At 36.2% G+C, this 63,705-nt stretch overlaps 1 protein-coding gene and 1 long non-coding RNA gene across 3 annotated transcripts; one reads left to right on the plus strand and one right to left on the minus strand.

Moving 5' to 3' along the window:
- Positions 1–23,122: 23,122 nt before the first annotated feature.
- LOC112012087 (bifunctional D-cysteine desulfhydrase/1-aminocyclopropane-1-carboxylate deaminase, mitochondrial) lies at positions 23,123–39,068 on the minus strand. Its single transcript, XM_024044450.2, has 10 exons — positions 38,705–39,068; positions 38,534–38,599; positions 38,242–38,436; positions 38,056–38,166; positions 36,759–36,850; positions 34,231–34,323; positions 29,107–29,164; positions 28,912–29,025; positions 27,545–27,642; positions 23,123–23,449 (listed from the first exon to the last, which is right to left on the minus strand). The coding sequence occupies exons 1-10, from the start codon at positions 39,032–39,034 to the stop codon at positions 23,245–23,247; spliced, it is 1,362 nt and encodes a 453-aa protein (XP_023900218.1). The 5' UTR covers positions 39,035–39,068; the 3' UTR covers positions 23,123–23,244.
- A 9,236-nt stretch (positions 39,069–48,304) lies between these two features.
- On the plus strand, positions 48,305–50,417 carry LOC136061138 (uncharacterized). Of its 2 annotated transcripts, none has more exons than XR_010627152.1 (3): positions 48,305–48,572; positions 49,097–49,158; positions 50,097–50,417. It is a non-coding gene; the product is annotated as an uncharacterized LOC136061138 (long non-coding RNA). The 2 variants fall into 2 exon arrangements; XR_010627151.1 differs by having other exon boundaries at positions 48,309–48,535.
- Positions 50,418–63,705: the final 13,288 nt, after the last annotated feature.

Raw genomic sequence — 63,705 nt, forward strand, 5'->3', positions numbered from 1 at the left:
AGCAAAAGCAAAAGCAGTAGCAAAGTGTAGCATCATAAGTGTAGCATTATAAGTTACAAACCCAAACTGTGGCAAACTAGCCCAAGTACAATAGGAAATATAATGTGCTAAATAGAGTATTAAGGTGAAGGAAACAACAAAACAAAGAATAAACTGCATCATCATCAATGAAGTCCAGAAATGAGTGGTTGATCTCCAAAACGACTGGACCTGCCTACGCTAGAAAGAAGGTGCTCGCGACGGCCCTCAAAGTCTACCACTTCCTTCCTCAGAATCTCAAGGGGTGAGTCAATAGCATCAACAGTAGGCTGGACTCTCCTCATGAAAACGACTTTAGCAATCTCTCGAATATGGTCCAAGATAAACTCCACGGCAAAACCAACACTAACAAACTCCTGCACCACAGCCCTCCACTGCAGGATTCTCTCGATGGAGACAGTGTCAACAAAATTGTGCTCAATATCGTTCAACACACTCCCTAACATCCTCAAGAAATGCTCTCTAGCAGAGCGACCGAGTCAGAATCCCTACATGAAGTCCCCACGATTGCTGTAGATCATCACCAACTGAGAAGTGCAGTCCTCAGGGATTCTGAAGCCATGAAAATCTATGTAAGGAGGTTCGAAGCCCTAGAAATCCGCAGGTCTGAGATCATTGACTTCAGGTTGGTCAAAGTGTGCAAAAAAGGCTGCAGCCTCGCTCGCAGGATCTGGAATGGTGGCGAAGCTACTGCCCACTTCAAACTGAGAAGGCACCGTAGAAGGTGGACCTGTCAAAAGGGCACAAGGTTTGAAATGAGAAACTTTGGTTAAAAAAAAGAGGAAGATAGACCCACAGGGAAGAAGCGAAGGAAGAAGAAAATTTACCAAAGCCAGCAGTAATGGGGGCTGTGGGGAAGACAGAGGCAGGAACAGAAGGGACGACAGAAACAGATGCCGTAAATATGGTAGAAACTGGTACAAAAGATGCAGCAGGAATGGATACTGTGGGTGCGGCAGGAGGAGTTGCTGCAAACACCCCTACGTCTGCTGCGATTCCTAGCCCCTCAAAGGTCTCTGCAAACAGAAAGATAGACATGAAACAAAGAGATAGACATGCAAATAAAGGGGAAGAGTCAACTTAAAAAAAAAAAAAAAAAAAAGAAGAGAAGGGTGAACTTAACAAAGAAAGAAGAGAAAGGAAGGAAGAAAGCACATACCCATTGTCTCGGGTGGAACACTCCCCTCTTCCTCAGATTCAGAAATCCTCCTCCTCAGGACGGGCTCATCCTCAGGATCCTCAAAGATTTCCTCAGACTCCTCTGAGGACAAATCAGCGTCAAGCCCACGGATGGCAAAAATAGGAATGGAGGAAGGAGTAACTACCAGAGAAGAACCATCCTTCACAGCCTGAGAAAGAGTAGCAAAGGGGTAACCAGTGGAAATAACGAGGGGTGTGATAGGAGTAACCTCGATCTGAGTAGTAGTAGGAGGGGTGGCTGCCCTTTGAACAGAGGGTATCACGGTAGGAGTAGGGGAGACCTCACTAACCTTCCTAATATGAGTACCCTCATCTATGGGTACCGGTCCAGTGGGAGAGGTAGTTGCCTCGGCAGGAACTCCATGTATGGCTGTAAAAGGGGCAGGTGTTGCAAACTCAACCCTACCACGAAAGCCCTCCATAGGTGTACCTATGGGGGTAGAATGTTCCTCGGCGGTGGGGCGATATATGGAAAGAGGCTTAGGCTCATCCTAGAAGACAAGAAGAAGAAGAAGAAGATATAAAGATAAAAAAAATAACCTTTTGGGTGAATGAGATAACCGAGAGCGTATGGCAAACTGGCCACATGCAAATAAAATAAAAAAAAGGAAAGAGAGGAAAAGAAAGAGTAAATGTACCCTCGATTCAAGTTCCTCGAGCATAATGGAGCGGGCGGCTGACGTATCCTTCTTGTGCTTAGACGGCAAAGGAAAAAGGGATAAGAGACAGAGTCAAAGAAAGAAGTCAGAAAGCATGTCAGAATTCAGGAAAAGCTGAAAAAAGAAGAAGTATATATGTATACTTAAAAGACAAAGTAAGGAAAAGAAAGTTTTTTTTAGTGACGTATGCTTCGCTGAACAGCAGGCGCAGGATGGGGAGTTGTCTTCCATTTACTACCTTGTGTTCTGCTGGCAGAAGTAGCACTTATGGGAGGCTGAAGAATGGCAGACTTAGACTTGCTGGCAGATTTAAGTTTGGCAGGAACTTTCTTGGCTGGTGTAGGAATGTTTACTACTTTAATCTTCTTTTCCCAACCTGGGGGGTAATCACTTGTATGTCAATACCATCCTTTCTTCTCCTCATCCCATTCAAAGATAGCGAACTGGCTCTGTTTCCTGGCATAAGCCAACATGGACCTGGAAGGAAAGAGCAACCGAGGATTGGGAGAGACAACCATGCTAAATCCCTCAGGAGGTATAAGAGAGAAGCCGCGACTACCAGCCAACTCTTGCTCAAATGAGGTCATTACAGCCTGCCAATAGCCGTGCATAGCAGGAGTGCAAAGGCCCTCTCTTAGAGAACCAAGAACCGTAACCGCATTGAAGCGCTGTCTCCAAAAATCAAAAGCAGTGTGCCGCAGAAAAGGTCTAACGGAAGTATAAGACTCTGCGAGGAAGGAGAGGTCATTAGGGATATCCTGATCCAGCCTAAACTGTCTCCTTACAAAGTTGGCAGGATAATGGACAAACCTAACACCTTCATCTGCCAAATAGGGCAACCATCCGGCGTTTGTGGCTGCCAGATAGGTGATACCGGTCTCATCAAAACCGGCTAAAGGGGTGGTAATACCAACAGTATCAATAAACGATCCCATTGCAAAATCAACGCAAGTATAACCAGAGCTCAAATGTCTATAAGCTCTCCAGGAAAAACCAATACCTTCATCAAAGGACTCAACGACAGAATGATCGATGGGCTTAAAACCAGACCAACGAAAAGTCAGAGGAAAATCAGACTCGAATCTGCCACAAAAGTCAGTAATTACCTGCGGACAAGATTGGTACTTCTCTTTAGCAAATCTGACGAGCCTACACTTCGCCAAGTATTGAGCACAACGCTCAAATAATAACTGCTGTAGGATGGTACTATGTACAGAGGAAGTGACTATGTGACAGGAGCCAGCCTGACTCTCGTCACTCCGTAGGATATCCAATTGAACATATTGATTCCCCAAGAACATGGGGGCTAGCAACAGACTCACTCCGGTAGATATTTTTATAGCCAAACGAAAATACAAAGGCTTTATGGCATAATGGGGATGGGACCTAAAGACAAACTTGCAAAGCCAAAAAGCAATGAAAGCCGCACAGCGGGCAACGACGAAAAATTTGGAAGAAGAACTAACCCAGTAAGACAACTTAGCATTTCCAGCCATCCTCTTCTTTAACTCCACTTCAATAGCTTCTTCTTCTGGAGAAAGCTCAATGGTGGCAGGATCAACGTCACGAAGGATCGGCAAAAGCAACTAATTAGCCATGTCCTCAAGAGTAACTGTGAGTTCACCGCAAGAGAAAAGGAATGTGTGAGTGGTGGCACACCACCAGCGAACCAAATAACGAAGGTTGTAGAGGTCTCAAAAATTGGAAAGATTATGAGATAGAATGACAACCTTTAGAACACTGGCCCTTTGAAGTAAACCCATGAAACCTATGTCAAATAACTCGCTATCAACCCACTCTTTCCAACCCGAGGTAGTGCTTGACCCAAACTCGAAATGGATGGGTACAAGAAGCGCGACGCCTTGACAAATGACCAGATCGGAGATGGAGGAAGACACCGGAGCCCAAGAAAAATCAAGGATTCGCCGGCAAAGAGCAAGCCACATGCTGCCCGGCGGCGGCGACACATAATCACCAGGAGTCTTGGGGAAGTAAGGACTAATACTATACCACGGATCGATCAGAAGGGCGCACTCACTATCTGGGTCACGCCGTGCCTCTTCCTCATCAGAGTGGTCTGAATCGGAGTGCATGGCCTCTTATTCCATTTCTTGTCCGACCGAAGGATCGAAAATGACACCTTTCCCTTTACGGCGAGAAGAGGCTTGAGTTTTCATCGATGCCATAGCAAGAGAACTTGATCGGAGTAAAATGGGGATGGGTGTTCGAAAAGAAGAAAATGGTGGAGGAAGGGAAACAGATAAGATTTTTTGAAAGAGAAGGAGTTTATGTCTGGATTGGAAAGGGACTCTCTTCTTAAATACCTGGGTTATTAATGCCGACAAGAAGGAAAGCGACTGGTCAGCCATCGAGAAAACAATGAAATTAATGAGGCGCCGGTTATGTTTTAAAGCAACTGCCATTTTTGGGAAATTCGAAGAGTTACTACTGTTCACGGCAAGAAAATAAATATATGTATGAAAAGAAGTCCATAGTTTTAAAAAGCCCGCGAAAGAAAAGAAAGAAGGAAAGTGAAAAGGATAAAATGGTCTTTTTTATTCACATATGAACCGTAAAAACGCTCCATATGTTCAGGGGGCTAAATGTTGAGGGTCATTTTTGTAAAACACAAAAAAAAAGGAGGCCCAATCCAGTAATACAGGTAGCAAGTAGAAGTGGCAAGCATAGAATAAAACCATTAAGCCCAAGCAACAGGAATAATAAGTCACAGGTCCATAAAATAAATAAATGGGCCTTGAGGAAGCAAGTGGGCTCAAAAGGCCCGGAAAGAGAGAATAACAAACCCATGGGCAGTGTATGATGTGGAAAAAAGTAAGAATGAGCCGCGACAGGCTCAAAGTAATGTAAGCAAAGAGAGGAGGGGATTGTTGGCAGCCCCACAAACCCCAAGGATGAGTATGAAGTAATTGGGCCTGGAAAATCCAATGAAGTAAGTAAAAGCCCAAGGGAACACAAAGTTAGGAAAAGGGTCGAGGAAGCCCAAAGCAAGTAAATGGGTCAAAGAAACCCAAAACAAGTAAATAGGCCGAGGATGCCCAAGGGGACACAGGAGCCCCTAAGAAAGAAAGCCCATGGTCTTGCAAGGCCATTTGGGGAAGAGAAGTAAAGCGGCAGGTCTAAAAAAGGACCAGCAGGACCAAGTCATTACGGCAAGAATGACCGAATAATATGGCAAGACGTGAGGGCAACCAAGAAATGGGCTAAGGGAAATGTAAAACCCAGTATCAAATTAAGCCCAACCCCTAAAGGGAACAGTAAATTATGAAATGGCCCACGTAAAAGAACAAAGAAGCACGGCAGACTGTGCAAACAAAGCTCCAAATCGTGGCAAACGCATGAGCAGCAGGCAGATTTTAAACATACATGACAGGAAAGCACGCGCAAAGCCCAACCACCACCAGCCTGTACCCAGCTAATATGGGAGGTAGTGGGGCCATGGGCCAGAGGTAAGAGGTAAGGGGAGTGTGGTTTGTTGGTGGGGATAAGGAAAAAGATATATTCTGTGGCTCCTGCCCAAACCCTTTTGGGAGGTACGTCCTGCTGGGATGACAGACCATCTAAAAGAGGCAAAGTTGAGGGGGGACCGTTAGGTGCATGCCATGAGGGAAGGACAGAGAAAAGCATTTACACTGTGGTAGGAAAGAATGCCACGGCGCACTAACAAAACAAAATAAACATGCCTCCGTCTAGCGAGGGTAAGTGGTACACAGACAAACTCCTTAGTGGTCGGCAAGTACACCTAGACCAAACAAAGGCGGTTAAGGGGTAAGGTAGTAAAATCTAGTCGCGGCAAGCCCTATAAAAGGACCCTTGCCGTGCCCTGTAGAGGGGATTGAAAAACAGAGTATCACTAAGAAAGAGGAAACAAAAGAAAAACAAAGGGAAGAAAAAAGATAAGAAGGAAAACAGAAAACAGAGGGAGATAATACAATGGGCATGCACCAATAGGTCGATTTCCTTCTCTCCCCCTCAAAATCCTATTCTCTTTGAGATAAGCAAACAAAAGAGATTCCTTTGGGCACTAACCATTTAGGTCCGGTTCCCTCAAAGTCATTAATTTTCACGGCAGGATATTTTCCTAGGAGATTAGTTTCATTGAGAGGAGGCGTTCTTCCTCAATCTTTGCCCCCACGGACCTAAACCTTACTTGACATTTATTTTCGATTAACTCATATCAGCACTTAATCCTCTATCTCTTTTGTAAAGCTATTGTTATAACTGTCGTTGCCATTACCGTGATTGGTATAAAATAGAGATTACTTGGTTATTTTTTATTAAGAAAATGTCACCGTATTTTTGTTCTTTTGCTATTATTTTATTTGCCTACCGTAAATCATTTGCAACAACTCTGCCTACCGTAAGTACACTTCTGGCAGACGAGGCCTAGTTTGCGCACAAGCCGGCCCAAAGTGATTTACAGTTGGGCTGGTCTCAACTCTCCTACTCAGAATGCTTGGGCCCATCACCGCAGGAGGCAACCCAGTCCAACCCGCGACGCAAAAAGGGCCCCTACACATGCAAAATGCGCCGTTTTACCCAAAGAGAAACCAAAATTTTTTTTGTCACGACACTGTTTCCCTAAACAAAAAAACCATGAACCCAGCCCTTGCCTTCCTAACCCTTATGAACCTAGACCACCACATCAGCTCTACAACCAGCTCCTTGTATCATGAACCCAGACGAGAGTAAGTTCATCGAAGGCACCAAGTTAGCTCTTATTGTTTGGGTTTGTTGAGGTTTTGGTTCAATTATTTTTGTTTGGAAAATTGTTGTTGGATGCACAAAATGTTTGGAGTTTTTTGCTAAATTTTTTGTGTGATGGATTTGTTGCTAGAACTCTGTGTGTGTGTGTGTGTGTGTGTGTGTGTGTGTGATTTAAACTCATTTACTTTGCTATTGGAACTTTGAGTGTGTTTATGGTGAAGTTTGTTTCCCCGTATTTATTTATTTATTTATTTATTTATTTATTTTTGGTTTTTGTAGCACTTTGATACTATTGATTGGGACGAACTTTTTAAAGGATTTTCATAATGTCAATGGTTTATGATATATTTGGTTGTGCTTTGTCTAGAACTGGTTACTTTATTGATATATACTTTTTGTGGGTCAAGCTGTGATGATGAGCTATGTGTGTTGAATGGTGTAAAATAATGCACATTTTTACTTGGTAAATTGACTAAGTGGAATGGTTGTGGTCCAACTGAGTGGTCCATGTGTTCTGCTTTATAACTGTTGTCTACATATAGTATTATATTTATTTTAATAATGGCTTATGTCCATTGAAAGAAGATGGTGATGTTCGTAATGTGTTAATGAAATGTTATATTATAGTAATGCCTCTTGTATACATGTATGTGAATTATATTTTATTAATTTATTAATTAAATGTAATATTTTAGTAATGCATTTATATGTGTGTGCAGGGTTTTGAATATGGATCAACCATTTGATATGCTTATACATCATGGAGGGGTACTCATTACACATAGTGATACACATGTTAAATATGCTAGAGGGACTGAATCAAGGGTCTCAAATGTTGATCCTGACACTTTTGTTGTTTTTGATATGCCTAAGTATGCCAAAGATCTTGGTATTACGAATGTAGCAGAATTTTTTTACCGAATTCCTCATATGGAACTTCATAATGGCATATTTCCATTCAAAAAAGATGATGTTAGGGTTGTGCGTGACTGGTTAGAATTTGCACCTGAAAGGTTAATACACATATATGTGGAGCATGTTGAACAAGTTGTTAAGGGAAAAGTGAATGAGGATCAAGGTAATGAAGGTGATGATAAACATGAGTTTCATAAAGAAGTTGATGAAGGAGTTGGAGTAGATGACAATTTTTTTGATGAGGACTATGTTGATTTGGTAGGTGACAATGAATTTGATAAATATGAAAGACCATCCTCTCCCATTGACCCATCCACTTATATTGCTCCATCCATTTATATTGTCCAAACCACTGCCTATGACCAATCGAACGTAAACCCTTATGAGCAGAACACATCAAATTGGGTGCCCACTTACTTTAGTGATGAGAAGCATAATATAAAAAGTTGGGAAAGTGATTATGGATACTCTGACGTTTTGTGCACACTTGTCAACTCTGAGGATGATGAAGAGCACTCTAAGTACATTGAATTTAGAGCTAAGGTGGATATGCCTGACCCCATTTTTGAGAAAGGGATGTTATTTAGTGACCACAAGGAGTTTAAGAGGGTTATGTAGTCTTATAGAATCAAGCACAGATATCCATTGTTAATTGTTAAGAATGAGTCTCGCAAGGTGAGTTACAAATGTGAGAATTGTGAGTGGTATATTTATACTTCATGGGACCATGATGAAAACTCTTTGCTTGTGAAAACCTATCGAGAAAAACATACATGTTCTAGGGCTTTTCATAATAGGATGGTTTCTGCAAGATGGATTGCAATTGCATGGCTAGAGGTGTTTAGAGGGAGACCCAACATCAAAAGTGCTGAGATAAAGGAATGTATAAAAAATCAGTTTCAAGTAGACATTTTCTTGGACAAAGCCTTTAGGGCTAGGCAGATTGCATTGGAAATGCTTAAAGGAAGGTTTGCCTATCAGTTTGAAAGAGCTATAGATTATTGTGAAGAGTTGGGAGTTTCTAATTCGAGCACTACAACCAAAATTAATCTACACACACCCACATTGCACTTCAAGAGAATGTATGTGTGCCTAGCTGCTTGTAGAACCAAATTTCTAGAGGAATGTAGGCCAATTATTAGTCTTGACGCTTGTCACCATCCACCTCCAAGGTCCTCAAGTAATTATACCGTCTATGGGAGTTAGCCATTCTGTGGAAGAACTTGGTGTTATTATCCCCTTCCTTGATATATAACATCCTGGATTTTTGTCTCCAGGAAATTTCCTCCAAGGAAAGAAGATGCTCCACCTGGGACCTCAAATCTGTCCTATGACATATCTCCCCATCAGTGAGACCAACCTCCCCTTCCTTAGCGTCTAATGTTTTCAGCTCCTCCAGTAATAGTTTCTTTTGACGCTCTACATTACCAAACTCTCGACGATTCCATTGTACAATGTCCTCTTTTAGAGCCTTCAATTTTTTCGCAAACGCAAAGCTAGGTGTACCTACAAAAGAATGTCGATTCCACCAAGATTGAACCCTATCCACAAATCCCTCCGTCTTCAACCACATATTTTCAAATCTGAATGGAGTTTTCCCCCTTGCCATTCCCCCTGCCTCCAAGAGAATTGGACTGTGATCTGAGATAGGACGGGGTAAAATCCTTTGAACAACATCTGGGAAATGTTCCTCCCAGTCTAGAGTGACCAAAGCTCTATCAATCCTAGACATCGCTGGTTGATCAGTACCACTTGACCATGTATAGCTACCTCCTTCCAAAGGCAAGTCAATCAAATTAAGATCCTCAATAAATTCAGAGAATTTTTCCATAGCAAGGGTCAAACTTGTCGCACCCCTACGCTCGCTGGGAAAGCGAATAATATTAAAATCCCCCAAGCAGCACCACGGTATCCTCCAATACTGTTGAATACCCACCAACTCATCCCACATGTGACCCCTCTCGTTATTCTCGGTTGGGCCATAAACTCCTGAACATGCCCATATAAAACCGTCCCCCACCCCTTGCCACTTTACCGAAACTGAGAATGTACCAACCATAACTTCCATCTTATCCAAGACCCTTTTATCCCACATGATCAAAATACCACCAGCATTCCGATCAGCCTCCAACACAGCCCAATCCACATATGGACAGCCCCACAAACTACAAACCAGCTGTCTATTCATGCTAGCAATTTTCGTCTCTTGTAAACAAACCACATCACACTTCCATTCCCTTAACAAATTCTTTACCACAAGTCGTTTTCGAGGATCATTTAAACCTCTAACATTCCACGAAATCATTTTTATCTTCATAATCACAAAAATATCCCCCACCCACTGACACCAGCACAAAACCAACCTCTATCTCCCACCATAATTCACCGAAGAGATCAAGTTTCGCAACTCTCTACGTCCCTTGTGTTTGGACTTAGCCACTACTTGTCTACCTGTTACTTTCTCGTGCAACACATTGGCTGCCTCCATCTCAGTTTCTAACCTTTGTAAGAGAGCAATGCACAACTTCTCATGTCGGGTCGTTGACAACCCAACCAATTTACTGAAACCAGGAATTCTTCGTTTCACCCACCCAGAAACATCCATTTTGGTCTCAATACTCAAGACCTCAGTAACCTCCTCCAACTCCGCCAAAGTTGTCGACACACTCGGAGCAATAATTTGTAAAGGTAAACAATCTGACAATTCTGCTTCACCAGAGCCCACAAAAAAATCAGCAACATCCTCCACAAGCATGACCTCCCTAGGAAGGCTTAAGAGTTCTTTATTAGAGGAGGCATTTGCCTCCTTACCCGATACTCCAAAACCCATTGACCCAACTCGCCAAAACTCCAGAAAACGATCAGGGAAAAAAGGTCCAACCAGTCGCGGCACAAATTCAAGAGTCACTGACCTCATATCTTCAGAAACCAACCCACCCGACAACTTATTTGAGCCCAAAAAACTATTCCGGTCAGACCTATACCTGAAAACCATATGCTGAAGATTCTCGGTACAACCCGACACTCCTACCGGCGAAGCACACCACGGCTGAGCAAGCAAACCTCCATCTGCATCAGTCTGCCTCACCGTCGCTGGGGAAACCACATGCTTCTTGCTCCTCGATATCTCTACCTGCACTAGTGAGAACCGAGGCTCACCGGCGCGAAACCCTTCAGAAAAAAGACACCCAGCCTCCGACGAGTCCACCGGAGAGCAACCCACCTTGTCCAAGATCGCCGGCGAGCCCTTGGCGCGAGGCCCATCAAAGGAGGACTCGGCGAGATGCTCTGTCACCCTCCCAGCCTCTGATGAGTCCACTGAAGAGCAACCCACCTTGACCAAGGACGCCGGTGACCCCACGGCGAGAGATCCAACAGCAACGGTGAGACCCGCTGTCCCATTCTGAGCAACCAAAAGGTCGTGAGGTGTGTTGGGCATCGTTAGAGCAATGGGATTGTAATTCTGAGCACTCGAGAAAGAGCTCTCACCCTTTGCCATCCTAGTTGGGCCAGTGGGCTTTGGAGAATAGACAACTGGGAGGCCCACTTGAGTGTTACACTCAGGGTCTGAGCCCACCACAGAAATCTTTTGAACCTGTGAGTGATCCTGACTTCTAATGACCCATTTAGACCTTCTCAAAACACCTTTATTCACCACAGAATTTTGATAAGCCCGTGACCCACTTGACTGACCCACCACATGCTCCCTCTGATTACTATTTCCCCAAAAAGAATTCCTCAGTCCACCTTTATTAGAGTTCCAAGCTACACGTCTATTTCCTTCCCCATCCACCTCTACGGTCAGGCCTACCCCTGTCCAGACCTGATGCCTTAGTACACGCTCTTTACCATTAGCGTGTTTATTCCAGTTTGAATGGATTTTCAACGGAGAACTCCTTTTTTTTTTTTACCGTATTAGTCACACCAAATTCAAACTCCTCATTAATGCACCGGGAACCCAATTCTCTTCCTCCAAGAGTCACCGGACCTGATAAGCTCACCGGCCTCTGTTCAAAAACTGGGTTCTGCTTCTCCCTTGCATTCTTTTCTAATAGCAATTTCCTTTTATCAAGGGCGCTGACCAGGTTTGGCAGAATCCTGCCCCTGACCTGCACCTGAGGCCCACGCATCGTATCAGCAAAGGTTTTAAATGGTTGAACCCCTGAGATATCCTTGTGGTGCTGAGCTACGAATTTCGAAAGACCAGAGCCACCATTCACATAGTTTTCAGGTTCTAACAGCTTCCTTAATTCTAACCCAAAAGCCCTCCAACCATTCTTAGCTCTGCCTTCCGGAATAAAAATGGACCTCCTAGACCCGCCAACTTTAAACTCAGTCAAGAGTAGGAACATACCAAAAGAGTTGGAGCTCCGTTGAAGGGTGTAAGCTAAATCACCTTCCCTAAACGAATAAAAATTCTTCGGACTGATCTCAATGACAACCTGTTCTATACTCTTCATCAGCCATTGTGCCACATTCCTACCCATGAAGACCGACTTCATGAAGTACCTACTTCGCTCAAAAATCCTTAACGAAAAAAACCGTCCCCCTTCCTCTACCACCAGTTGAAAAAATTTGGATTCAAGAAAAAAACTGCCAAAACCACCCATTGATGGTTTTACTTACATGAAACTCGGTTTAAAGTTAACCAATTGATGGTATATTTGCACTCCAGTACAGTGCTGATAATTAGGCTCATCCCAAAATCCCAAAATCTAAGAGTGAGTTTCCAGCTCTCAAAATGCTAACATAAAAGTACGCATATATAATGAACCTCATTCACACAATTTTTAACAATACAGTTAGCCACACTCACAGACTTTGAAGTAAACAAACCAACATAGAACAATAGACAAAATTGTGTCATTTAACAATACGGTTAACCACACTCCCTCATCCCTAAATATATCAATTGCAGTTGCATCATTGTGTAGTTAAATTTCAGCATTTAACATATCCCTCTCCTTCAATAGGAGTTAACAATGCAAGTTCTTGTTTTACGATGCATTAATTGTTTGAATTGGATGCATAAGTTTATATGCAGTTGTGAAAATTAGTAAACCAATAGATTTTTCTTCCAGTCATTTTCTTTTCAAGACAAGCTAAACAAATGAGTTGGAAAAAGGGGTACTACCACTATACCACTTCATAGTTCTAATCCAAAAATAGTGGAATGCATATGAATTTTGATTTTGATTTATGCTTCTCAATTAGGCAAATGTGTCAATGCAATGAATTAACAAAGACTGAATTCTACGTCCATTGTTTGGACTTCTTTACTTAAACAAATGATTTACATGGCAGCTTTTAGTTATATACATATCAATAATACATATCCCAATTCTTGCAGGACCCAATTTATGCACATACCCTAATGCACAATTCAACTCTTTTCACCATAACTAACACACAGCAAAAAGCTCCAACAACTTAGACAGAAAAAACTACAACAATGAACATAGAACCCCAAAAATTTGTCAAAGAAAGAGAAAGCAAACCACAGTTATGAATCCCTAACAAATCCAAATCCAACAATGACAAGAAAAAGCGAAATCTAAAAAGAGAGAAAAATAGTACTGGAGAGAAGAAAAAAAGTCTCACTGTGGCTGCCGTTGTAGATTCACGATGGGTGTTTGCCCTGCGAGGTGAGAGGGAGCTGCTTCCTTCATGGGTTTTGGTTTGGGATTTTAGAAATAGGATGAAACGGTGAAGTTTACGAATAGTTTTTTTTTGTGTTTTAACATTGTGGAAAATGCCACCATTTTTATTGTGATAGGTAAGTTTTTATTATTAGTTGAAACTGTGACGTTTTGGGCTTATTTGCAAAAAAAAAAAAAAAAAACACATCAGCAAGATGACATGGCAGTTAACAGCAGAAACTAACTAGGAGGTGATTTGCAAACGGAGCTAAATTTCAGTGTGTAAAATCAAGTTTCTGAAATGTTGGAGTGTAAAATCCAGTCAATCCCAAACTTCAGGGGTGTAAATTGCAATTTACCCAAAAGTAAAATAAAACATTAAAGATCCTTAGGATAATATGGAATGTCTCATTATTTTCTTAAGTTTTGTGACACATCATGCTCACTAGGACATGTTACAAGATCCAAATAAGTTCAAAAATCACAGACTTAGATTACTTTTTAGGCCTCTAAAACTTGTGAAGTTTGAATCCCTTTGGATCCGAGTGTGTACTCTAGTGGCAGTTTGAGGATCCTGAACGCTGTTTTCCCTCTCTTTTCTCCACTTTTGAATTCTGGCAGAGCCTTCTCAAGTATTTTTACTTCAATTGACTGTGGCTGAATGTCTTTCACTATTGGCTGCTTACCCTTTTATAATGCCATCCTAGGGTTTTTAGGGTACCATTGATTCCCCCCATTTGCTTCCCTGGGTACCAGAACCAATGTTGTGTTAGCAACATCAGTGGCTGGTCCCTTCCTCATTCTTCATTATTTTCTTCTTTTGAGGTTCATTCTGCAAAAGCCTCTAGCTAACTTTGGGGGGTCCTAGAAGGCTAACCTTTGTTCTTTCCTTCTCCAAGGCTTCTGGATTCCACTTTTTCAAACCCACTTTTTAGCTGCTTTCCCTTTTGTCATTTTTCCCAAGTGAGCTAATTCTTTTCTGCTAGGCTGAAAGATCCCCAGCCACCTTCCTTCATGGTTCTTCTTCCTGGGTTCCCAGAGGTACCAAACCCTTACTCATGAGTTGTTGGTAGGAATGGCAACGAGTCGAATTCAGGCCGGGTTTTTACATACACGGACCCGACCCGCAGGTCTAGACCCACAACCCAGACCCGACCCGATTATTAATCGGGTTTTTTTCCCGGGGCCCAGGCCCGCCCTTTGGGCCCCATTTAGCCCGCAGCCCAAATTGTGGCCCAACCAAAAAAAAAAATTTGAATGAAGCTCAAATTCATTTTTGTCTCCCATCTCCATTTAGGCACAGCATTTACAACAAACACAAAATACACAATTTCTTCCACAATATATTACAGTTACACACAAAGTCTCAAAATTTCAAGTCTTTAAACTACAATAACTAGAAGTAGCACAACCCATCTGTTGAAGTCAATAGTTTAAGTAGAAAACACCAAACAAAAAAATTGAAACAAACATCTCATATTCTTAGAGACTCATATTATAAAAAAAAAAAAAAAAAAAGAGAAGTAGAGAATAGATCGGCGTTGAGAACTTGGGCCGGTAATGAGATTGAGAGTGGGTGAGAGCTTGGACCGACAATGGTGAATGCTTGGAACAGCAGTGAGAGGCTGAGATCTTATAACAACAATGGACCGCTCTTTTCTCTTCAACCTCTTCCTCTCATTCTCTGTGGTCGCGTCCACTATATCCGCCGATGAAATCAACGGCGGCGGTGACGATGATCTTTTGATCAAGCAAGTGGTGTCATCGGATGGTGATAATGATCTTCTCCTCCATGCTGAGCACCACTTCTCGAGCTTTAAGGCGAGGTTTGGGAAAAGCTACTAAAGTGCAAAGGAGCACGATTACAGGTTCGGTGTGTTCAAGGCGAACCTACACAGAGCCAAGATTCACCAGAAGCTGGACCGGAGGTGCACGTGATGGCCGGTGGTGACAGAAATCAGAGGTTGGGGAGAGCAGAGTGATGTGAGGAGAGTGAGAGGGAGTGAAAGCAGCCGAGTGGGAGAGGAGACTCAGGAGAGTGATGTAAGAGCAGCTGAAGAGTGAAGAAATGAGGATTAGGGTTAAGAATATAGGAATATATATATATATATATAGACAGAGGGTATTTTTGTAATTTTGGATACCGGGTTTTTAACCGAGCCGGGTCTTGGGTCGAGTCTCGGATTTTTTTGATAAAACTCGGACCCGACCCAGACCCACTTCAGGTTTTTTTTTTTTAAACCCATACCCGACCCTATTTCTAATCGGACCGGGTAAAACCCGGCCCATTAGTGTCGGGTTGGGCTGGGTACCCACGGGTCGAGCAAAAATTGCCATCTCTAGTTGTTGGTTCCCAAGCCTTCTGATCCCTTTTTCTGCATCATTGGGTGGCTGATAAGGATACTGGTTCCTTGTGTTTCTTGGTATGCTCCCTTGAACTATCTTAATCCTAACCTGGCTTTGTTGCATGTCCCGAGGATCCTAGGCTCCTGGGAATCCCTAGGTATCCTGGCCCAGTTCTTTTCCTGGGCTCCCTAGTGATTTTTCTGACCTTTGAGGGCTGGGCTAGGTTTTTTCTTTCCTTTGTTTCATGAGGTTCGAAACTTGCCCATTCATGGATTTGGGTCCCTCCTTATGGACCCTTAATGGGTTTGGACCTCTCTTCCTTTTTTCTTTATTGGAAGCCCAAATGTTTTGCTTTCTTGGACTTCAATCCTTTGCATTGTTTTGGACCTTGTTTCAACATTGTGATTTTTTGGACCTCAACATCACTTTAAATTGAAAATTGCCCAAAAGAATCTAGAAGATAAAATGGTCATATTATTTATTTGTGTTTGGCATTACAAATTGCTTGTTTGATGTTTAAGACCTAAAGTTGAGTTTAAGAGTTGATACTTTGAGATTTGAGTGATGTTGTGCTGCTTCGTTCCACCTAAATGATTGTTTTAGTGCTTTGTATTTTTTGTCAATGAATTTCTTTTTCTTTTCTTTTTTCGTTCAATTACTTGACAACACAAAGTGGTTTTTAATAAAAGGAATATTGGACATATTATTATAATAAATACGAGTTTCAAGTTACATGGTTCATGCTAATTTGATTATAAAATGGTTGTACCTATTTGCTCTTTTAGCTTGTGAGCTTGTTTCATAATTGCTGTACAGCAATTATGAATCACAAGCTAAATTTCAGTTTGTGAGCTTATGAGCTTATTTGATGAAAAAATAAAGTTTTAATAGGTTGTATATAAGCAAATAAGCTTATAAGCTAAATATCATATCAAATATGATTTTCAAACAACTTATTTGATCTTGTACATTGAAAAGTAAACTTTTACGACATATAATACAAAATCAATCAATTATAAATTTTACAATTTAATAAGAGGTCAAATTTCATTTTGATATATATTAAATGATTAAGTCAAATATTAAGAAACAATTATTATTATTATTATTATTATTATTATTATTGTAGGGATATTGGGCCCAGAAGGTCATTATATATTTGTCCTAATGTCTTGTCCGAGGGGGAAGAGCCTCCATCTGGAGAGATTGTGTTAGCAAATAAAAGAATTGACCTCGACCATAAGGGCTCAAATGGGTTAGCTAAGGATAACTGTCTCCTCGTCTAACTAAAACCGAGGTCAGGAGAAGTAGCCTTCCAACACCAAAGAACCTCCTAGGAGTTTCCCTCGGTATGAATAGACATTGCAGACACATTAGACAGGGAGAAGCCCTTAAATATCTTAGGAAGAAAGTTGTCACCACCGCATTTAATGATCTGCAGCTAACTTCCTAGATGCATTAATGTGGAGAAGACCCCTGAACAGTACAAAGCTGGCTGCCCCAAGGCATACACAACCAAAGAAGATGTCTAATGGAACAAGCACTCAAGTGGTGACTCAGGTAATCAACAAGTGTAGGATCAAGATGTTTTAAAAGGAACTATATAAGGGGAGATATCTTTCATGGGAAGGGGATCAAAAATTAGAAAGAGAAACACTGTAGCATTTAGGAACCAAACTTGTAACCCAATTTGAGAATAATATACAAGAATAGTGCACCTCGGACCTTGTTGAGGACTATTTTTCTTCAATACAACCCTATTTCTTTCCATCTTCTTATCATCTAAATCTATTCCAATGTCTGTTTGATCAACTGAAACCCAATTTTCCAACCCATTCTCTACAAATTCATTGTTTTGGGCTTTTTAAGCCTAAGTCCACCCACGTAATGGGCTAGGATCTTAAACCTGGTCCTTACAATTATTAATATTTTCTTTTAAATTTTGTTAATATTAAATTAAATAGATGCTATGTTTATTTTTAAAATATTAATTTAATTTCAAAATATAGTATATTTATATGCTTTGGTCTTCCTCCTCATTTGACGAACTGTTGGCAAGTCGAGTCATGTGGCCTTGAGTTTAACTGGCTGGCAGCAACATGGGCATGGCAATGCTTTTATATTAAGTAAGCGGTGTCTCACTCACACTCACACCAATCGGTCACTAATTTCCCAAATATGCCACCATCATCACTCCATCACTTTGTCTCTTGTTATTGTTATCCATTCCCTGCCGACAACGAAATTAAAAACACACAAACCAGGGTGTTTAGTTTACCAATTTTCATCCCTCAATTATCTGGGCTCGTTTGGTAATGTTATTCTAATAACGTTGTTTAAGTGTTATGAAAATATGTGTGGATGAAAAAATGTTGTGAAAATATGTGTTGTGTTGTTTAAACAACGAAAACTGTTGTTTAAATAACACAACCAAACAAGCCCTCAATTTTCATCACTCAAAACCCTAATTTTGTGAGCCCCGTATCAGGTTCTCATATTTGGCTTAATTTTTTTTTTTTTTTTTTTCCTCATATCCGATTACTCAAAAAAATGAGTTACAATTATGAAAACTAAAAACACATTAAGATTTCATTTCATGGTGGATAACAACCTAGCTAAGACTCTATTCCACTTTGCACCAATGCACCCCTAAACTTTTACAAACTTATAGTCAATAACCTAATTAAATCCAATTTATCATATAACATTCTACCATTTAGAATTACAACCTAGTTGGTAATTTCTTTTTACCATTAAGTCAAGACATTAGTTAATTTTTGGTGTAGGGATGTTCGGACCAAAAATCTCCTATTTGACCCAAAAAAAAAACTTTATTAGTTGAGCTAGTTAGAACCTATCACATTCTACCATTTAAATGAATGTTAAAGTTAAATGAATCTTGGAGTACTGAATTAAGTTGCAATTTACAATTACACAAAGATGAAATATTAAAAATAAAAAAAAAATAAAAAAAAAGGAAAAAAGAAGAAGAAGATAGATTTACGCTTTCGACCTAAGAGCATTAACATTGATAGTGCTAAAATTTTAGCTTTTAGCATCTCAAAAAGTCACTTTTTTTCTATTCTAACACCTCATTTTACAATGCATCGAACATCAATAGTTCTATATTTTTAGCACTTCGTTTAAATATTATTATTTTTATTCTTTCTTGTCTCTTTCTCTCTCTTCCACTTCGTCTCTCTCCCTTCTCTTCTCTAAAGCAAACCCACGCCCATAACACAAATGCAACCTTCCAATGACACCCACCCAAAATCAACATAAGCACCCATAGTCTATCAATTGCTAAGATCCGATGAGTTTTACTCAAATTCGGCAAAGATCCGGTGTTATTCTGCCCAAATCCAGTGGGTTATGCTCAAATTCGGCAAAGATCCAACGAAAAAATGCAGATCACTATTGATTGGAACCTCCAGCAACATCTTTGTTGGCTTCAACTGACCCAACCGCCAACCAACCGAGTTCAATCCGATTTGATTTGCAGGTTTTCTCAATCAGTGGTGGGTCTTCTTTCTAGCAACCCGATGTCATTGAGTCCACTACGGGTTGGGCACATACCCGACTCGGGCCAACCCGTGGATACCCCTACCTGCATCAATTCTCTTTTTTTTTTTCCATCAATCAAATGTTATTCATTTTTTTTATTAATTTCTTTCTCACTTCCTCTCTACCACAAAACCCAACAAAAGGCATAAAAATAAAATAATATATATATATATATATATATGTGAGTTAGGTTTAAGTTACACCTGGTGTAACTCCAAGTAATGTTACACCACTCAATAACTTAGTATTGAATTAATATTTTAAAAATCTAACCGTTGAATTACATATTCTATATGTTCTTAACATGCATGCCAATTTTTATATCAATGGATGCTATTTACCATTTGATCCATATACTCATCTTTTATACATTATTTTAAACTACAAAAATTTGAATTTTAACAATTGATTGATGACATAATTATTAATTTTTATCTCCTTGAAATTTTGCAAGCATGAAGAATATATAAAGATAATGTAATCTAACAGTGGATTTGTCAATATTTGAATATAATTAAAAAATATTGGGTGGTGTAACATTGCTTAGAGTTACACCAGTTGTAACTTGAACCCAACCCTATATATATATATATATATTTTTTTTTTTTATCCCTTTTTGCTACAGTGAGCTGCTAGTCTTGCAGTTCATTGTAGCAAGTTGCCAAAAAAATTTTTGGCTTTGACACCATTGATGTTGGGCTTTTTGGTGTTTGAGGGGTAAAATAGCTAACCAATGCTGATACGCAGGTGATACCTAAAAAAATAAAATATCCTTACAGACTTTAAGATTAAATAGCCCAGATCATCCTCTTCCACAGAAAAATAAATATATAGAAAAAAAAAATCATATATGGGGATTAAATGCCATCTCAGATTCTTATCCTCATGCCCGTCCCTCATCATCATAAAACTCTCTCAATTTAGTGATGAATTTTCTGAAAATTCATAAAAATATGTTGTGAAATAAATGGAAAAATACAAACCATATGTTTGGAATTGGTAGCTGATAAATTCTTCAAGCGAATCAATTCTCTCTCAAGGTCATATTCATATACGATTTGGAGCATTTATTCCATTACTAATCTGATTTCCTCACCTACTTAAACTCAGTGCTGGAACCCTATCATCAATTCGAGAACTTTTTTTTTTTTTTTCTCTCACTTAATTTTCTTTTCATTCTGTTTCTTAGACAACCAAACAACCATGAAAGAGATATTTTACTTAAAAATTCAGACAATCGTTTTGGAAACAGTTTGGTCATTTCATTTCTTGTGGTGGAGTCTATCTAGTTTGTGGGTCCAGGGATGCATCAGGCACAATGCATAAATTTTGAAGTCTTCAACTCTTTTTATTTTTTATTTTTTTGAGAAACTAATGTTCTGGAGTTGAGGACTTCAAAATTTATGCATTTAAATAAAGTTATAACTTTAGGGAGTTGATTGTAAGTTACAACTTTAGGGAGTTGCTCGTGTGCTTGAATAGTTTAAGGGATTAGGTGTAATCAGAATGATAGTTTAAGGTGAAAAAAATGGAATTTTTCATAATATTAAAGTTACAAATTTTTTTCATAATTTGTTGAGATGACAAATTATGACTAATGTAACATTATTTTTAAGAGTTCATTCACTTTTATTGTACACCAATTACAACAATACAACATGCCATCTCAACCGTTGTGTTAAAAATTATGAAATTTTTTGTGTGACTAGACTAATTGTTAAATTATTTACATGATTACTTTTATTTATTTATTTAAAAATATAATGTTTTAAACTTTATAATTTAGGAGTTATAACAAATAAAATCCAAAAAAAAAAATTCGAAAAAAAAAATTAAACTTTATAGTTTTCAAAATTCGAAAAAAAAAAAATTAAACTTTATAGTTTTCAAAATAACAAATAACAAATAGAACCCTAAGATTTGAAAAGTAATAATTAAACCCCCATCCTCAACCCATATTAAACTTCAAGAATAATGCAATTTCACTAATTACATGGACTGATATTTATTTTGTTATTTTTAAAACTTTAAGGTGCTAATTTTGAAACAACACAATGTTTAATTTATGACTTTTTGAAATCTCATGGTTTAATTTATTACTTTAGATACAGTAAGATTTGATTTATTACATCCTAAAGTTTTCAAAAATGTAATTAACCCAAAAGGAAATAATATCTAATGGAATAACACAACTTATTGGCCTCTCTCTCTCTCTCTCTCTCTCTCTCTCTCCATTTGTATGTATGTAACATCTCAGATTCTTATCCTCATGCCCGTCCCTCATCATCATAAAACTCTCTCAATTTAGTGATGAATTTTCTGAAAATTCATAAAAATATGTTGTGAAATAAATGGAAAAATACAAACCATATGTTTGGAATTGGTAGCTGATAAATTCTTCAAGCGAATCAATTCTCTCTCAAGGTCATATTCATATACGATTTGGAGCATTTATTCCATTACTAATCTGATTTCCTCACCTACTTAAACTCAGTGCTGGAACCCTATCATCAATTCGAGAACTTTTTTTTTTTTTTTTCTCTCATTTAATTTTCTTTTCATTCTGTTTCTTAGACAACCAAACAACCATGAAAGAGATATTTTACTTAAAAATTCAGACAATCGTTTTGGAAACAGTTTGGTCATTTCATTTCTTGTGGTGGAGTCTATCTAGTTTGTGGGTCCAGGGATGCATCAGGCAAAATGCATAAATTTTGAAGTCTTCAACTCTTTTTATTTTTTATTTTTTTGAGAAACTAAATGTTCTGGAGTTGAGGACTTCAAAATTTATGCATTTAAATAAAGTTATAACTTTAGGGAGTTGATCATAAGTTACAACTTTAGGGAGTTGCTCGTGTGCTTGAATAGTTTAAGGGATTAGGTGTAATCAAAATGATAGTTTAAGGTGAAAAAAATGGAATTTTTCATAATATTAAAGTTACAAATTTTTTTCATAATTTGTTGAGATGACAAATTATGACTAATGTAACATTGTTTTTAAGAGTTCATTCACTTTTATTGTACACCAATTACAACAATACAACATGCCATCTCAACCGTTGTGTTAAAAATTATGAAATTTTTTGGGTGACTAGACTAATTGTTAAATTATTTACATGATTACTTTTATTTATTTATTTAAAAATATAATGTTTTAAACTTTATAATTTAGGAGTTATAACAAATAAAATCCAAAAAAAAAAATTCGAAAAAAAAAATTAAACTTTATAGTTTTCAAAATAACAAATAACAAATAGAACCCTAAGATTTGAAAAGTAATAATTAAACCCCCACCCTCAACCCATATTAAACTTCAAGAATAATGCAATTTCACTAATTACATGGACTGATATTTATTTTGTTATTTTTAAAACTTTAAGGTGCTAATTTTGAAACAACACAATGTTTAATTTATGACTTTTTGAAATCTCATGGTTTAATTTATTACTTTAGATACAGTAAGATTTGATTTATTACATCCTAAAGTTTTCAAAAATGTAATTAACCCAAAAGGAAATAATATCTAATGGAATAACACAACTTATTGGCCTCTCTCTCTCTCTCTAAACTTTATAGTTTTCAAAATTCGAAAAAAAAAAAATTAAACTTTATAGTTTTCAAAATAACAAATAACAAATAGAACCCTAAGATTTGAAAAGTAATAATTAAACCCCCATCCTCAACCCATATTAAACTTCAAGAATAATGCAATTTCACTAATTACATGGACTGATATTTATTTTGTTATTTTTAAAACTTTAAGGTGCTAATTTTGAAACAACACAATGTTTAATTTATGACTTTTTGAAATCTCATGGTTTAATTTATTACTTTAGATACAGTAAGATTTGATTTATTACATCCTAAAGTTTTCAAAAATGTAATTAACCCAAAAGGAAATAATATCTAATGGAATAACACAACTTATTGGCCTCTCTCTCTCTCTCTCTCTCTCTCTCTCTCCATTTGTATGTATGTATGTATGCATGTATGTATATGTTTGTGTGTAAAACATCTCATGATAAGGGGTAGGAGGATTTAAACCATGAATGTCTCTCTTGGAAGTATCAAGAAGTATCCGTTGATGTGTTGAGTACAAACTTATTTTACATGCATAATGCAATGTAAGAACTTCAATATATGTTTGTTTTGTTTCTCTAAAACATTTTTCCAATACCATCTTTCCGTGGAATGTCTTCATGGACATCCATTCGACTCCAATTCCCAACAAGTGAATTCATCTCTTCAATTTTGTCGAACAAACCCAGTAGTCCACCGGTGTGTATGAATAGGATCTTTCTGCCTTCCCACTTCTTTGGATGCTCAGTCATGTCTTTTATCATTCCATAAGCAGCTTTCCCACTAAAAGAAACGCACAACCCAAAAATTCGAGAGTTAATCCTTACGGAGTACACAAAACATTATAAAAAGCATAAAATGAAAAGCAACCCTACATGGGAAACACTCGAAGAAAATATAGCCTCTAAAATTTAGAGATCAATAAAACAAATTTGATAAGGAGAAAATAGCAGACATCCAATCATTTATTGACACTAAAAACTAGGGCTTCAGTTCCAATACAGAAACTTTGATGTTCACCCTCCCTAAAATAAATTAAAAACACATAATGCACACATGAGTTGCATTCCAAATAACACTACTACAACGCAACCCAATGCATCCTTTCTAGCATGCCAACAGATCGAACGCAATTCTAGACATCACCCAAAATATTATAAACAAATGAAATACCGAAGTCCATAGCTCCTGCCTCTCGGGCAACATCATGGGAAATGTTCCGTTCTTTTCCCACTTTACTTGCACATGCAATACCAATCGACTAAAACTACATGATGCTTCCACATATTATCCAATGTCAAAATCTTTCCTAATGCTTTTTTGCATGCAAAGAAAGCCACTGCAGTCAATGCCTCGACCTTTCAAATACTTCTCCAAGGGAAAGTATTACCATCCTCCACTCGTAGTGCCTTATATAAGGTATTAGCTCATTTCCAAATGCACTTTTGTATTGAAAACACTGAAAGAAAATTTTTTGTTCTTATTCTCAAAAAATAAAAATTAGTTTTCTATTGTTTTTGAAAACTGATTCTAAAAACAGTAACCAATTAGGCTCTTAACTTCAAATTCATGGCTCCAGCCTGGTACCCAAACCAATCTATCTTCTACCTCTCTTTCAACCTTGGTAGAATAGAGAATATCAAGAAACATGCCAAATTAAAATTCAAGTTCCTAATCTTTTATTGCTCTAGAAGCTTAAATTCCAATGGATAATGTCATTTGACCAATTAATACACTCCCCCACTGTTGCATCTATATTATGTGCAATTCAAAAGAGCTCGGGCAATGCCTCTTTTAGTAAAGAATCTTTACACCATAAATCATACCAAATGAACTCCCCCCTACATCAAATCTAAGGATTAGAGAATTTAACCCAGCCACTTCTAATATTTTTCCATAAGCTTTGTCCATAAGGATTGGGAACTTCTTCAGAGCACCACCTTCACCATTAAATACCCTACTTTTTATCTACAGGCCTTTGCTAAAGATGATCCCTTCTCCACACCATAACCAATTCTTGGACAGGAACTACTAAAAGCTGTTTTTTGACACCCAATACCACGTGGTGCACAGGGGAACAACTGTACTCCAATTAACCGGGTGATATTTAATTAAGTCACGAACACCTTCCCACAAAAAATCTCATTGTTGTTTCTCAAATCTATTAGTTATACCAGGTAAAGGGAAAAGAGAAAGAAAATATGTTGGGAAGCTTTATTTATTTATTTATAAGTTATACACACATCCAATGGCTCTTCAACCCATGACCTCACTCTCCGCCTAAAATGGAATTATGTTGCAAGCTAGAGAAAGTGCTTTTGTTTAACTTCATCATAAAATTAGTCCTACTTAGAGCACAAAACTCTCACTTTTTGCAGGGTTTGGAAGAGGTCATGATAGGGAGCCTTACTCCCAATTTGTTTTGGAGAGGCTAATCCCCAAACTCAAACCCACGACTTGTCACTTCTGATGGAAGACACTTGTCATCACACCAAGGCCCAACTTCTTCATAATCAAATAATCAAAGTATAGAATCCATAATCAAAGAGGGCCTTATCCTCATTATCATGATAATTCAACTCTTCCTACCAATCCATCCAAAATTTTTTAGAATCTTTGGCTTTGATACCAAAATAGACTTGAGACAAAGGGCTGCGATACCAAATCTGTCTGGAAAGCAACTTATAGGGTTTAGGACTACTTGCAAATTTGGATGTATGTTTATAGATAAATAATGCTTTTATTGATGAAGAGAAGTAATTTTTTGTATACCAGCTGTATACACAAATTCTTCTAAAGAATTGTACAGGGAAAAAAAATAAAGAAGAATAAGTCTGAATGAAAGTCTAAAAATCTACCACTGAATGCCTGTCACTAATTCCCATGCAATGAGACAACTCAAACAAAGATTCCAACTCAATAACTAAAGCCTCTGCTCCATTAAAAGTGCAATTATTCATCTCCCTCCAAGGTATCCACATTAGACATAATGGGGTCCTATTCCACCACAGATAGCTTCCATGTTTCCCAACCCAATTCCACCATCCAAAGAACAACTCTGCAATGGTCTATGGCAACACCCAATGGACCACAAACATAGAAAGAAGTCGATACCAGAACTCAAGAGTTACATCCCTATGCGCTAAAAAACGGTCCATTGTCTCACCACTAAATCTACACATGCAACACCAGTTCACCAATATGATGCCTCTTGAATACGATGTCAAAAAATTTTCTGAGCTGTCCATACAAAGAAAGCTACTTTTTTCAGAGTATTATTACACCAAACTCCCTTACAAGGAAAGAACACTCTAGTGGAACCTCTTATGACCTCGTAATAATGATGCGGTTAGGAGAACTTAGGTCTAGTGTATAAGAAGGGTTTAAGAATAAATTCAAGCAACAAGCAACATTAAAACAAAGAAGATAATAGGACTTAAGTTAGAACAATCAAAAATCATATTCTAGGCTCAAAGAGCTCATGAAATATTCATAAAATAGATAAGAAAAGGCTGAGTACAACTCAAGCGGCTATTTATAATAGCATTTAGTAACTCTAGAATCCTAGCCTGCAAATCTCTCCCAATTCGTTGGATGCTTTGCCAAAACTACAACCATATGGCCTCCTTACAGCCCTGGTTGTCCATTGCCCCAATCTGGTCCATATTTTTTTAATCAGACAACCCATTGCCATAGCTGATTTCCTTCCACTGCCTATCTCCAAAGATATTTATCTGTCAAAACTTGGCTAGAAGTGTGCCATTTTCTCACTCATAAACCCCCAAGTTTCTTTCACCTTTCAAGTGTTAGCTCTATCTTCTCTAAAGTAGGATTTTGAGCCATTCTCACCTTGAAAAAGATCCCAAAGGCACAGATAATTATTGGTAAACTCCCAATTCTACAACAACATATTTTTGCCAGGTCTTCTCTTCCTTCAACCTCCCTAACTGGGGCTATTTTGCTCTTCCCCACCCCGGGAGAGTTGATGAGGACAGCACACTTAATTAGATTGGATTTCTTACGTAGTAGGATTTGTTTGGGATTCCTCTGTTTATTTTTTAGATTAGATAAGTATTAGTATTTGAGTTTGGTTAAAATTAATTTTGGTATGTTATCTTTATCTCTAGCTCTATTTAAGAGAATGATTTATTTGTATTGAAAGATAGACGTGATTAATGAAATTCAGCTAGGATATTTTTCCAATTGTTAGGTCCTGGCTCCTAACGCCTTAGGTGTTGATTCCTAAGGTTCCTTAGGTCCTTACGCAAATTCACTTTTAGGCCTAAACCCACTTGAAAAGACTAGAAAAAAAACTTGGATGTAAAGATGTTCAAAATTTCTTCACAAAAAAGTATGGTGTCATCAACAAATAGGAGAGAATAAATAAGCAAGCTATTATCCGAGTTATTCCCAACTTGAAAGCATGAGGCATAACCCTGTTCCACAACTTTCACCAACATTCTACTTAGAATCTCAATATTAAGAATAAAAAACAATGGTGAAAGGAGGTTATGTTGCCTTAATCTCCTGGAGCTTTAAAAAAGCCGATGGAAAGCGATTGACCAACAAAAGAGCAATATGGTTATACATATGATTGAGGTTTTTAAGTGGATAGTGATGGGACACGGTAAATTTTTACATAATTTTTCACGTTTGGGTTTTTCACATTACCTTAAATTAAAACGTTCACCACCAATACAACTTTGCCATATAATATAACACAAGCTTTGTGCAAATGATGTATATGTAAAACATTTTTTCTGCTTATCATGAAATAACACTTATCTTTCTCTAGCCAAAAACTGATCTTATTAGTTGAGGAATCTTCTGTAATAATCACCTGTGTGAAGAAAGATGAAGGTTTGCAAAATATTATACCTGTATACTGGATCAAGAACAACCCCAGTCGCTGAAGCAACTTCCTTAACAAATTTAAGCTCCTCAGGGGTGTTAATTGCATAGCCCAGACCTTTGGCCTGTAAGAAGATAATAATAAATTTACTTCCTGTTTTATAACCAATTAAACAGCATCCTCAGCCTGATTACTGAAGTAGGCAAATTCATACAGATAACATGTGTGAGTGAATTGTTAAATTACCGATTGTCTCAAAAAGCTTAAGCTATTGGGATATGGCAAATTTAATTATTTAACCACAGACTTCTAACACTCCCTCTCACGCGTGGGCTCAAACTCCCCCTTTTAATAGGTGACACATGGGATTTTAACTGAGATGTAGAGTGAAAGAGATAAGAATCGAACTCAAGATCTCCTGCTCTGATATCATGTTAAATTGCAAATTGTCCCAAAAGTTTAAGCTATTGGAATATGGTAAATTTAATCATTTAACTACAAACTTCTAAAATGAATCATTGTCCATTATATAATAGCATAAACATTGTCGTCAGTGAACACTGAGATTTTTCAGGTTTGACCATTAGTTTACTAGAAACATTACAACCCATAGATCTCTGGAATAGACCTACTGTTTCTGGGAATACTAACCCGCCACCATCCAAGCAGGGAAAAATGAGAATGAAACAGAAAACTCAACATAACACTTCAGCATTAATTTTCCAGATTGAGCAGAAACAAACTATTTCCATGAGGGTACAGTATAATATGTGAAAAGTATGAAAGCAACACCCTCCCACCCCCCACCCAAAAAAAAAACATGTGCTAGAATACCAACCAATGTTCTAAAGAAGTGTGTAGACAAAGGTGCATGCCTTCACATACTCATGCACCAATACATTGAAGAAAAAGAGAATGATATATTATAGAAAAGGAGGAGCTTGAAAATCAAGAATGTTAGCCAGTGGATTATTCATTCCATTTATATGGAAGAGGTGGTTTTAATAGGATAATGAATATTCTAATGGTGACAGCTGGTAGGGACACCTAACCACTTGAATATTCAGGCTCTTTTCGAAGAGTACCACTCATCCAACACGGGTATAACCCCTATAACACAACATTATCTTTCTAACTCTCTAAGGCATTACAACCCACCCACCTACATTAAATAAGGGAAAAAAAATTGTTTCCTTTCCATTTATGTAAAACTAGAGAGCAGGCAATACAATTAATGCAGCCACATAATGCATGTTTATTGAAAAGCTCTCTCTCTCTCTCTTTGATTGGTAAGTTACACATGCACCAAGCGGGGCAAATGACAGCAGCTCAGCAATGAAACAGAAAAATACATTTTCATAAAGGACCTCTGCTAATATACTTAAACACTTACATTTTGAATTTTAACAATATCATGTGAGTCAACACCAGCTTCAAGTCCATCAAGTAGGCCTTGAACAAAGTCGTAGAAGTAATCAGGGTCATCACAAACTGAGAATGCATGGACCTACAAATGGTGAAATGTAGAATTGAAATTAATTGATAGGTCAACAATAGCAAATAAGAAACTACATTGAGAAGGACAAACCTTTGACTTTAGTGTACTCAGCCATGATCCCAATGATAGACCAGCAATTGTGCCCCCACTGAAATTCAACACTATTACATATTAAATGGGTAGACGTAAAATCATCACAACTCCCCACAAATAAAAATTTAAGCTGAATAATCATTATTGTGAGGTAGAAAGTCCCATATAAGTTTGCTAGAACAAAACCAACTTTTCTTTGAAGGAGCGCCAACATAAGTTGCTATAACATAAAAGCAAAATGTATAAATTAATTTAAGAGGAAATCTAGCTCAGTGAAGTCATTTCGGTTGCATAGAGTCACTAACTAGGCAATGGAAATTCATAGAGGTGTGTTGGTACCAAACATAAAAATAAGGTGGTGTCTACTCAACTTGGTACTGATGTAATATGAATGGTTTTAATCCTAAGAATAAGAATTAGGGAGACACTGATGATTTTACTTCTTAGTAAAATAAACATAAAGACTTATGAAGAAACTTAAAAAGAAAATTATTGAAACAAATCCTAAACTCATGACAGCCATTATATTACAAAGTACACTAACATATGGAAAGATAACTTTAGTCCTTGCTACTTAAATTGGCACCAAATCTTTCCTTAATTGAATCTATGCCAAAGAAATGGCTGATTGTGCCATGGACTCAACCTGCTCACTTTCTAGAACTTTATCCTCTATAGTCAAAATGTGAAACTGCAGAAAAGCATATTGTGGCATCAGATTTTCAATTGCATTACCAATCACTGGTTGCACATTAACCATAGCTTAATGTATGACAGATTCAGGGAACTCTGCCAGCTGATGGTCTACTGCCTTTTGGGTTTAAATTTGTGGCTTCAGGGATTCTGAGTGGTATCTAGAGTTTGTCAATTGAGTAGTGTTTGGAAAAGATAGGGTTCAAGGGATGAAGAGTGGCTGAAACAGAGAAGGATAGGTAGCACAACTTTTGGATGTAGCAGCAGAAATAAGGATTTAAGGGATTGTTTTAAAAGGTGATTTGAAATTCCAAAGTTTGGGAAAAGTTAGGCCCTTTGAGGTTTCAAATCTGTCCTACATCAAGGCTCTTCCACAGAAGTGGAAGTTTTGACCCTTTTATGGAGTCCCTGTTAAGATCCTCGCCTTCCACATTGGGAGGCAGTTATTCGGATTGTGAGGTATCTTAAAGCACATCTAGGCCATGGTCTTTTGTATAAAGCTAATCGTCACCTACGGGAAGAAGCCTACATTGATGCTGATTGGGCTAGATCACCATCAGATAGAAAATCCACTACCGGGCATTGCACTTTTCTAGGAGGAAATCTGATTACTTGGAGAAGTAAGAAAAATAACTGTTGTTGCCAAATCTAGTGCAGAGGCTGAGTATAGAGCCATGGCACACACATCATGTGAGCTTATGTGGATTAAGCATTTACTTGAGGAATTAAGACTTGTTGTGAAGCTGCCTATGACTATACATTGTGATAATCAAGCAGCAATTTACATTACCTCTAATCCTGTGTTCCATGAGCGAACCAAGCATATTGAAGTAGATTGTCATATTACTCAGGAGAAAGTAGAAGATGGTATAATTGTTATTCCATATGTTTCTACAAGAGTCTAGATTGCTAATATGTTTACCAAAACTTTATGTAAGAGTCATTTGGGTTTATTTTTTACAAGCTAGGACTGTATGATATATATTCTCCAGCTTGAAGGAGAGTGTTATGAGTAATAGGGGCAAAACAGTAATATCATGTACTTCTTTATATATAAATAATATTTTATGTGTTAGGGTTGACTTATCAAACCCTAAACACCTTCACCGTAAACAACAATTACAAATAGTACAATGAGTAAAAAATGGAGTATACAAGTTGTATACCCATAAGTAACCTAGCAAAATTAAGAGTAGAAAGAGTATGAAATTACACAAATTTGAAAGGTCTCTACTCCCATCCAAGGATATCCAAAAGAAAGAATTCCAACAAATTGGGATTTTAACTTCTCGATATACAATTCTAGCCCATCAAAGGTCCTACGACACTACATTTCAAACCCTATTTCTAAAAGGAATAGGTCTATGACGCTAGCATTGAAGCACTCCTCTCCCTACTTTAGGCATCACCCACTTTACTGCAAAAACCACAAATATGAAATACCATTACTTCCTCACCATCAGGCAATGCAGACCAAGTGATCAACATGCTCTTCATCATGTTTGCACATCACATTGACTCACAATGAGCATAACTTGTTTCATGAAGATATCTATAATGAGTATCGATGCCAAAAAAACCATCTACACAAAGAAAGCCACCCTCAAAGGAGCCTTCACCTTCCAAATTTCCTGCCAAGGGAAATCTGAGACATCATTCTCTCTCAATGCCTTACAATATAAGCAAACACGGAAACACCCATTTTTCCTTAATTTCCAAAACACCTTGTCCTTCATATCCACACTTATCTGGGTAGAATACATCACCTCAAAAAAATTAATGAATGACTCCAGTTCCAATCCTAAGCATACCTCACAAAAATTGAATTCCAATGCAGTCAACCATTTGTCATCTCTATATACTTGTAGACCCTGGCATTTTTATTCATAGCAAGCTGAAATAGTTCAAGGAATAAGGACAGTAGGTTAGAGTTGGAGAACCAATTATAATGACTCTTTTGCCATCCCCAAACCCTAAAACTAACAAAACTACACAAGCTATATCATCCCTCTCTAATGACCTTCAAACTACTAGCCTATGTATTGTACAAATCGAACTAGAAATCTAATCCCCCTCTCCTTCATATTTTAACGTCACTACCTGCTTCCAAGAATGATTATTCTTTCAGGTGAACCTCCATAGCCACTTAACTAGCATTGCTTAAGTAAATGTACTCAATTTGATTATTTTAAATAATTCAAATTTATATTCTTTAATATTGTGTTTTTATAATAAGATATAAATTCAAAAATCTAAGTATATCCAAATAACATAAATGTCAACTCTTGAGAATTTTAATTCTTGAGAGTTTAAAGAATTTATAATTGTTGAGATTAAAAATTGTCAACAACTGAACAGACCCTAATATTAGATGCACCTAGCTTCTTTGGAACCCAAGCTATCAATGAAGCACATTTACCTCCTCTCAAAAGATCCCTCCATATGAAACTCATGTAAATACTTCATCACGTCTTCTTTTATCACTTCCCAACATCTTTGGAATAAGGCTACGAAGAATCTGCCAGGAAAAAGGGCCTTATCCGCACTCATAGATTTAAAAACTAAGAGAACTTCATCCTCATCAAATAAACTCTCAAGCCATTCACTCTCTTCATCCCAGCAAACTCAAGGCCTTCCACCTTAGGCTGCCAATCAATCTTTGTGCAAAACTTTAGTCAAAACTACACCATACACATCAATATTACCAATAAAATTTGAGCATCTACACCAATTGACCAATCTGTGAAAAAACTTCATGTTATCATCTCCTCCCTTCAACTGTAATGCCCTAGAGTTTTGTCTCCAACCATTTTCTCCATCAAAGCAATCTTTTTTAACAGAGTCTTCAAATCATGTTTGCTCCTTTCTTCATCATTCAAGCCACCCTCCTCCTTTAAATCAAGCCTCAACAACTCATCTATAATTTTGTTTTTCTGCACATCAATATCTCCACAACCCTCCTTATTCCACTTTTTCAGATCACCTTTCACTTTGGAAAGCTTCTTTGTCCGGACAAAACTAGCAGAGTCCATCACCCTATGGCCTTCCCACCAAATTTTCACATTTTCCGCAAAAGCAGATACTTGTAGTCACATGTTCTCAAAACCAAATGAACACTAACCTGTACTCAACCCAGCTAGACAGTATGAACATCTAACTCTAAATGTGCCAACAACCTCTGAACTATTCCTTCCACATCAATGACACCCAAAAAACGATCAATGTGAGAAAGAGACAGTTGGTCCTGGTTACCCAAGGAGAAAAAGGCCCTATAATGAAAAGTCTTACAACTCGAGTACATTAATAAATTTGGACAAGCCTTGCATTGCTTGTGGAAAAAGTCTGGCAATTCCATCTTTCACATAGAAGTCACACCACATTGAAATTCCCTTAAGCACCAAGCTACATCTCATCTCCTTCTAACACCTTTTAGCCCTTACCATAGATTTGGCCTCATCCTACATCATTTGGGCCATAGATAACTGTAGTTCACTCAAAATCACCTCCACATTTCTAAACATTCACAAAACCCAGAGAATTCACCTACTACATAGTCAACTATCCTACTGAACGTTTATCAAAAATCAACAATATTCCACCAGCACTCCCAACTGCCCCCAACACCCACCAATTTACCATTGGACATATACTCCTTAGTATTTCTTTAGTCGTGATTTCTATTTTGGTTTCTTGTAGATAGATTGTCTCCTCTTTATTCACAAAACATATTCTCTGCCCCCATACATTTTCATTGATCATTAAGACCCTCTCACATTCCATTTGTATCCTTGTCCATGCAATGTCAATAGCCCATACCCTCTTCCTGGGTCACCTCTTCCCCTGATACACCCTACTCTGTACAACATAATTCATAGGTAAGTTTAGTTGATAGCTTTTACTAATTTTTTTAGTTTTTTTTTTTTTTTGGTTGCACTCATGTTTTGATTGTGCTTATAAATGTAATTTTCAATAATTTTATTTAGAGTGTGCTTATTTTTTGCTTGATTTAGATGTTTTGTATTAATATTTTTAAGTGGTGAAAAAAGGGTGTTATTTAATATCTATATATAAAAAAAATAAAAAAAAAATAAAAAAAAATCGGAAGATTTGTGATTTTCCGTACAAGCCAAATGCAGAAAAGAGAGAAAAAAAAATTCAAAACATTTTCAAGAACGCAAAGAAACACCAGAAAACAAGCAGATTTCCCTCAATGTAGCATGACCTTTTAAAATTCTAAAGACATAATGACAACAAAACATATTCAAAGAGTTAAAGACAGGTCTTGGAAAAAGGCTAACAAAATGGACTAATGGGCCTTCTTTGGGTTTAAATTATCCCATGTCACTAATTAAAGAGAAGTTGAGGGGGCGGGGGGGGTGGAGGAATTGTTGGCAGCGGAAAATATTAATAGATGGAATAGAGTGGAACCTGCCACAGGCTACAACAATATCATCAAATTTTATCTGGCTAGTCCCAATCTGAAGTTGCTGCTCAATCTCCCGGATCGCTTCAATATAACCCCTGAACAGAACAACATCATATGAAAAAGTTAGTATGGAGAGAGCAATTATAATAAGATTAGAACAAGAAATTAAGGAAAAAGGACAAAATAATAGACCCTGAACAAAACAATATCACATACAAAAGTTAACAAGTAGACAGCAAGTATAATAAGATCTGAACAGGAAATCCTTATTAAAAAACAAGATTTGAAAAGGAAATCAAAGGGAACTTGTGGGGGAAGAAGAAAATGACAGAACTCAGCATGAAAGAAATTGATTTTAAGTGCAAATTTATAGGGAAGTGCACAACCACACACACTGTTTGTTCTTTTTATCACACACAAAAAGAGAGAAAAGGAAGAAAGGATGAGAGAAGTAATTAAGAAAAATTGGCAACTAGTACTTCAGATCACTTTTCAATTTTCTAGAATAATTTATTAAAGAGATGCCAAGTGGGCATCACCAAACTACACACAATATTCAGAAGTGGAATGCCTAATGGAGAGTCAAAGGTGACTAAAACTGACCTTGGGCCCCAAAACGGCCAAAACACAATAATTATACAGTAGCAGAGCACCTAGGTCACAAACTTCCTCATGGAGCCCAAAATCTACAAAGGAAAAAAAAAAAGCAGAAGACAAACCAAAACCCAACCTGAACCTCTTTGGAAAATCAAATCAGCCTGATCATTGTTAAGAAACCTAATTGGAAAGTCCTTGGAATCTAGGGGATTCCAAGAGCTCACAGGAGCAAAAACTTTTCACCATTTCCACCGCCTTATTGCTGCCATAAAAAAAACACTATTAAACAATCAACTCTTTTGATTCCTTCCATGTATGCAAAGCATAAAAACGTATGCTTTCTCCTCTCAAACTAAATAAAATAAGATTTACCCAAAAAAAAAAAGAGTATTTGAGACCAAAAAAATCATTCAGCTATCAAAGACCATTCAGCAAAACAGAAGACAGACCAAACTGCTGATGCAGGTTGATAACAACTGAAAATTGAACAATTGACTGTTTGACATAACAACAAATAATCCACCATTTTACCAAAGCTATTGACGCAGGACAACCAGAACAAAACAAAACAACAGGAAAGTAAAGGGATATGACCTAGGAGTTACTACCTAGGTCTGACTTGGAGTCAGCACCTAAGGTGGTACTGAAGTCAGCACCAGACCAAAGAGAGACCAAAATGCCATTTTTTTCATCTATCAAAATATCAACTATCTTCAAAAGAAGTACAATAGTTTGCTTATAAATGATTGCTAAACCCTATTTCTAAATGGCATAAAAAACCCTAATTGCCTTATTACGAAAATAATATTGCTTCAAAATATTAAAATACTAATAGCCTAATAAACTATTAGGACCTAAAACATAAAAATACAATTGACTGGCAAACATAAATAATACTAAATAAAAATCTTCTTGCATCTTCCGCATTAGCTTTAGCCTCTAGTTCAATTGGCCCCTCATAAAATCTCATCCAACAAGGATGTTTACATAATCATATATTAGGAGGAAGAAGCATTGAAAAAGTTGGCACTCCTTTCCCACAGATTCTTGCCAGAGACCAAAAAGTAGACTGGGAAACAACTTCAGTCACAAGGACAGGGCATCCTTCCTCCTCACTGCATCATAAACTAAAATAAAATAAATTTTTTCTAGAAAGTAGATGAAATTTGGAAATTCTTCATCACCACATTTCGTTTGTTGGAACAAAGACCAAGGACCAGATGATTTCCAGGAAAAGAAATTGGCAAGCTATTGCCTATCTGTCATCAAATAAGGATATGGAAATTGGTTCCTAAAGGGAAAATCACAAGACCTCCTATAAATTCAGAACTTCAATTATTCCTTGCCACAAAGTAGATCCTACTTTTGAAATGTACCTAAACAACCCCACCCTTCCCCCCCAAAGAGCAAATAATAATACAGAAAAATAAATGATTACAACAACCAAGCTCCTGAGAGGCAAAACAAGAAGCCGTATTTTGCAACTACAAACTCACCACTCACTTCCAGATTCATACATACATACATACATATATGTGTGTGTGTGTGTGAATCCAAATCGTTCTTTCCACTTTGTACCTTACATCAGTTACTGTGTAAACAAAGAAACACAAAATAAAAAATATATTTCCCAAGATTTGGTAAAATACTCTAGAGTCACCCCATGGCCATGAAATTTGCAGCATAACCAGGATTACTTAAAAGTCTACTCGCATGCTTTCCCAAGTCTTCTTTCAGGTATCAAACAGGTTCCGATGGTCTTTGACCAGAGACCAATTTGATAGAGTGTAAAGCATAAGATATTAATTATTTCATTTACAAATAGCTTACAAGGAAAGTTTACTATAATTTTCAAATTACAACATTATTACTCCCAAACAATAGAATCAAATGGAAAAATAGAATAACATAGACATCAGTGACCCAATCTCACCAGGTCCCTAGGGAGTTTGATCCACCAACAGGAATAACATACGGCCTTCTTCCTTCATTTAGCAGCTTTTCTTTTAAGAGGTTAGTAAGAGTCTGAGATTAAAGTTCATATGAACAATGAAAATTACTAAGTATATTAGCAATGGAAAAAAGTACCAGTTTATTAATATCCAAAAAAATATATTGGTAAACAACAGTAATATAGTCTGTCATATGTAGCTTAGGAGAGTCCTATAAATCAGTAGACAATGTGTTATCTCACCTAATTGCTTGAGGTAACAAATTTCATTTTACTAGTTCAGCCACATAGAATCACTCCAATGGTCAAAAGCAAAAAGGATGACTAAAAAAATATCAAAGGAAAACAACATTGATACGGCATGGCTAACTTGTCCATTTAGTAACTATGATCATTCAAAGCAAGGTTCTAGAGAGAAAAAGTAAAAATGAAAGAAGGCAAATCAATGAATTAGACACCTTATAACATTTATACGATCGATCTTATGGATATAGAGTCGTCATTGACAGCAATCAGGGGAGCAGATAATGAGAGGACAACCAGGAAGGAAAAAGGAACTGCAAGAGAGGTTTCCTAGCAAAGAATCTCACTTATTATCTACCATTCTACTGAAGCAGAAAGATTTTTTTTTTCTTTTTTCTTTTTCTTTCTCTTAATTGCATCCTTAACTAGGAAAGAAAGATTCACATCTGTTAGAATTATGATTAAAGTAATTAAATTCACCATTCTAACAGCTCAAGCTTTTAGGAGAATTCATAGTTTATAGTGGTCTCATTATAAGTGCTCTTGGGTTTGAACATTGTCTCCTCTCTACCTCCCACTTAAAAATCTCACGTGTTTGGCCCTAATTATTAAGGGAGATTCGGGGCCACTTGTGAGAGGGAGTGTTAGAATTATAGTTAAATGATTGAATAATAGTTTAAGCTTTTGGGGCAATTGGTTATTTGTCAATGTACTTTTGCCCTAAACCTTGTACGATTGGCCAACAAGGTCAATGAAAAGGGTCCTAGCTACTTATTGCTATTGTGAAAATGTTGTAGAATACGGGAGAAATCCATAAGTCCTGAAAACTAACTTGAAGTTATGAATTCAAGTGGGACTGGACTTGATTTTAGGTATTGTTTAAAAAACATCCAATAAACATTGAAAGATGCATGGCGGTAAAGTATAGTATGACATAAAGAACGAAGTTTTTGAAGTTGAGATGTAAAAAGTAGTAACAGCAAAGTAAGAAACGCATGGCAGTAAAACGAAATGCATTGGTACAGAACAAACAGACCACACTTCCGAGTTTCGCATATTCTTCTTTTGAAATAAGGTGAACATGAGCTCCTACTAAACGCTCAACCAGGAGATTGCCAGTCAATCCAGGATCTTTGTCCACAAGGACCTGCAATTTTATGATGGTATAAGAAGAAGATGATGATAATAATAAAGAGAAAATGATGGTTGTTGAGTGTTGGACCTTAGAAGTTCTTAGTATGAGAAAGCAATCAAGATGAAGATATTTGGCAGCGACAGCAGTAGCACGGCAGTGGTTGCTCTGGATGCCTCCGATTGTGACGACACAGTCAGCACCCTGTGCCACCGCTTCTGCCATCAAAAATTCCAATTTTCTCACTTTGTTTCCACTCAATTGCATTCCTGAAAGGTCATCACGCTATATGTACATATACATATACTCAGCAAGCAAGCAATTGGATTGGTTGGTTGGTTGGTTTTGTCATATAGATTGAAAAAGAAAGGAAATTCTTCACCTTCAACCAGACCTCGGTGTTGTTCGGCAAATTAGGAAGGTTCCATTTGTGAATTGGAGTGGGAAGCTGAAAGGAACAAAAACAAAATTGAAAACAATTCCAAAATCCAATATAATAAAAGAGAGTTAAGAGTTTTGTTTGTGTTGGTTAGGTTAGGTTAGGTTACGTTACGTGGGCAAGAGAGAAGATGTGAGAAGGGATAGGATTGAGATGAGAGGCCCACTGAGGAGGGACGTAGGGCTTGCTGGAGAGGAACTCCATGCTTCTACTCGTTGCCTGCTTCTGCTTCTGTTTTGAAACCTCGTCCTCCATTATGATTGTGTTTATGTGGGTTTCAGATTCAGACTGACTTTTTAATATGATATTAGTGCGTGAAGAAGAAGAAGAAGAAGATGAGAAAGAGAGGCGTTGGGGCCTGAATAATAACAATAAGATTTTGTTCACACGATTCGGATGACTCAGAGGGCGGACTGCCCAACGCCTGCTGCTGCTGCACTGCATTTCATTTCTTCTTTACATCATTCGTTCATCGACTGCTTTTAAATATTTTAAAAAAAAAAAAAAATTAATAGCTTTTTGGTTCTTATATTTTGGTCCCCAAATTGAAAAATCATTCTTATTTTATTCCCCTGTTATTTCACCAACGAAAATTTCATACATAGATGATGTACTGCACCGTTGACAAGCATAAAGCTAAAATGACCTTTAAAATAATAACAGAAATATATTTGGTATTTTAAAAATGCCACATCAACATCTATGGTAAGCTTTTAAATTTTTTTTTTTAAATTAACTTATCAATTTTAAACCAAAAAAATACGGAATTAAAAAGAAAAAAAAACACTTCAATTCATATCAATTTTTTAACTTTTATTTTGGTACTTCCTTAACAACCAAACACAAAGACACAGCAATCTCTCTCACTCTCTCTATTTCTCTCAATCTAACCTAAATTAACTTATCAAACTCTTTCTTACCCATCTTTCTCATTTCTTTTTCTCTCTAAGGTTTTAGGATATGCTTTGATTAGTGGGGATTGAAGTGGTTATAGGATCTAGGTTTGATGGGTTTGATTTGGATTAGAGAGAGGGTGACAGGTTGAGATTTGTTTCATCTGGGTTAGAGAGAGAGAAGCTAAGATCGGTTTGATCTAGGTTAGAGAGAGAGAGAGAGAGAGAGAGAGACTGTGTGAGAGTGAGATCGGTTTGATCTGAGTTAGAGAAAGATACCTTGAGATCGATTTGATTTGGTTTAGAAAGAGAGGCTAAGATCGATGATTTATTGGGTGAGGTTGAGATCAGTGTGGTTGTGAAATGGAAACAAAGATCGGTGGTGGTCGCAAATCACAGATGGTAATGGTGGTGGTAGGTGGTTGCAAAAGGGAGGTTGAGATGGTGAGTCGCGGTGGTCAAAGACTCAGCTTCACAGTTTTGTAGTCTCAAATCTTCCTTCGGTTTTGTTCTCGATTTCATATAGGTTTGGCTTCTCAATTTCATATGAGTTTGGCTTGTATTGAGAAATTGAAAGATTTGGCTAGGTTTTCATATGGGTTTGGCTTGTATAGTTGAAGTTTTTCATTTCGGTTTGATTTGCTAGGTTTTAGTGTTTTGGTGATTTAATGAGTTTGGTTGCTAAGAAAATGCAAGAAAATAAAAGAAAAACTTGATTTTTTTTTTTAATTTTTTGCGAACATGTTATTTGAGGAAGAATGTTTTCTAGGGAAGAACATGAAGAATATGTTATTCCAAAAAAAAATGAAAAAAAAAAATTATTTAATTTATTTTTAAAAAAATCACAAGTTTAGAATTTTGTTTTTATTGTTTTTTCTGATGTGGCTCTTTTATTATTAGGATGATGATGTGGCATTTTTAAATGCCAAATACATTTTTTTAATATTATTTTAATGGTCACATAAACTTTATGCTTGCCAACAGTGTAGTTTGTCTGCCACATATGCAATTTTCATTAGTGATATAATGGTAGAGACTAAAACAAAAACATTTTTTTTAGTTTTGGGGACCAAAATAGGAAAATAAAAAAGTAGTGGTCCTAGAAAAATTCTAGATTGATTTAATTATATATTTGCTCGTCAACATTTATTTCATTGCCTTTCAAATATTTAGGTTTAGTCTTTAAATTTTGAAATGTGTGTCAAAAGAGTCCCTATTAATTGCTTCGGATAAAAAAAGTATGACTTAACAAATGAAACACTAAAAGCATGGGGAAAATGGGCATTTGCCCCTAATTTATAAACTATGTAGTAGTTTGTCCCTCTTTTCAAACTATTTAGGGATACGTCCCTGTTTTGAAACTCGATTTTGATAAAATAGAGTTTTGAGTAAAACTCGATATCGTTAAAATCGAGTTCCATGTGCTTTGTGCCACGGTGGAAGCCGGAAAGTGCCACATAGAACTTGATTTTATTAAAATTGAGTTCTACAAAAACAATTAAAAAAAAGGCTCTCCGCCCCCCCCCCCCCTCTCTCTCTCTTCTGAATTCTTTCACACTTCACTCTCCCAAACTCCCTCTCTCTCTCTTTTCTTTTCCTCTCACAGTCACTCTCCTATACTCTCTCTTCTCTCTTCCTTTCTTCTCTCACTCTCTGATTCTCTTTCTTCTTTCTTCATCTCTTCTTTCTTTCTCTCACTCTCCGATTCTTTCTCTTGCTCACGATTTTAGGTGTCAATTGTAGTAGATTGGTGGATTTTAGGTGGTGATTTAGGGTGGTAGTAGATCGGGTGGGTGAGCTTTGGTTTTGGCTTGTGGTGTTTGGGTTTCCTTGATATTCTATGATGGCTAGGTTTCCCTGGTTTTTTGGATTGGTTGATCTCGGTATCGGTGTTACTATGGTGGTGGTAATGGTTGGGTTTCAGTGGTTGCTAATGGTGGTGGGTGGTTGATTGCTAATGGGGGTGGTGGTTGCTAGGTTTCGGTGCTACTGTGGTGGTGGTGATAGCTGAGTTTCGATGCTACTGTGGTGGTGGTGATAGCTGGGTTTCAGTGCCTGGGTTGAGTTTCAATGGTTGTTGATGGTGATGGCTAGGTTTCAGTGCTTGGGTTGAGTTTCATTGGTTGTCGATGGTGGGGGATGGTTGGTTGCTGTGTGAGTTTGCTGGCTGTGTGGTGTTTGGGTTTTCCTTGGTTGGTTGCTGTGTGGTGGTTGTTGAGTGGGTTTACTGATGATGGTGTGGGTTTTTTGGCTATGTAGTGGCATTTGTATAGATCTTTTTTTTTCCCCTCGAAAGAACTCGATAGTAAAAATATTGAGTTGCACTTTGAATTTTTTTTAAAAAAAATTACAAAGAACTCGGTATTTCAAGTAGTGAGTTTTAACATTTGTATGGAATTCGATATTAACAAAATCAAGGTCCACCTGGATTTTTTTTAATAGGAAAAGCCATGTCAGCTTACTCCACTGTGGCAAAATTTAGCCATAATTCGGAAATCTTGAAATCGAGTTATAAGCATGTGTAGGTTTTTTTTGGTAAAACAGCACACAGGCCTAGTTAGAAAGCAAGGATCCTAGGCCCAATACTTTATGTTTAAGGGACTGGGCTTGGTTCACCGAAGCTAAGTTGGGCTGATTTTGAACCAAGTTGTGCACAAAGCGCAGATCCTACAACACATACATACTAACACACATAAAAGATATACGTATTGTATAGCAAGGAATAGTAAATAAGTGATGTAAGAGAAAAAAATGAATTAAACATTAGGGATCCTTAGGATGATATGGAATGTTCATTATTTTCTTAAGTTTTTAATATATCACGCTCACTAAGATATGTTACAAGGTCCAAATAAGTTCAAAAATTATAAACCTAGATGACTTCTTAGGCCTCTATGACTTGCGAAGTTTGAATCCCTTTGAATCCAAGTGTATTCTCTAGTGGCTGTTTCGGGATCCCGGGCGGTGTTTTCCCTGTCTTTTCTCTTTTTTGAATTCTATCAGACTTTTCTTAAGGATCTTTTCCTCTAATTCGCTATTGCTAAATTTCTTTCACTGTTGGTTGCTCCTCCTTTTATAGTATCATCCTAGGGTTTCTGGTGTACCACTGATTTCCTCCATTTGCTACCCTAGGTACCAAAACCAATGTTGTGTCAGCAACATTGGTGGCTAGTCCCTTCCTTATTTTCTCACTATTTCCCTCTTTTGAGGTTCCCTTTTCAAAAGCTCTCAGTTGACTTTCTAATTCTAGGGGGTCCTAAAGGGTTGACATTTGATCTTTCTTTTTTCAAAGTTTCTAGATACCACATTTTCAGACTTACCTTCTGGTTGCTTTCCTTTTTATCATTTTTCCTAAATGGGTGGATTCCCATCTATCAGGCTAAAAGATCCCTAGCCACCTTCCTTCATAGTCCATCTTTCTAGGTTCCCCGAGGTACCAGACTCTTATTTATGAATTGTTGGTTCCCCAAGTCTTCTGCCCCATTTCTGCCTTATGTCACTACTTTATGTAATTGGCTAATCCTTTAACAAAACGCACTTTACTTGTATTTGGGTAAATCTAGGATGTGTTTAATATCTCAAGAAATCTTGTTTCAAGATCAAATGTTAAAGTCATACAGGTCTATCCAAGATTCAAGCTAAGAAAGTGCCTATCATTAAAACTCGACAGCTAGCATCTATCGAACTTAAAGAGCTATTCCAGCCCCGTGGCTCGACAGCAGCTCGATAGATAGCTATCTGTCGAGGTTTAAGAAAAATAGATTTTTCTGTTCTATTTTATTTCAATCCATGATTATGTGTTTGGGCTTTCTTTTCCCACAACCCTAGACATATAAAAGGATTATTTTAAGGGCCGTCAAAGGTGGACACAAGTTGCACAAGTGTTGAGCAAATTTTGTTCAAGCAAATTATGACTAGAGATAAAATTTGTCCTAGTTCATCTTTCTTGTGAAGAAATTGCTGTGTTTGTATACCGTAGGATTTTGTGACCAAGCATCTTCTCGATCTTCATCACCTGGATGAATTGAAAAACTTTGCAGCCTACAACCTTCTTTAGTTAGTGATTGAAGTCATGTACTAGGATCCGCGTAATTGGTTAGTCACGTACTGGGAGTCGTGCATTGAAATGAGAGTTTGTCATTATATAACAAGTCCAATTAGGTACTGGGGTAAGGGTTCAATTGTAGGTTGGTATAAGGTACTGGAATTCCTTTACTTGTAACCGCTTGTTGTGATAATAGTGGATTCTCGGTAGTGGTGACCTTAAAATCACCCAATGGAGTTTTTGCTGTGTAGGTTTTCCTCATTCGTAAACAAATCACCATGTCAATTTAATTTTTGCTACATACTTAATTTAATTGGTGATTTGTTTATGCTACCACGCTTATTGCATGTTAATTTGATTAATTAATAAATTTAGCTAATTAATCAATTAATTTTATCACAAGGGGTCAATACGTTTTTGGCCTATAAGTGGTATCAAAGCAGGCACACTTTGATTAGGTTTTAATTTTTTGCTATGATCCATTGACCCCTATTTGTCATGGATAGAAAACAGTCTCTTATTATACCTCCTTTATTCGATGGCACTAACTATACCCACTAAAAAATGCGCATGAGAGTTTTCTTGCAGTCACTAAATGAAAAGGTGTGGCAAGCTGTAAAGATTGGCTGGACTAAGCCAAAGGAAGCGCCAGCCGACTAAGATGATGCCAAGATCAAGGCGACAAACTTCAACAGCAGGGTATTGAATGCTTTGTTCAGTGCAATCACTAATGAGGAATTCAAAAAGATATCTTCCACTAAAATTGCAAAGAAAGCATGGACCATCCTCTAGACAACCTATGAAGGAACCAAGGCTGTCGAGGATTCAAAGCTTCAGAGGCTCACTACAAGCTTTAAAGAGATCAAGATGGAAGAGGATGAGTCGTTTGATGAGTTTTATGTCAAGCTCAAGGACATAGTGAACTCAGCTTTCAATTTTAGGGAAACCATTCCTGAACCCAAGATTGTGAGAAAGGCGCTCAGATCTCTACCCGAGAGATTCCATGCCAAGATCACTGTGATCGAGGAATCAAAGGACATTGACAAGATTCCTCTGACAAAGCTGGTTGGTAATATTCAGATCTATGAGTTAGGTTTAACAAGAATTAACAAGTCGGGTACAGACAAGAGCATGGCATTGAAGGCCAAGAGTAGTGATACTGATGAGTCTTTAGATGATGAAGATTCTAAGATGAAGTCTTACATCACCAGGCAATTCAAGAAGTTTATAAAGAATGCAAATAGAAAGGGTTTCGACAAAGACCGTAACCAATCTAGCTCCTCACAGTTCAAGAGCCAAGATAAAAGGAAGAAGGATGCTAGATATGGTGGTCAATACACTGTTCCTTTAGGACCAAAGTGAAGAAGTGTCAAGGTTTCAGTCATATGAAATAAGAGTACTCTACATATCTCAAGACCACTGGGAAGAATAAGGCACTTACTACTACTTTGAGTGACACCGAGCTTGAGGATGATTCCGACAATGAGGATAACGGAATCCTAAATACCTTTACTACCACTGTCAATCCTACTGAGGGGATTGTTAAAGATGTGGATGAAGAAGAGGAATTAGTAGAGTCCAAGTTTGAGAAGATGGATGAACAAGATGACATCCACATAGCGTATACAAAGTTGTACAAGGTTTCAAAAAAGCATGAGAAGTTGTATTCAACAAGTAAATATGAGTTGAGTGATTTATGACTTCTCACATATGTTCATTTGTTTGTTGTGATTTTGTCACGGATTGCCAAAGGGGAGGAAATTGTTAGGACATATGTGATTCACTTGTTAGGAACATATGTCACTACTTTATGTAATTGGCTAATTCTTTGACAAAACGCACTTTACTTGTATTTGGGTAAATCTAGGATGTGTTTAATACTTTAAGAAATTTTGTTTCAAGATCAAGTGTTAAAACCATACAAGTCTGTCCAAGATTCAAGCTGAGAAAGTGTTTGTCATTAAAACTCGACAGCTAGCATCTATCGAGCTTGAAGAGCTGTTCTAGCCCCGTGACTCGACAGATAGCTATCTGTCGAGGTTTAAGAAAAACATATTTTTCTGTTCTGTTTTCTTCCAATCCGTGATTATGTGTTTGGGCTTTTTTTTTCTTACAACCTTAGACATATAAAAGGATTATTTTAAGGGCCGTCAAAGGTGGACACAAGTTGCACAAATGTTCAGCAAAGTTTGTTCAAGCAAATTGTGATTGGAGACAAAATTTGCCCTAGTTCATCTTTCTTGTGAAGAAACTGCTATGTTTATACACCGTAGGATTTTGTGACCAAGTATCTTCTCGATCTTCATCGCCTGGATGAACTGAAGAACTTTGCAACCAACAACCTTCTCTAGTTGGTGATTGAAGTCGTGTACTGAGATCCACACAATTGTTTAGTCGCGTACTGGGAGCCGTGCATTGAAAGGAGAGATTGTCACTACAAAACAAGTCCAATTAGGTATTGTGATAATGGTTCAACTGTAGGTTGGTATAAGGTGCTGGGATTCTTTTACTTGTAACCGCTTGTTGTGATAATAGTGGATTTGGGAGTGGTGACTTGAAAATCACCCGATGGGGTTTTTGTCGTGTAGGTTTTCCCCATTCTTAAACAAATCATCATGTCAATTTAATTTCTACTGCATACTTAGTTTAATTGGTGATTTGTTTGTGCTACCACGCTTATTACATGTTAATTTGATTAATTAATAAACTTGGCTAATTAATCATTTAATTTCATCACAATGGGTCAATACGTTTTTAATCTATCATGCATCATTAGGTGGCTGATGGGACACATCTGCTCTCGTTCTTTGTGCTCCTAGGCATGCTTCCTTGAGATGTCTTAATCCTAACCTGGCCTTGCTGCATATCCCGAGGATCCCGGGCTTCTGGGAATCCCCAGGTATCCTGGTTCAGTTTTCTCTCTGGGTTCCCCAGCAATTTTCTCCTTAAGGGCTGGGCTGAACTTTTTTTTTTTTTGTTTCGTAAGGTCCAATGTTTGCCCATTCATGGGCTTGGGTCACTTCCTATTGACTTTTAATGGATTTGGGCTTTGCCTTTTCATTGAAAGCTTAAATAGTTCTTGAATTTCAATATTTTTTGTAATGTTTTGGGCTTTGATACAATATTGTGATATTTTGGACCTCAACAAAGCAGAACTTGATTTTCTAAAAATCGAGTTTCAAAATAGAGACATATCCCTAAATAGTTTGGAAAGAGGGACAAATTGCTACATAGTTTGTAAATTAAGTGCCAATGCCCATTTTCCCTTTAAAAGCATATACTCATACGTATATGAAGTTTGTGTAGCAATTAGAAAACCAATTACGCACTAACTACTATAAAACAAGATGTTAGTAATTTTGCTTATATACATATCTCTACCATCAACGATTGCTACCTAGCCTTTAGACTCCATATCAACATCAATGCTTGATTATAGCAATTTTGCTTTTCACATCATATTTTTCCATTGATCAAGTGACTCTAGAAACCTTTTTTTATACACATTTAAAAGGTTAAAGACTAAAACTAAGACATTTAAAATGGACCAATTTGAAATATAGGGAGAAGGTTGAGGATCAAATGTGTAATTAAACATTTTAAATTTTAAACTAATCACAAATTGGTGTAATACACATAAAATTTCTAATAAAATTATATATGGAAAATTACATAAAAGACCTAAACTTATGCTTAAAAATTTAATTTTACCAATAAAAATTGTAAATTTATGTAATCATTTCAATTTGAAACATTTGTCTATCTCTATTATTCAAGATAGTAACAGAGTAAGAAAAGTAGGATGGTATGAATGCTGTCTTTTACAAAAAATTTTGGCATATTGTGGGTGATGTTGTGATTAATGTTGAACTGGATTTTTTGAACTTTGGATACAAGAAGCCTAATATTAATTATACTTATATTTTCCTTATCCCCAAAATAAAATCTCCGAAAAAAAATGTCTGATTACAGGCCAATTAGTCTTTATAATGTCATTTGCAAAATTATTTCTAAAGTACTGGTTAATAGATCTCTAGTTGATATCTCCTACCTAGAGTGTTTTTGTCCTAAGTCGCCTTATTACTGATAATGTTCTAGTAGCATATGAAACTTTACATGCTATGCATTGTTGTAAAAAAAGGAAAAACAGGTTCTCTTGCATTGAAGCTAGATATTAGCAAAGTTTATGATCGAGTTGAGTGGGCCTTTCTAAAAGGCATCATGGCCAAGTTGGGCTTCTGTGAAGTTTGGATTGAACGGGTGATGTGTTGTGTTTCCACTCCTTCATTTTCTGTCTGTATCAACGATAAATCCTATAGTAGTATTAAACCTTCTAAAGGGCTCCATCAAGGAGACCCGTTATCTCCTTATTTGTTTCTTTTATGTGCAGAGGGTTTTACTTCTTTACTAACACGAGCAAAGATGAAGGAGTGGCTACATGGTGTTTCCATCTGTAAGAGAGCACCTAGTATCTCCCATCTACTATTTGCAGATGACTATTGTAACATCCCAACCTATTTGTGTGGTTAATTTTATGGATTTACATACTTATCATTATTTTAATTATTTTAAGTGCATAAGACTTTGATATTTTGATGTTATAGAAGAAATAGACTCTTTTAACGTTATAGGAAGAAGTTTATAAAGGTAAGAATATATATATATATATATGCATAATTATCTTATTAGTTGGGTCTTTCTAGAATATAAGTTTATGGAGGGGTGATAAGTAAATTTTGAAAAGTCTAATGGGTGAGTCATCAACCCATTTTTCCCCTAGCAAGATACGTGCCCCACCGCCTTTTTCCCTTATCTCCTTGCTGCATCAGACTCCCTTTTCTTTGTTTCTTTATTCCTTTTTATTTCCTTTTTCTTCTTTCTTTACCCCTCTTTGCTTGTGCTTGATCCGGCCATACTTCCCTCTCTCACTGAAACCATAAATATCTATCTCTAAAGAAGAAATCAAACACCTAACACTAAAGTTTCAGCTTTAAAGTTTGTGGGCAAGTAAATAAAACTATTTCTTGTTTTGGGCATTTTAATGGTATAATTGTTTGCTTTAGTTTCCATTCTATATTCTCTAATTTGTTTTTTAAAAGCTAGAATTTGTGGTTTTGTATTAGCAATTTGAAAGATTGAAGGTATTATGGTTAATTTATTATACCTAGAAAACTGTGAGTTGAGATAATGGATTAGAAATTGTAAAGGTTGTTTTGTAGGTGAGTTTATTATGTAAAGATGCTATTTCACAAGGAAATCTAATTATTACTTGATTAAGTTTTCTTGTTGGCTTATAATTATAACCTGAACAACATGTTGCTATAATAATTTTCTGTTTTGTTGCTTGGTATGGCAGAAGCTTCATAATTCAAAACATGTGATTGGTGTGTGTGTGTGTGTGTGTGTGTGTGTGTGTGTATCTATGTGTGTATATTTATGTGTTGTTGTGGGAACCTTTGTGAGATGGGAATTAAGATTTTCTTGAGTTTGAGAGTTAGGTGGTGATTCCTATATAAGTTTATATACTTAGGAAGATTTGTTAGCAATAACTTTTGGTCCTTCATTTAGGTGACGAGAATGTGGACACATGATCTCCTCTTATCCAAATCTCTCGCGTCTTCTGCTTTCAGGTAAGGGATATGTGACACGTGTGTTTGATAAGTATAAGGTTTGTTTAGAAAATTTATTATGCTTTAAAACCTTTTAATTAAAGATATTACATATAAGCATGATTTAAGTAAAGATAGATGTTCGTGAGTTGTTGAATCTTATATATATGATAACTTTTAGCATATTAATGTTATCACTTATACCATGAACATAATATTTAAAAATGAAGTGGATATGCTACTATTATGAAGTATTTATGTAAAAGTATAATTGTCAGAAAAATATAGTTTTCGAGTTATTCCATTGTTATAATCTGAACTCAACCAGTAGGGGTTAAAGTACTAGCATTTCCATGGAAGTATTGATTGGTCATTAAAAGTGGTGAGGACTCTGTTGTACCCGCCCCTGTTAGAAAATGCCAACTTGTGAAAAATGCCAACCAACCCCCATGATTGATAATCTGAGCACACCGAAAGGGGTGTGATATTTTTGATATGATCTTGAGATTTTTTTAGCATTGTGGAGAATGCTGGATGCCTAGCACAATGTGCTGGAAGCCTCCCAAAAGTTGTGACAGACTTACAATTGCACTGACTAATATATTATTAATGAGCTATTAAGCTATTTTAAATTTATAAGAAAAGTATGATGATAAGAAAAGTATGTTGAATGTATTATAAGTCTGGTGGAAAGTTTATGATAAAATGTTTTATAGTCTATTTAAAGATAAGGTTACTGAGTTATGTTAAAGTTCCTTATTATGTCCTTTTATTATTATATGAAAGGAAAAATGATGTATCTTCATATGAAAGTTCAGAAGTTATTATTAAGAATAGTATGAAGACTATTTATCAAAGCTGACATATCCATAGAATATTTGACTTACATGCATTCTTATTAAATGCTCATGGAACTTAAAACCTTACTAGACTTCGTAGCTCATCCTATTTTATTTCAGTGTACAAGTTCTTTCCTAGAAGCAATGAGAGTATTAGAGGTGGCAAAAGATCTACGGTTCTCGTTTGTTTAGACTATATAGTTCTTTTGTTGTACAGGAGGAATCAAGATGTACTTGATCCTCATGAACAAAGATGTTGTTAAGTTTGTTTTGGTCCCCAGTGTATGTCTTTGGGGTTAGTTTTGTAAATAAGAGTTTTTGCTAAACATTTAGTTATGTAATATTTACTCGAAAACCTTTAGTTTCAACCAAGTGGTCAAACTTGCAAGTTTGAATGTAATGAAGTTTTAAGTTTTTATGAATTTTGTATATTATGGCTTTTATGCAAGGAATGAAAACGGATGACGAGAGGTGAAATTTGATAATCACCTTCAACTTTAGTCAGTTCATGTTAGTATTGAGTTTAACTTGATATTAACATGTCGGTCATGCTCTAATCTATGGAGTACAAGTTTGGGTTGTGACAACTCTCTACTATTTTGACGAACTATTCAAGAGTAAGTACAAGTGATCACTGAGATTTTACAGTTATATGCTACAGCATATGGTCAATGCATTAACTTTGAGAAATCTTCTATTTACTTCAATGGGAATACTGATGGTGGCCAGAAAGATTGGAGAAAAAACATTTTAGGTGTGAAGGAGGTGGATAGATTTGAGTCATACTTGGGGTTACCTACATTGGTTGGATGTTTAAAATATCAAACTTTCTCTTATCTTAAAGATAGCATTTGGAAAAAGCTACAAGGGTGGAAGGGCAAAATGATGTCTAGAGCTGGTAAAGAGGTGCTAATAAAAGTTGTGGCTTAGTCGATTCCTACCCATACAATGAGGGAATTTCAACTACAAGTGAAGCTTTGTGACAACTCAATGCTATATATGCAAGATTCTGGTGGGGTCAGGTTGGTGATGAGAGGAAGATTCATTGGAAGAAGTGGGACTTGCTGTCGAGATAGTGCCGACTCAATAATAGAAGCAGATGATGCAGTCGCCTAAAGCCTAAAAAAAATGCCCCCAATGTTATTTATTTATTTGTAACAGTATTAATTAAGCCCAAATATTAACCAATAAATAAAATAATATTTTTTATCAAATGAAAAACATGAAAAAGAGGGAGAAATGCTACGTCCTCAACATTTTTCACAACACTTTTACAATAAATCCTAAATGGCAGGTTGTTACGAGCTATTATTGAAGGCAAAAAATTAATTTCAGTAGTGGGTTTAAATTAGAACAAGTAACAACTTAACAGTTAGAATTTGTTATAAAAATATTGTAAATGCTGCACTTCTCAAAAAAAAAAAAAAGTAATACACAAAAAAGTTCACAACATTTTTTATATGTTGAGTTGACAAACTTTTACTAATTCTCATCTAAGTCTACCACTAACATAATTTTTTTACTTATTGTTACCAATATGCCATATTAACATATGTGAAATTTTTTTATCAAATTCTTTGTTATAGACTTTCCCAAAAAAAAAAAAAAACTACATATGTTAATTAGTAGTAATTTTGCAACTAAAAAAAGATAATAGAGTTTAAGTAATATTTAATTTTTTCTAAGAGTCATATTTAAATATATAAAATGTCTCAATTTCAATTTTCGTCTTAGGCTTCCAAATACATTAAGCTGCCCTTGTGTTGAGATCCAAGAAAGAGGGGGGGATGAGATTTCGTGACATTCAGAATTTTAACTTAGCAATGCTAGCCAAGCAAGGCTGGAGGCTACTTCAAGAACATGGATCACTGCTCTATGGCTGTGTCAAAGCCAGGTATTTCCCATGGTGCAACTTTTTAGAGGCAGTGGATGTACCAAATAGCTCTTATGTGTGGAAGAGTATAATTGCAGCTCAACCTATAATAAAGAAAGGTTGCTGCTAGAGGGTGGGAGATGGTTCATCTATTTGGGTTACCAAGGATAAGTGGATTCCTAATCACCCAACTAATATGGTGATTCACCCACCGCTAGAAGAGGAATGGGAGTGGAGTGTTACGAAGTTGATTGATTAGAATGTTCGTTCATGGGACAATGAGCTGATTGAGATGAAGTTCCATTAAGATGATGCAATTGCCATTCTTCGAATCCCTTTGATCCATAAATAGATTATTGATGCTCTCTATTGACTATACAATAAAAATAGGGTGTATTTAGTGAAATCTGGCTATCATGTGACTAGATAGATCATGTGGGAGGAGAATGGGTGGGGTGAAAGTTCTTCAGCAATAGCTGGATGCCAGGTGTGGGCCAAGTTGTGGAAGCTCTATGCCCCTAATAAAATTAAAGTATTTGGCTAGAAAGCATGTCAGGATATACTTCCAACTCGTGAAAATCTTGCTCGTAGAAGAATTGTAGAGGATGGCAGCCATGGTTGTCAAAATCGCAATCCGGATCGTAAAATCGCACGATTTTACGATCCCACCTCACCAAAAAGTTTAAAATCGTAGCAGGATCGCAAAAATGGTAGGATCGTATGTAAGATCGTGTAGGATCATATAGGATCATAGGATTGTATGGGATCCTACCAATCCTACCATTTGGCTTATTTTTATTATTTTATTATTTTTTTAAGTGGGATTCATTTGGGTAAGAAAATCTGCCTAAACCCACAAGCCCAAAGGGTTATCAGAAGCCCAATAATGAATTTAAGTCCCAAATTTACCCCTGTGTCAATATAAAATCTCAAAAAAACCTATAGTACTTAAGTTTAACATTTTGAATGTTGATACTAGGAAGGATATAGATGATGAAATGGGATATGACAATGACAGTGATTAGATTAGAAGAACCTTAGAATGAGAATTCTCTTTTGGATTTCATATTTATAATTAGCAAGTTTACCTTAGATTGAGAATTCTCTTTTGGATTACATATTGTAAATTTGTAGTTAGCTAGTTTTTATATGCTAACTAGCTTAACTTATTTTGGATTTGGAACTTAGAATTTGGAAAACATTTTCCATATGTGTAGATAATATTTTGGTACTTAGTTGCTAATTAAACATTTACTGAACTTTTTAGATACATTATGTCAAAAGTTAAATATATTTTGTTTTGTTAGAATGACATAAGAACAATGTAATGCATGCAAATTACATTTTATGATACAATTTTTTTTTAACGGATGGATTCATATTTTAAGTGATTATATAAAATACAAAATCACTATCAATAGGTTTTTTGCTTAAAATCTGAAAATAGGTAGGATCTTACGATTCACGATCCAATCCTACGATCCACGATGCTACCTAGCTCCCATAATCCTATGTAGGATCCCAATTTTGACAACCTTGATAGCAGCAATGTACTCTGTAAGAAAGGCCACTGAATATGTACTTCATGTGTTGTGGGAGTGTAGCGTTTCGCAAGATGTTTGGACTGGGTGTTCGAGGCAATTATAGAAATGCATCTGTGGCCAAAATTATTTTTTGCAGTTGGTTGAGGAATTGATGAACAAGTTGCTGTTGGAAGAGTTTAAGTTGTTTCTAGTACAGGGATGGCTATTATGGAACCAACGAAACACGGTTCTTCATGGAGGAAACTTGCAGGATCTAGCTGGGCCAATAAAGAGAGCAAGGGACTATTTGGATGAATATAAAGAGACTCAAAATCAGTTGGCTGTCCTGACAAACACTGTGAGAGTGACATCGTGGAGCCCACCCTCTGATCCTAGATATAAACTCAATTTTGATGTTGCCATATTCCTCGTTCTAAATGCCTCTGGCTTTGGTACGTAATGAGTTGGGAGAGGTCATGGCCTCTGTGTCTGCTAAAGGTCCCCTGGTGATGAACAATGAGGAAGCTGAGGTGCTGGCCTGTCGAAAGGCTCTAGAGTTAGCAGTAGATTCGAGCTTCTTGGAGTTGATCATTGAGGGAGATAATGCAAATGTCATGACTACCATTCCACAACCATGGGTTAATCATTCTTACTTGGGACACTTGTATGAGGACATCTGCTATATTGTTTCAGGTCTTTAGTCTATTTCAGTTAGTTGTGTTAAGCGTATTGCTAATACTGTGGCTCACCCCTTAGCTGGATATGCTAGAAATATTGTTAATGAGATTGTATGGTTGGAGGACTCTCCACACCTGCATTAGAAGCTTTGTATTTTAATGAGACCATTGAATAGAGTGAGAAATTAATAAAAGTTTATTTTGTGTAGCATGTTTGTATAACGTCTTTCTCACATGGGGTGGACAATGGTTCCCACAAGCGTGAGACTCACCCTATGTGAGATATATGTTATATATAGCGTGTGTCTGGATTGGGCGTTTTTCCCAATCCGTGCGTTCTGCGTTTTTTTAGTGGGTCTCATGGGTACTGTTCACGGACCCACAAAAGTCAACAAAATACAGATTTCTAGGTAAATTTGAGTCCCACAACACCATTCAAACCTTTAAAAATTATTTTACTATAGTGTTTTCAGCAATAAGTTTTTAGTTTTCAGCAAATAAGCGGTATCTAAATACACCCATAGTAGTATATACCAAATACCACCTTCTCTCAAAGGGTAGAGAGAGAAATCTTCATTTAGAGATAACAAGTTTTTGTTGAGAGTGAAAATGTGATTACCAAAAAATCAAAAGTGACAAATTCTTGTTGCTGCACAACATTTCATTTCATTTCTTTATTGATTCATTTGACTAAGTAGTGTTTTCAACTCATTTTTCTTTTGCAAGCTATTATTAAAGAGGAAAAATGCCTAAATGCAAAATCACCCGTATAATTTAGGTTAGTTGTAAAAACATTATTTGGAGTTTTAATTCTTTGAGTAACTAACTCAGTTCCTAGCCTATATCTAAGTACCTCTGCTACAAAGTACAAGCTTAATATTTGTTACGATAGCTAAAACACATTAGCACAAGCTATTGCATCAACAACAATTCCAAAAGAAACACTTTAACCATCCAATCAAAGTGTTTTGTGAAAGTACAAAACTAAGTTTGAGAATAAAAGATAACCCCACTAATCTAATAATTTACACTCTGCATTAATCCTAGTCTTCTGCAATCTTGTCAACTTTACCCCCAAAGACACCCCAACATCTTCTTCTTCTTCTTCTTATTCTTCCCACAAATTTTCATGTCTCATACCAAACTTAAAAGCCCAAAAAGTAGGAACCCCTCTCTCATTGTCAAGTAGAGTACTATTTTTGCAATCGTTTCGCCTAAAACCTAGTAGGTATATTACTCCAATATATGCATACAAATATATAATAATAATATATATTTTTTTTAAGTTTAGAACCAACAACTAGCTCATAGCTAAAATGAACATGCATAAGCAAAGCACCCTTCTAATCCATTTCTTCTTAGGTTTCTTCTTTTCATTATGTCCCACGGTTTCTGTGAACTATCCTCAAACTAAATTACCTTCATGTCTAATGTTTATAAGCTCCTCAACAATAACACTCATTTTTTTATGGGTTATTTCCAGAGATCCATATTTGTGTAAAGGAGTTATGTGCAGCTAAAAGACTTCCTCAATAGCTAAAATCTCTCTATATGAGTTTTCCCTCTCTTGTTCATATTTCTACCTCTTCTTCACAAGATAGATTCATCGGACAACCTTGATCCCTCTAACAACCACTTCCATGACTAAGATAAATCCTCATAATTGATATGTAATACTTTTATCATATAAAATGCTTAATTTCATCAGCGACTATAAACTAAAATTATGAGTTTACAAGGAATTGTGATTAGATCTTTTGTATGCAAATCTCATTCCCATACATAACTCACATACAATGCATCTCATGGATTATATATAATTTATTCTCATATAAAATAAACCACTTCTATCAATTAAATGATGTCATACAAATTGGAATTTAGGGCACAAATTCAAACAATCCATTTATCAACCTCTTTGTAATTAGCTTATGTAGGATTCCTTGATGCTTCAACACACGTGTCCTTGCATGTATGGCTCATGATGTGACATGACTCATAATGTTTGTGTTCCCACCAAGAGTGGGACATTGGTCTAAAATAATTTACCACGACTAAAGGAAACACTAGTCACATTTATATTATACCCTAATAGGATTAGTCATATTACAGTTAGGGTTCCTTGTAATCACTTATATAGTCAAGATCTACCTAGTAAATGTCTTTTGTGGGACTATGCACAAGCTCACATCACACACTTATTCTATACAATTTGATCCAATCAAATCCACACAATTCTTCGTATGACTGTCTTTAACTTAGATTTAAGACATTCTTATTAAGGACCATATTGCACTATAGTGCCCCCAAATCATATGGCGTTACTAAGTCATTTGTCATAACCTTGTGAGAGACTACCTCCTCGGTCCAAACCTTGAAATATACATAGGTTTTGACTCATGTCCCATTCAAATAGTGTGGAGTTGTGTTGGTTGCCTCTTAATAAATCTCACCTCATAAATTTCATGTTGAATATTATTATTGTCGAATCTATAAACTCATGTTTTGCATATAATGTTAAAATTTAAAATACTTTAAATTTAAAATTTTTATGATGAAATAGTTATTAATTTTTGATAATCTTGATATTTATAAGTATGAAGAGTAGACAAAGCAATGTAATTCAAAGGTTGATTTGTCGAAACATTCCTTAAAAAATTAGATTTAATGTAACTTGAATTTTTTTTTTCTCATAAAGTGAGTCATTGAATAGAAGAAGGAAAAATATCTTTGTTACATGTAGGGTTTGTTAGTAAATTAGAGTCCACACATAGAGGCAAAGTCATAAATCAAAATAATGGTAAATTGCAAAGTACACTTCTAAAATTTGGGGTTGCTTGAGTTTTACACCTTAAAGTTATCTTCGTTAGCAAAAGCAGTCCCTTTGTTAGTGTACTTGCTTACGTGACAAAAAAAAATTACATGTTAAATGCCAACGTGTCACTTGACGGCCACCTAGGCAAGTCCACTAATGGAGGGGTTGTTTGTGGGATTTTTTTTTTTTTCAAAATAACATCCATTCTCAAACAATTTTGTTAGTTAGCAATGTTTCCAAACTATTTAGGAAACTAACACCTCGAGTCCGAAAGACTTGAGTTTACTATAGCAACTCGAGTCTATTAAACTTGATTTCTATGTGGAACTTGAGTTTTAGGGACTCGAGTTCCAGTTCCTGCGACTCTTTTTTCTTCCAGTTCTTTCTGTTCTTCCTTCTTTTTTATTTCTTAAGTCCCAAATCAAAAATTCAGAAAATAACCAAAACTCAAAGGCTCTGGTTTTTGCAAATCTAGTTTAGAGAGAGAGTAAGAATATGATTTTCTTTCTTAAAACCCAAATAAAAAATTCAAAAAATACCCAAAACCCAAGGGCTAGGGTTTTTGCAAATCTAGTTTTTAAAGAGAGAGAGAGAGAATTCGAATCCTTGCTAGTGCGTTGTTGTGTTTTTGTTGTAGGTTGCATTGTTGCGTTTTCTGGGTTGCGTTGCTGCGCTTTTGTTGTGGGCATTGCTTTGTTTTCTAGGTTGCATTGTGGGTTGCGTTGCTGCTTTTTTTGTTGTTGGAGTTACTGCATTCTTGTTGTGTATCTGCTTTAGGGAACTCGACTCTATTATCCTCGATTTGGTTTAGTGAACTCGAGTGTTTAAGACTCAAGATGTTAGTTTCCTAAATAGTTTGGAAATGTTGCTAACTAATGAAATAGTTTGAAAATGGGTGTTATTTTGAAAAAAAAAAAATCCTTTGTTTGTGCTAACTAAGGTAAATTTCAAGGTATAAAATCCAAAATTTCAAATTTCAAACTGTAAAATCAAAGCAGCCCCAAACTTTAGGGTGTACTTTACAATTTACCTAAAATATTAAATATAACATATAGCTTTTAAAAATTATAACAAAAACTATAATGATTTTTTTTTTTTAAATTAAAATTTTTTTTTCTCACATCTTGTCAATTAAAATGGTTGGATTTATTTGTGTGTTTCCAAGGTAACCATCACTAAGATGGCATGGAGGGTCTCTTGCTCGTGTTAGTATTGTTAGAGACTTGAAGGCCCCTTGGTCAATAGGTTTAATGAGTCAATCCCGCCCTACATGGGAGGGTAGCAATTACAAAAAATTGATTATTGAACAAATTGCACACAAATTATTTTTAAAAACAATATTAATTGACAAATTTTTTTTTTTATTTTTTTATCTATAATATTACATTTTTGGCCAAAAGACCAAATCATATACTATATAATAAAAGTTAGGTTTAAAAACTGTAGTTACGCCAAGTGGTTTAACCAAATTGCAGAAATTTTTTTAGATTTTTTAATAAATTCATTCACTTAAGTTTTTAGATAAAAACAAAAAGTTGTTGACCTTTATCAACTTCTTTAAATTAAGTAACAATAAGTATTCTAATGAACTTCTTCTTTTTTTATTAAAAAAAAATTATAAAGTAACAATTTTACTAGCTTATGTTAGTTTTTTTTTTTTTTTTGGGAAAAAAAAAAAAAAAAAAAAAAAAAAAAACCTAATATATAATTAACATAAACTTCTTAATTACATAGACTCCTTTTTCTTTCTGTTCATATCAAGTTATCAACTTCTTCACAACTTAAAATTATCTAATATAAAAGTGGGGGTATATATACGGTTTGGTATATTTTTCCCTTTTCCTACCGTACGGTTTCTTGATGTATTCTTTCATTCTCATACTTACCTTACCTATGAAACTTGCATGTATGTATTTGCATTCTTCTTTTGTTTTTTCATAAAATTCCCTTCTTCTTTTTTTCATCAAGGTGAATATGTTTTGTGTGTGGGTTGCCTTTTGTTTAAGTTATTTTTGTTAACTTTGATCTAATTTATATGCTTATTATGGTCTTCAGAATCAATTGTATATCTTCCATGAAAATTAACAAATTAATTTTAACAAAAATTTTATTCACTTTTTGAAGCATCCAAAACCATGATAATGAACATTACTCCACCAAGAATGGAAATAGAAAATTGATTAAATATAAAAAGGGTGATGTAAAAACAATGGATATTTAAGGTATGCGAAATCTCCATAATTTCGTTGCCTCCTCCATGCTATCAAAGTTAATTCAGTTTTTATATGAGTATCTTTACTTTAACTCTAATTCTAGATTTTTTTTTAATGTTTAGAAATTAATATTTTTTGTAATTATTGAATTCAGAGTTTCTTTATGTCTATATATTTAGGGTCATTCTACCGTCCTCTCTCTAGAAAAAGAGGGTACAGTACCCTCCTTAATCTTAATCGTTGATTTAACATTGTTAAAATCCTGACTATTTGTATAAACAAAGCAAAAGAACGCAGAATCATTCACGCATCAACGACTCCTCTAGTTTTCCTCTCTACTTTGTCTCGTCTCAACGCTAAAGCCTCTCCAGCTCTTTCTCGTTTTCCTCTATCTCATCTCATAACATTATCACGTTTGCCTCTCTAGCTCAACAATAGAAGAACCAGACAACGGCGCTCCATCGAATCTCAATCCAACTCGGCGACGCCACCCTCTAGCTTCTTCTATTCCAATCCAACCTCAAATCCACATCCAATCCAACTCAGCGGCGCTTCTTTCGTCTCTCTGCCCTTTTGTTCGAAGTTTCCACCATTTATCGAATCTAAAATCTCAGTACGTCTCATCCTTATTCTTTAATTTTCCATATGGGTTTTTTAACTGTTGCCATTTGTTCTCTGTATGGCTGAATTGTTATTAATTTTGTTTTTGTTTACCTTTTGGTTTCGCTGGGTTGCTAGGAACAAAACCAATCTATTATTCCTTTTGGTTCATAGCAGGTGAGAGAATAAGTTATTGTATATACTTGAATTAGTAAAACTTCAATTGTATGTTTAATACTGATTTCAATTTGGTTTATTTTTCTTTATTTTGTCTGGTTGGGTTTGTTAGTAATGCCGTTTATACTATTTAGGTTATTTATCATAGGTTTTTCTGGCTGGGTTGAACAATTTGGGTTTTTTTCTCTGGCTTGGCAGGAGTTGGATAATTTCTCTGGGTAAACCCCTTACAATCAGAATTAAATTGCTTACTGAAAAGAAGAAAAAAAAATATATGTGTGTGTGTGTATATATATATATTGATAACCTTTGGGCCAATTTATCAATTGAAGCAGTGAAGTGCCTCGCTTTGACCCTAGTCATTAGAGCGTGAAGGGGGTTTATGTTGTGGGAAGAAAAGTTCCAATGGTTGACCATGTATGATATTGAATATTTTTTCACCATGTTCCTTGTCCACCTATAATCATGAAGTCCTGAAGTTTTGAAATTCAACCTCTAACTTGGTATTCTAAATTCTTTATATAAATATCATTTCTTTTTAGGTATTGATGGTGAAAATTTTCCAATTTTTCGTAGAAAATGAATATAAAATTTAAATAACATTGATGAACTAGCAAATGCTATAATATATTGCAAACATTAATATAGATTCTGTTTTATTACTTTCTTAGTCCCTCTTGTGGAACTTTCTCTTTGAAGTTTGATATGCATAAGGTAATTGCTTTATGTTAGTTTTGAATGTAGCTTGGTTGGTGATTTTTGCCTAACTGAACTTTTTAAATGTCAGAAAAAGCATGGTGCTAGAAAAGACCGTACTAGTGAAGAAGAAACATGGCAGCTATCATGTTTTTACCCTATGATTGAGGTAAAATAAACACTAATTTCCTTTCAGATGGTTCTATGTATATAGGACATGCCTGTCATCATTAGATATCCCATATTTTGGAGTACCTTTGTGGTCTTGTTTTGGCTAATGGTGATGTTTACAATTTGCTCCCACTATTATATCTGCTTAAGGTTGTCTGTTTTTGTTAGTGATTTAAGACCTGAGAGAAAAACCATATTAGTCAACGTTTGCATGTCTTAAATATATCTTGCTACCTTGAGAGTATCGTGGCAATGGACGACTTATGTGTGACCAATATCTTTTCTACATTGGAAACTAAATTGATGGGATTGGTTACATTGCCATTCGCAATATCAGTGGCAGTTAGTATATGCAATCAATGATTGATTCTGTTGTTTAATCTATGGTATATTAATTTTTTATCTTGTTGGTAGAATAAAAGGCATATAAGAACAGAAAAAGTGGAGTTAGATAGTGTCTAGCAATGTGTCCAGAAATATTGCCAATGATCTGGACAAGCCATGAACTTAGCCAAATGTAGGCTACTCTTTGCTCCAAGGAATGTGAGTAATGGCATGGTGAACAAGCTTTTGTCAAAGGTCTGGTTTCAAAAGACTTGGTGCCAATTTGAAATATCTTGGGTCTCCTCTATTCTTAAACCAGAATGGAAGCAAAGGATTTTTAGTTTTTCAACCAAAAACTGGAAAGCAAGCTAAGTGGTTAAGCCAATAAGTGTCTTTCCTGAGATGGCCGTGTCACTATGATTAAGTCAAGTTATAGCCTCAAGCTATTTCCCTCTACCTTCAAAGATATCATCTTTGCATTGTTAGCAAAAATTAGTTGGATGATTGCTGTTAGTTTTATATCTATATAGGGATCATTATTTGAGTATCTGAGTAAATTTATTACTTATACTCTTATATACTTGGATGAAACATTTGGAGCAAAATATTTTTGATTTAGAAAATGAATTTTTTATTTGGTTTTTCAATTACAATTAATTGGTTGACCACTTTGGAATTTTTTTGGGTTGCAGGTACATGACTGGGAAGCTGCTTTTGAAGTTGGATACTATTAAATTCATAGCAGCAAATCATACCATAATTTCAGCTTTGAACTATATCTTTAAAAAAAAAAAAAACATTTTCCACTTTTCATCTGACTGTCTATGAAATAAATCTTTATACTTATCGTAGTCACTCTTGTGTACTCATTTCTTTTGGATTATGGTATTTTACACTACCTAATAGCAGCAATGATTGCAATGGCAACCCAACCTAGTGGCTGTAGTGATGCTTGAATAGTGAAAATGCCCATGGGACAACATTGAGTAGCCTAACTCCCTGTTTCATCTTTTCATTTTATGGAAATTGATTTATATCAAAGTTTGTGTTGTGCTTGTGGTTGGAGAAGAACACCTACTCTAACAGATGCACACTTGTGTTATTGTGATGGAATTTGGAGTTGATCAGACATGCGGCCCTCTTGTCCACATTAGTTGCCACATTTGTTATTTTTTAGGGTCTATCCTGACTGAGTTCATTTACTTGATATAAAATTTTTTATTTATCTTAGTTTTGGTTAAATGTGGAATCAATTAGAAAAAAAGAATTATCTTTTCTTTTTTCTAAGATCTAATCATATTAGCTTCTGCCCTTCTCTTTGCATCTGCATGACTAATGAACAATGTATGCAACTAAAAACATACATACAGATATATATCAATTGTTTTGGTTAAACTTCATTTTTTTGGTTATTGTTATCACATTGTTAGTTTTCGGAATAGAGTTACTGGATTGGAGTTGGTATTAAGTTCATCTTGTTATCACTAGTTCTTTTTAGTTGCTTGCTTTATGTTTTTTGATATGAAAAACTCTTTGATTACTGATTTTAGAAGCAAACCCCGAGTTCTTAGTCATGTGGCTTAATGGTTAGAAATTTTCTGTTCTAGGTTCTGTTTTTATTTTTCTTTTCTTTTTTTTTTCTTTTTTCAGCTGCTAACCAGAACAATATTTTTATGGAACTATGACATGAACATCTGAGGTAATTGATGTAATCACTTCCTTTTTGCTTGTCTAATGTTTTCTGTTTTTCATTTCAGCTAGTGCTTGTATACCTGGAGCACTAGATTTGATGACTGACTTACTTCACAACCTCCAATATAAGACTATGGATTATGGTTTCCATATGACAATTACAAAATGGGATGAAGTTGTTTCAAAAGAAATGGAAATCATGGTTAAGGAAAAAGGTTGCTTTTCTTATATTTTCTGTTTTATTGTACGGATTTCATCTTACATTGGACCTTTGTGAACACTTCTTTAATTTCCTTTTTTTCCATTTCACGTGAAATCTGTTTAAGTTTTCATGTATGTGCCAACTTATAGGTATAAACTCTTTCAAGTTCTTCAAAAGCAGGTATTAACTAAACATCCTAGTTAGGAACCTACAGCATTATGGGCTAGTGTTATTTTCCATTGCAGCTTGTTGGTTGCATAAAATAGCCCTAATAATGATGAAAAAAAATACCCATAGAGTTCTCTAGAAGAAGCCATGATATCACCTGTACATATTCTGCTGACTTTATTTCAGCCTCATGGATTCTCTCACTAGCCCACTTTTAAATATTTCTTGAACGCATTGATTTGATCCCATAAGCAGGACTGCCACCCCATAGCATGTTGCTGCCAGAGGTTCAGTTGTTGTTCCACTTCGACCCACAAGAACCTTTTTGATCAATTTATTTCCCCTGTTGTTAAGGTGGAGAATTGAACCAAGAGTTCTCTTTCTTTATTGCTAACCAAATTCCAATTGAAATGAAATGTTTATGATGAATCAATGCTATTTAGGAGGACCTAATAATAGTTCATTAATTCAAATCCTTGATTTTCAAAGTTAAAGGGATGCTTATATTGGCAAGCTACAAGATTCTGTTTATGTCCTGTGACAACCTCATAGGGTGATACAATTTGAGATGAGGGTAGATAAGTGTTTACCATAGATT

This window comes from Quercus suber, unplaced genomic scaffold, assembly GCF_002906115.3.
Source record: "Quercus suber isolate HL8 unplaced genomic scaffold, Cork oak 2.0 scaffold_1002, whole genome shotgun sequence".
Lineage (NCBI taxonomy): Eukaryota > Viridiplantae > Streptophyta > Magnoliopsida > Fagales > Fagaceae > Quercus > Quercus suber.

What these genes read in the sequence shown, in the direction of transcription:
- LOC112012087 (XM_024044450.2), bottom strand. Translation starts at nt 39,034, where the DNA reads ATGCAGTGCAGCAGCAGCAGGCGTTGGGCAGTCCGCCCTCTGAGTCAT. An exon ending in TCATACTAAGAACTTCTAAG is followed by an intron (nt 38,167 to 38,241) that starts GTCCAACACTCA and finishes ATAAAATTGCAG; the next exon opens with GTCCTTGTGGACAAAGATCC. An exon ending in ATGCGAAACTCGGAAGTGTG is followed by an intron (nt 36,851 to 38,055) that starts GTCTGTTTGTTC and finishes CTTTAATCTCAG; the next exon opens with ACTCTTACTAACCTCTTAAA.